Below are 72,089 nucleotides of genomic sequence, written 5' to 3'. Positions count from 1 at the left end.
AGACATTGTTTAGCCACGTGCACGGTTTTTTGCCTTGCTGTCTTCTACAGGGTGTAGTTATCGTAAATTTTGTTTGTACATGTAAATTCTTTTGTAAACAAGAGTTTGTCCTAAATATGTACATGTAAACCCTTGAGTATAGCCTAAATGCATGTATACTAAGTGGTAGTCATTTACAATGTATTATTTCACGGCAACTCCCGCTCTCTTGCGAAAAATCCTCACTATATCACACTTTCAACAGCAGAAACTCACAATAATATACTAATTGCTAATGAGCAATATTAGAAATAGGATATGGAGATTTAAAAGAACATACATGTACCGAATAAACTTCGACAATACAATTTATACATGATCTGATAACTTATATGTTAATTTTAAATAAGCGGGCATATAACGCTTATATTCTGATTTTTGGCAAAGATACCTGGAGACACTATTCTGTGTTGTAAAAAGTAGATTAGAGGTCACGAGATTATCAACCCTGATATTATCAAAAGGTTTTAAATTGTGAAATACAGCGCAAAAGCTAAATATCACAGTCTTCCTCTCACGGTATGTAGAGTGTACATTGTATTTTGATATTACCGCATTTTTGGAAAACTAACTATGTCTTAGGTCAGATGTCTGGTCCCAAGACAATAACTGAGAACAGAATTAAATTAGAATATCAAATACATGCACAATAAGTTAAAATGTAACAAAATTTTCATCATTTGACTGATTTATATCTTATACAAACTTGAAACTTTTTAAATAATTTGTTAGATAATCCAGATATTAAAAATCTAAATTTTGACTAAAAGATGGTCTTGACCAAGCACTTCAATTTCATTTTCTTATGATTCAAAAATATAGAATGTGACAGAAAATTGACAGACACATATTTTTACACCGGGCAGAATGATCCTTAAGTGTTCTGTGTTCTGCTAATGACACATAAATGCACAATTTTTGACTCAAGGTCATAACTGAAAAGGTCAATGTATAAATATTACATTTACTATGTATGGACTCTAGCCGAAGGACCCTCTATATACACTTATGAATTTGAAATTTGGACAATTGGCCATTGACGTATAGAGGTGTAGATATTGAGATTTTCTACTTTATTTTCAACATACGGTACTAACCATTTACTCCCAGGAAAAATGTTCAGAGACAAAGATGTATCGATGACCAGAAAGGAAGTTGTTTATCTAGGCCTAAAGGGGGAAAAATACTAGTCTTGTACATGTAAATTAATGTTCAATGAATTTATCTTGGCCTGATGAGAATGCGTGAGATAGTTCCAAGGGCAGATCACTCTATTACTGCACAATAAAACTCTCATGTGCGCTGCAGTGTATGGGGGGGGGGGGGGGGTGTTCCATTAAAAATGTTATACCATTTAATAGTTTATAGGATTTTTTGCACCCATCCGCAAATGTAAACCGGTAAAATGGTGGAAAATCCAAGAGAAAAATAGTTAAATCTATTTCTTATATGTTTGTATTTACCCCCATGTCATTTCACAAAACACACAATTATGGGCGCTATTCGCAACTTTATGAAACCCCGGGGGAAATTAATATCCAATTTTGGAAACAAATTTAAGCACCAATATCAATACAAAGTAGCTGATTATCTTGTATATATAGATTCCCTTAATTACAGCAAAGTAATTACAGCAGATACAAATTTCTGTTTTCCTGAATACATACACATGTAGATTCCAGACGCTTTCCAAAGTGCAATGTCCTATTCAATCAAACGATTTCTTCCTTTGAGGGGAGGGAGGGAGGGATGGTCATTGAATGTATTCACTGTACATCTATACACAGGAAGGATGCTCTACACTAAATACTACATGGGATGAATAATTTTGTTTTCTTAAAAAGATGCTTGAAGGGGGGGGGGGGGGGTACTTCACTGACATAAAACATCAAAGTGGTTGAAGGACTCCGTTTTCTTTATCAAACACACATAATCACGTTACTGGGAGGGATATCCGAATATCAATATGACAATCTGTATGCAAGCATCGATGTTTTTACGTTTTTATAGTAAGAGATATTACCATATTTTTTAATTTGTGTTTTACTTTTGAAATTTCCAATCCTTTCAATCCTTTAAGGAAACGGAAACAAAACAAAAAAGAGACAGAAGGTATATGCATATATTTTATTAATTTTGTAAAAATTGTTAGTCTGCAGAATTTTGAAAAGAGAGGACAACGGAGCTTTCGGACACCTCTAAATGGATGTTTCATTTACAATTTAGAATTTTTTGGACGAGAAACTCCCATCCCTGATCACTGACGGGATGGGTGTTCCAAGGTAATACCCATTCCTGATTACTGACGGAATGGGTATTTAAAGGACCGAAAGTTCCGAAAGACGTGAAAGTTTTTGAAAAAATCAATTTTGTCCGCCATGCTAGCGCTTCAGATCTGTCTCCGAGGCCAACATTTTGGAAATTCAAATTCCACCCCCCTCCCCCTTCCCCAAAATGCATGAGCCGAAAGAAGAAAGAAAATCAGAACGTTAAAAGCCAAAAGAAAGATTTGCAGCAAAAGAGCTCGGGTGTTCCCTCTTTGGTTCCAATTGTTTTCAAATTAAAATTTCAAATTAATTGTCCAGATTGTTTATATTAATATTATCGGGAGCTTAAATAAGATTTATTGTGCAGTAAGGTTGACGTATTTCTCGAGCCTCTCCATCTCCTTGTGGGCGACATCGATCTCTTTCTGGATACGGGCTTCCTCTCTGTTCTGTTGAGCCCGTTCCTGTTTTTCGGCCTGTGCCTTCTCTTGAGACTCTGTACAACAGAAACAATTAGTGAAATGAGTATCAATTATTTTCAAACAGTTTTATGTATTATTTATTTTTATATTAAACAAAAAATTAATAAAGTTGGAAATCTTTTCTGACCCTATCCCCCACCCCACCCCCATTTTTATTTTCTCTTTCAAAAGGGTTCTTTATCTCTAAAACAGGGTTAACCTTGGAAAAGTGATATGGATTTCTTTAAAAAAAAATTTGCCCAAATTTACTTCTTTCCGCTAAACTGACTTAAATACATGATGCATATCTTTAGGTAGTCCGAGATTCTGAGGAAAATGAACAACTCTTATTTATATTAACAAGATTTACTTACCTCTCCATTTCTCAAAATCCTCCTTTTTATTTTCAAGCAATCTGGGTGGAGGCATCTTTGGAGTTTCCTCAGAGACAAATGTAAGATCAAAGGCCACACCACCTTTCTTTTCTGTCACTTCCTCTGTAACCATTGTTTTCCGTACTTTCTCGTACGCCTCCATCTCTTCTTTTGCGACACCCACTTTGTTATTTCTTGCAAAACAGCTCTGAAAGAGACCCATGGTATTTTCAGAGTATTAATGGCTGTATCTAACAACAAAGCTGTTACTGATATACTACTGTGACGTCATAATAAAGAAAATATTCTTAATTAATTACATCACGACCTTTGTGACGTCAAGAAACGTGATAGTTTTCTGCCACTCAACGAAACGCTACGTCATTGTTACTTGCAGTTCTTAAAATCATGGATGTTTTGCTTTCATAAATCAACTTTGTATGCATAGTTATAATTTCCCACAAAAAACTTTATTTTAAAATACATTTTCCTCATCTTTGATATTCAGAATTTTAACTTACATTGTAATCCAAGCCAATGCTGCACCCCAATTTTTGTTCCCATCTTCTTCTTTTTCTTCAGAATCAAAATTCAATTCTCATTTTTCTCACATGCAGAGGGAAAACTTTCAACTTGATTTATGCGTTCAGGATGGACTCGTCAAAGAGGTGTAAAAAAGATAGTACTATAATATATCCTAATCTCTCCACATTACATTAAATACTTATCTGCAAATGTTAATTTACCATTAAAAAGAACAAAAGATGTAGGAAAAACATTACCAGGCAGTTATCTTTAAGATGCATGTACTTGACACACATAAAAAATCCCGTACACTTAATTCAAAGAAAACTAAAATTTCGAGGGGTTGATTAATACCCTCTTTTGCAGATGTTTCTTTTTATACTCCCTCCATAATGAATAGTATAATTGTTATGTCTAATGGAGGGGGATTAAAACATGCTCATTTTGGATGACTAAATAAAGAGGAAAACTATAATCCACAACCACTTGAACGTTGGAGAGAGTTGTGGATCTGTGAGATATATATATATATATATATATATATATATATATATATATATATATATATATATATATATATATATATATATATATATATATATATATATATATTGGTCAGTGTCCATTTCCAATGAACAGCAGAATCGGGGTCAACTCAGGTCACTAGCAATAAGAAAAAGGATTATTCAATTACGCAGTGAAAAATATAAATATTTTGCACTTCATTCTGTGTGAATTATTGTGTTCCTTAGCTTATTTATTTATTTATTTATTTTTAGATTAAACGACATTAGATAAGAATTAATGCATTGTATAAGATGTGTTATTTACTATCTGTAGCTACATGATACTCATTATTAGGTCTCTAGTGCCTCTCATGTTGGATAATTTCTGTTTTTCGTGCAATCCAAATATTACATCATACAAGTATTTCACGGTAATACAGAGTGCTTGTAAAATTGAAGAAAAAAAAATGACGATTAAGAGGCTGCCATTCATATAATCATTTAGAGAAATCTCATTAACGCCATGCTGAGAAAACCCATCACTTAACAGAGGGAGTCCAATTTTCAAGAACTAAGTCTGTAAATGAATATTTGATGGTGAAATTAAGTTAATTACTAGTATATTTCGGACTATTTACAATTTGGTTTCATTCTGGGTGATCAGTTGTATGATTTAAACACACGGCAGGTTGGCAAACATGCATTTTTAATCGAAAAAATGTTCATGTAAAATTTTACAGGTTTGTGAACAAAACTGTTTATTTCAAATATTTATGTAAAAATATAAGTATATTTAAATCTTGGCTCAGTCTTAAATCCAGAAAGTTTAGAGTAGAACTCATTGTGTGGTCCAGTCGTCTTTTATGTTTTATATATACGTATCGTACATCATGCATGTTTTTGCGAAGAATAATTGGACGGGTTAGTTGATAATTTAAATCAATAATAAAGAGGCAAACAATGTGCTTTGAATAAACAAAATTTCTACCCTCTCTATATAATCATTTGTATGTAGGAAGTGGGGTAGAAAATTTATAATTTTTCCGGTAATATTTCGAATTGATCCTATGTATTATATCACAAATAGGACATTGAAAGATACTTTATGAGAAAAAAGTCAAAATGACCCTGAGGACTATATCGGGGTGGGGGTTGGGGGAGGGGTCCTGTCCTCAAGCTCAAAAACCGTGGACAGTCTGAGTAAAAATCAGAGAGACCGATGTGATTATTATTATTTTTTTTTTGCTACCTAAGCTTTATCAAATCGCATTATCATCATTATCTTATTCATTAATTTCCTCTGCCAACGTTTTGCCAAGGATAATCTTGAAGACTTTACCTTCTTTACCTTGATCATTTTAATTAATTTTTTTTTCGCTTCATCACTGGTAAAGAAAGATAACTCAAGTAGATACTCTGGTTTCCACATTTAACTTATTACATTTTATTTATATATACATGTAGTGACATAACTAATATTCCACACATTCCACACATGCTTTGTTAACAGAGGTTCTATGAGAAAACCAGACGGGGGGGGGGGGGGGGGTCATACATGAAGTACAATGCACTTCAATAAAATTTTCACAAAAGGCCTCTAAGATATAACAAATCCTCACGAGGAAATAGTTTTCTAAATATTTTTTTCTATTTCGGCCCACCAAGAAGGCATCCCTTATACATAAACACCTTTCACCATGATGCTGTCATTGTGTCGGTTTTTTGTGAGAAAAAAAAAAACATAATGTTCATCTCCTCGATTCTCGTGTTTAAAATCAAATTGAGACAACAAGATTTATAGATATTGTATATCATGAATTTGATTTTGAACAGGAAAAAAAAATAATTTCCTATTGAAGAGAAATAACTCTTGATATAGACGTGACTGAAAAATAGGTACATGAAATCAGATAAATTTAGAATTGGTTTTCGACATTTAAATTTTAAAATGTCATATTTTAAGGTAAAGATAGGGAATTTAACAATCATATTCATGCAGTAGGATAATTACATGTTACATGTTGGTGCTAAAAAATTTTTACACACTGAAACTTAGAAATACTTGCATTTTTTTATTTTATTTTTTTTTAAAGAAGAGTTATCTCCGTTTGAGTCATATCTAATACGACTGCCAAAATAATTAAGTAAAAAAGAATTTATGTTTGACTTTGATGTCCATTAGCATTAGCATCATTGTAGGCTTTTGAATTTTTTTTTTAATCAGACATCCCATATGGTACATGTACGTCTTATACACCAAGTGGCAACTGCATTATAGTGCTTCTTCCTGCTGCAGTGCAATGCATTCAAAAAAATTCTGAATAACCGCATTGGCTGTCCCATGTTAAGCAATCCTTAGAGGACTCCCTGTGCCTTAGAACATTTTCGATGGTGTGTTGAATATACATGTACATGTAAATCACCTTGGAGTTAATTTGCCATCGGAAATAATTTTTCTATGCTGCTGTTTTTAACTTACTTGGTGGTGGTATCTATGTAATCTATCATTTTCATGAGATGATGATTGAGTGTATGACAATTAAGAAAACTGACTCGATTGTTCTGTAATGATAAATAATTTTTTGTGAAGTTATACTTATCACTATTAAATATAGTCAGTAATGGGTACTACCTGCAAGCAGAGAAAAGGGTTTTAGAAAACTCTTCGACATGATGAAACGACAGACAGATAGAAAGGGGCAACACTATATGGTTGAAACCAAATCTTTTAATTTAGCTCGTTCAGTGAAACAAGTAGCCTACCGGCCACATCGCTAACCTGAGAAATTGTTCATTGCTCATTTTCTAGTTTTGTCAAAAGTATAAATATACTGAAAGGAAAAAAAAGAAACGCATATTTAGTAGGCCTACTACAATTGTGTCTTATCATGGTTAATAAAATTTTGAATTTATTTGGGCTTTAAGAAATGGATATGCAATAGAAAAGTTTGGCGTGCTCCACGTTAGCACGAGTACTTTGCCTTTTAGCTTCGGGTTGAAAACCTTACTTGTAGATGGCATTTTGGATGAATTGAACCATATTTGCATTAATCTCCAGTGATTTTTCTGAAAATTCCCGGTGAGAATTTGAACAGATTTTGACCCTAAAAATGCCACGTTTTACTAAAATTTTAAGAGGTCTGGTTATTGGTTTATTAATGCAAACACACGATCAGTATGAAATTCAAATAAATATTATTGATTGTCACCTACTTCTGTGGGGAGATGAGTCATAATGTCGAAATCAATAAATATATTTTTCAATCTGTACAAAAATTTATAAGAGATTCTGGCATATTCAATTAATTACTACAGCCTAACACTAAAACTCTAGTTAGTTATATATTTATCGTGTAATGAATGTATGTTTAAAACAAACATGTTTGTATATCAATATATTTTTTTTCTTTATATAGACTTTGACAGTTGTAGCCATTTATGGTGAAAACCTCGTAAGTTGTTAGAACTTGTGTTCGAACCATTTGTATATTATCTATACAATAAAATATGTTCAAACAATCAGTATGAAATTGCTGAGTAATTTAATGTGCCCCAATCCTCTGCATCGCGGCTAGAAAGAAGACTATCGTTAGCAGGAAGCGTTCAAGACCGTTCAAAAGCGGAAGTCTTCAGGGGGCAGAACTTCCGGGCAAAGAGATCCGTTTAATCCACCGACGAAGCATGTTTCAATTTGCAAGTGAAACTGCTAGTATTTTCCTGGACGCTGCAATGCCAGAATTGCAGATGAGAGAAAACTACGTAATAGTCTCATAAAGGCAGGCCTCAAAGCACACATGAAAAGAACGCATGTTGCTGGGGCATGCCGAGATTTCCATGTAACCAACATCACAGTGGTCACCATATAGACTCGAATTGTTTCCATGGCAGCCGAGCAGTTATGGGACGAAATGGATTGACGTATATGACTTCCATATCCGATTTCAAACATTACAAATGAGCTGATGCAAGTACAGTGTACTTATGGAGGAGTGAAATCTCGATCTCTATTCGAAGAATCAAGAATCTGATCAAATTTTGCTCAAAATGATACCAGCAGCTGTAAATGCGGAATAAGGACACACGAGATATAAACTTTTGAAATTTCAAAGTTTGAAATTCAGACACGTAATCCCTATAGTCATTAACTATATATTTGAGTATATAGTTATAAAGTCTGAACAGACTTTATCCGTATATTGGAAGAGTTATCTTTCAAGAAGAATTCTAATTTAAATTTATTAATATGATAGAAATATTCCAATATATTTATGACTGAAAATCTTATACTGACATCATCTTTTTTTTCAAAAGGGTCATAATTCGACGGAATTACAATTTCGATTCAATCCGCAGATTTTTTTGATTACCTTTGTGACCAACACTTAAAAGAACAATTTTTTATTATTGAATTTCAAAATACTTTATTACATAATTTTTTAAAATACAATTTTAAATAACTTTTTTCCCTACTTAGCAAATGTCTGTTCTACAATGTACAACATATATACAATTGAACATGATTATTTTAATAAATCGATGCATATAAGATCCCAATGTCAAGTAACTTTTGAATGAATTCAACACAAATCTGGTATTTAATTATGATATCATTTATACAATACTAATTTGTTTTGCTGTAAACACTTTTGAAATGGGGGGGGGGGGGTCAAAACGTAGTCCATTGTCCTAATGTAGGGTACATGTATCTGACTGAAGTACAGAAATCCTTGTGACCTGCTTTTTTGTTTTCTTGTTATTATATGTATTGTTTTTACCACAAATAATATTGCAATGTCTCCTCGAAATATGAATTGTAATGTCTTAATTGTTCCAATGATTTAAAAACAAAGAGAACTTCTTGACGTTGGATACGTGGTGTATCATTCAATACCGTGACTCATAGTCATTCTCGAGTTCAAAGATATTACAACTGTTGAACTAATATTTTAAACTTAATATAAAAATTATAAAAATCAATGTACATTAATCTCCCGAAAGTTCACTAATTGGTTTTATTGCTTGTTTGTTGTTTGTTTCTGTTATTTTTTAAATTCCCTTTCTTTAAAAATGTAAACCAAAGGTCAAGGTCTTCGAAAACATATTGGCAAATATATATTTACCATTGTACTTACAAAATAAATAATTCTTAATTACAGTGAATGATTTATTTTGTACATAACTTTGGACTACTTTTACGGGAAATGTGGGTTCTCACTCTATCTGTTACAAGAAACCAACCGTGAGTTAACTAAAAAAAATACGTTTACGTCCCCGTTTACTAAAATGTTTTTGCATATAATTTTCTAGAGGTTTTATTTTAATGATTTTTTAAAAATTTGTATCATATGTACACATTTAAATTTAGTCTGACAAACTCATTTTGCCACCACTAAATATCAGGACTTTATTCATGACGTCATAATCAATACATTATTATGACATCACAAATAGTAACACAGCGGAACCCTGTTATTAGATACGGTCATTTCTGCTCTAAAAAGACCATGGGTCTCCTTCAGAGCTGTTTTGCCAGAAATAACAAAGTTGGTGTCGCAAAAGAAGAGATGGAGGCGTACGAGAAAGTACGGAAAACAATGGTTACAGAGGAAGTGACAAAAAGGAAAGGTGGTGTGGCCTTTGATCTTACATTTGTCTCTGAAGAAACTCCAAAGATACCTCCACCAAGATTGCTTGAAAATAAAAAGGAGGATTTTGAAAAATGGAGAGGTAAGTTTATACTATTAAGTATTTATTTACGCTTTCGAATTAACATGTAGTATTTGCTTAAACTCTAAAGCAGGTATTATAAATGGTTAGGTTGGGTGTTTTTATTAAGCAATTCATCACACAAGGAAATGAGAAATAATTTAATTTACCCACCCACTCGGCTCTTCTCTGGGACCTGTCTTCCTGGCTATCAGGAAGGTTTAGCCCTGGACTTTAATATTCATTGTTCTTGTTTATTTCAGTTGTTAGTATTGATGAATCTTGCAAAAATGATAAGCATTTCCTATGCAAGTACTATAAAAAACGATTTTCAAGATTGATGAGTAAGCCTCTTTTCATTGTTTAACAGAGTCTCAGGAGAAGGCACAGGCCGAGAAACAGGAGCGGGCTCAACAGAATCGAGAGGAAGCCCGTTTCCAGAAAGAGATCGATGTCGCCCACAAGGAAATGGAGAGGCTCGAGAAATACGTCAACCTTACTGCCGATTAAATCTATTTCATACCCCTGATAATATTAATATAAACAATCTGGACAATTTATTTTGAAATTTTAATTTGAAAACGATTGGAACCAAAGAGGGAACACCCGAGCTCTTTTGCTGCAAATCTTTGTTTGGCTAATAATTGATTTTCTTTCTTCTTTCGGCTCATACTTTTTTTTGGGGGGGTGGGGGTGGAAATTGAATTTCCAAAATGTTGGCCTCGGAGACAGATCTGAAACGCTGGCATGGCGGACAAAATTCATTTTTCAAAAATGTTCACATCTTTCGGAACTTTCGGTCCTTTAAATACCCATTCCGTCAGTAATCAGGAATGGGTATTACTTTGGAACACCCATCCCGTCAGTGATCAGGGATGGGGGTTCCTTGTCCAAAAAAATATCTAAATTGTAAATGAAACATCCATTTAGAGGTGTCCAAAAGCTCCGTTGTTCTCTCCTTTCAAAAATCTGTATTTTATTACAAATTGTCTTTTAATAAAATAAATATTTGCAATTTCTTGGTTGTGTGTTTTCGTATTTTTTTCTTTGAAATTTTGAACTTCTACTTTTCCCTTCTAGTATTCATGGTAGTCCAGTCATGCCATTTTTTTTCCCGTCAAAATTAGTTACATGTACCTTTTAATCACGAAATGTATTAAATCCCTTCATGGATTTATTGCCATAGCAACCAATAAGTAATGTTACATTTCTTCGTTATAAGATGTTACTAGATTTGTTTCTCTACTATTTGAATGTTTTTTTTTCACCTTTTAATTGCTCTAAGACATATTATTATAATAGTAATATACGCGTGATCCAAAAGAATGATTAAAACTATTAATTTTCAATGTTTTAATTTCCCATGGTAGCGTATGTTATACATGTAATTGTTTTCCGAAATATTTTATCATTTCAATCAGACATCAAGTTCATTATAGAGGGGAGAAAGAGAGAGGGGAGAAAGATGGGGTACATGTAGTGATAGTGAAAAGGGGGAGATGTTGAAAGAGTGCTTGAGTGAGTGAGATAGAGGGCGAGGGAGGGGCTAAATAAGATAGAGGGGGACTAAGAGGACGTGTGGGAGAGAGACTGAGAGAGATAGTGGAGCGAGGGGAGTGGGAGAGAGAGAGGCGGGACGGGAGTCTCTCTCTCGTAACTTTCACCTCAGAGTGCTGAGCGCTTGGCGGAAGAACAGTTGCTACCTATTTTTTATTGACTGAGGTCAATCGCGGCCGTGATTTGAACACACGACCTACCGATCACGGAGCAAGCGCTCTACCTTCTGAGCTACCGTGACGTGGAAGTGATAGAAAATAATACATGTATATCAACCAACGTTTTTGACAAATTTAATCGTATCATCAGAACTCGTCTTATATTATTAATAAGCAAATCATTTTTTGGAATATCCTGTCCGTATCCTGTAGATGTGCAAAAACGGTTTCGAATATTTTTATTTTCATCTGGGAGGCCAGTTGGTGATCGAAATCAAGGAATATTTTTCCAACTTATTTCTGTTTTCGAGAACTTCTCTTACATTATCGCTGTAGTGAAATCTTTAAAAAAAAAAAAAAAAAAAAAAACATATATCATTGGTAGTGTCCTGAGAATAATTTTCGTAAGTATATCCATGATGCCAATTTTGGTTGATAATTTTTTTTAAACATACTTTCCAAAACTCCGTTATGAAATAAACTGATGCATCATTAATTTCTTTAATGAAATGTGGAGATAACGAACAGTTTTCCAGCTTAAAGGCCATTTAGACAATATAAATCTGGAAAGGAGCAAACACGGACCTCCAAAAACATCAGAGGTTGGATCAGGTGCCATGGAGGAGTGAGCATACCCTGCCAACCGGTCACACCCGCTGTGTGCTCCTTGTCATGATCGGGAAGAAAAACCAGAAAATCATTTCAGTCTAGTAATAAGTTTATTATATGAAATACTAAGTAAGAGGCCCACTTATCACATGAACAACTAAGCATTTTATGCCCATTTTGGTATATGTATATATCTGTAAATTGTAAAATAACAACAACTGTGTCCAAAGTTATCAAGGTACGAAGAAAACAAGCAGGTGCGAGTATAACTGTCTCATTACAGGATCTAAGTACTTTTTCAAAGTTATAATGAATAATGATGTGTCATTGAAAAGTGTTCTTCTTTCTTGATTACGAAAGCCACATAAAACTGCATTACGTAGTAAAGACAATAGCTAAGAAAAGAGATTAACTCTTCGTAAACTTCAGTAATGCTTTTATATGAAAAATTCATATACATGCTCATGAGTAAAGCAAAGAAAGAAAAAGGGAATCAACAATGCAGTCCTCAATATATATATATATATAGAGAGAGAGAGAGATAATCCTAATACATTTGACAGTTAATAATCTAGTGGTAGTATATCATCCTGTGGGATCATAAGCCTTGACTTAAAGTTGGAAATAAGGTCGATAAGTCTGCCGACAAGTAAATTCATTGTTATCTTTTGTAAATCCTTATATATCAGGTTTAAGTCGCGAGGCTTTAGAGACTTGATGTTCAAATTTAAACTATTTAACTTCATATTATTGCTTGGTCATCTGGATTTTGAATGTGTAAAAAGATTACATCATTGAATATCCAAAAAGAAAAAAAAATAAAATTTAAACGGGAGACTAAGTAATGACGGTATAATGGGGACATGCAAGGATAACAATGGACATTTTTACATAATATTGTAAAATAAGAACATGTACAATCAAAAGTTGCATTTGATTGAAAAAAAAAGATTTCTTCAGAAACAGGTTCAGTATACTCAATTCTATATTATATAGAAATAAATACTATTTGAAATTTCTCTAACATGTACAAAAAATCTATGTGAAGTATAATGTTTTCATGCAAAAGCAAATGGATATGTAAGATTTTTAAAATTTCCAATGAAATGTAACTCCTTGATATTAATGCTCATTCTTCAGGCACGTATAACAGACCTGGAAAAAAGGAATCATTTTCATTCAACAGGCATATCTCTGGTTAGCAGTATACTTTTTCATTATATAACCATTCTCAATAAAGAGTAAGTTACATTACGTCAGTGATACTTACCTGCTATGGACGCTGTCATAAAGCAGGCTACGGTTCCTGCAATCATGGCCCTGACCACAACTTGGGCTAATGCTGACCTCTGGTTCGGCGCCATCGCACCCAGGGCCCCAAGCATTATGCCAATGGATGCTATGTTCGCAAATCCACACAAGGCATACGTTGTGATAACGACGGACCGTTCCTAAATACCAAAATATCTGAAAACTAGTTTTTGCTTTTTTCAGATGTCTAAAAACAGACAAATACATCATGAAAATACCCAAAGAACATTTACGAAATTTAATGAGATGAATTATATCGGAGTATTTAGCTCACCTAAGCTGAAAGCTCAAGCGAGTTTTTCTGATCGCATTTTGTCTGTCTTTTGACTGTCCGTTCATCTGTCCGTCTATAAACTTTTCACATTTTAGACTTCTTCTCCAGAACTACTGGGCCAATTTCTACCAAACTTGCCACAAAGTATCCTTAGGTGATGGGGATTCAACTTTATTTGAATGAAGGGTCACGCTCTCTTTCAAGTGGGGATAATTAAGAATAAGTGAAAATTTTGCGGCATCTTTTAAAATATTCTTCTCAAGAACCACTGGGACAAAAAAGTTGAAACTTAGGCGAAATCTTCAATAGATAGTGTACATTTCAATTTATTCAAATTATGACCCCAAGGGGTTGGGTGGGGCTACAATGGGGGATCAAAGTTTTACATAGGAATATGGAAATATGGGAAAAAAATCTTTAAAAATCTTCTCAAGAACAGAAAAGGCATGATAAGGCCATCTTTAAAAAAATGTTTTGTTGCCTTCTCCAGACCGACTGGCTCAAAATGGCCCAACTCGAAACTTTTTTTAACCTCCAGGAAACAATTAGTTTTTTATGCATCCCGAAAAATAAATTTTGAAAATTCAGCATAAATGTTGAAATTTTCTGGAGAAAAAATTTTCCCACCTACCTACCGATCCACTGTTTTCACCCTGAGTCCGAAGAGGGCAAACAAACATCATTTTAAAGTTGGCCTTACTCATATTGATATGGAAGCATTCTCAGGTAGTGTAGATTTAAGTTGTTCACATCATGACCTCCGGGGCTGTCTGGCCACAATGGGAGATCAATCTTTTACAAAAGAATATTTGGGGAAAAGTTTCAAATTTCTTTTCTAGAGCGGCAAAGCCATGATAAGTCATATTGACTTGGAATCATCCTCAGGAAGTGAAGATTCAAGATTACTCAAGTAATTACCTCTAGGGGTAGAAGGGGTCGACAGTGGAGATCAAACAGAGGACTACATGTATATAGTTTTAAAAATCTGAAGAAGAACAACATTTTGATATGTAAGCATCCCCAGGTAGTGAAGACCCAATTTTTCCCAAATCATGACCCCCAGGAGTAGGGTGAGGGCCATAATGGGCAATAAAAGTTTTACGTAGAAATATATGGGGGAAAATATTAAAAAAGCTTCTTTTCAAGAAAAGTTAAGCCTTGATTAATAATATTTATATGGATCGAAGCAACCTCAAGTAATGTAGATTCAAATTTGATGAAATCATGACTCCTTGAATTAGGGTCGGGCCGCAGTGGGAGATCAAAGTTTTACTCAGAAATATATTGGAAAAAATCTCAAGAACACCAAAGATATGATTAATCATATTGATATGGAAGCTTCCTCAGGTAATGTAGATTTAAGTTTGTTTAAATCATGAGACACCCATGAGTAGAGTGGGGCCACAAACGGGATTAAAGTTTTACATAGGAATATACAGTATATTGGAAAAATCTTTAAAACATCTTTTTCTCAAGAACTTCAAAGCCATGATCAGACACATAGATAAGGAAGCATCCTCAGGTAGTGTAGATTCAAGATTGTTCAAATCATGTACCCCTGGGATAGGGGTAGAACCACAGTGGGAATCGTCTTTTACAGAGGAATATATATGGTTAAAAAATCTTCTTCTCAAGAACAGCAAAGCCATGAATAGTCATATTGATATAGAAGCAACCTCAGGTACTTTTTTTTTCCAAATCTTGACCCCAAGGGGTAGGGTGGAGCCACAATGATGGATCAAAGTTTTCTTAGGAATATATCTTTTTAAAAATATAGATATATAGAAAAGAAAACGCACTGTGAGAAGTCCTTTCTCCAGTATATGATCAAAATCCTCGTAGACAATGTCATCTCCGCTATAGTGCCATCTACCGGTGAACGTGGAATCATTTTTAGGCAGGTTTTCGTACCAAGTGAGATTCTCCCTGTTGTGAATGTAGACCGACAACTTTCCATACGCATAAAATTCGTTTACGAATGTTTTGTATCCTATCAACTCGGCAACTTTGAAAATATTGTTGTTCTGTGTGTCGACACCCATCAGGAAAGCCAGCGGATAAAAGATGTAAGAACAAATTAACTGGAAAAAATTATAAAAATGACTGGCAAACTTAATAGTCATTCTTTAGATCTGTTGTTTATACTACTGAAGAATACATAAAATATTGCAAAATATTGCGAAAATAATAATAAACGTTAAAAAGTTTATGATAAAATGGTCATGGAATGAAAACGCCTAGCTTTTCAATAAATTTCATTTAAATCTGATATTATAGAGCAGATTCAACCCTTTTTGTAAGAGAGAGTCTCTGAATATTCAATATTCTCGGTAGACTAGACAAGACAACTACTGTTTAGATTAAAATACGAATGCCAGTCTCTTCCTTGCTACAAAAAAAACAAAGCCCTGAAAAAGAATTTCATTGAGTGAGCACATGGGGTAAATGTTTCTCGTCTTATTTCATGTCACCTCTGATTTTATTGAATAGAAAACAAAAATTATGATATAGATTACTGTACTAAAAAAATCAGAAAAATATGAAATAGATTCATGATCGTGTTTTCACTTGCTAGGTGTCAGCAAGAGAAAGTCATGGATCTTTTCAAATAAACCCTTAAGACCGCCATGACATAGGCGCCATGACAAAGGTAGTTGCATGGTAAAGATGAATTAATCAATATACCTGAAAAGTAAGTTCTTTGTGAGGTTTCTCCATACCCGCTCTGTTACCGAACCAGATGAGAGTCTGATTCAAGAACTCCACCAAAGCAATAAAGGCCACAAGGTTAACAGCAATGTTAGCCACCAGTTTAATAGACTGCGAGGCACCTTTAGCTGCTGCTTCTATCACATTACGTTCCTGGCTTAGAAAAAAATTATAGAATACAACTTTTTGAATTAGTTATTATATTTCCTTTAGAGACTCAGATATATTTTGAATTAGCGTCACTATCAATATGTTTACGAACCCAGATGGAATATTGTACACTTCACTTCCGGTTTTCGTTTTTCTTGTCTCCGGATAAAACAGCTTTGCCATTGCAAGAGCAGCAGGAGCTGACATTACAGAGGCAGAGAGCAAGTGGTTAGCTGGTACCTGGTAATATAGTCAAAAATAAAATTGGGGGTGTTGATATAATTTTATTAACGTGTTCATACTGTGTTCACTTTTACTGTGATCTTAACATTTTTTTTTATTTGCGTTAATGAAATACACTTTCAGCTTATTTTCCTTAAGACATACATTATAAGCTATATATCCCCCCATTGTGCTTCCAGCAACTGTAGCAAATCCCCCTGTACAAACTGCATGTAGTTCTGACTTTGTCAACTTGGCTAGAAAAGGGCGAATCATCAATGGGGCCTCACTCTGTAAAATAATATGAAAATGCTATATTTATACAATATACCTGAAATCAAAATAACATAACTGTACGTTAGGCGCCTTTACACACATGGAGTTGGTTGAAAGACCTTTGCGCAGTTTAAATTTGTCTGTTCCAGCCCTCAGCAATCTCTCAAAGCCCCAAAGAGCCTGTTTCTGTGTAAATGTAATAATTGTAGAGCATAATATGTCTAATGGTGGTCTATTTGAGACCTAGCACCGGTCATAAAGCTCTCTAAATAATCTCTAAAGCAGAAGATGGTCTAATATTTATCTTCGATGTAGTCTCAATAAGCTCAGCTGGTCTATGAGATTCATTTTATGATCTCTCATACATCTTTATCTTAAAAATGTCATGCGTTCTTTGAAAGACCTCTAAGAGATCATTGACAGATCAAAGAGATCAAATGGTTTACCCTTGGAAGTTCTTTGAGTGACTGCTTACCTTGACAATTGTTGATGGACTGCTTTTGGTAGAAACAACACTTTGAGGAGACCATAAATACTGTACAGAACTTTGGAAAGCCCTTAGAGACCATGGTGATGACAGGGCAAAACAACTTCAAGGAGGGATAAATTCTTGTAAGGTCTACCCAATTTTGTATGCTCAGCAGTCTCATATGGTTGCCACTTCCATGCAAAGGAAGTTTTAATCCTTTTCTGTATGCACATTGTAAATCTCTCCTTACACAGAGACGGAAACCGTTGTTAAGGTTTAGCTTGCCGAGCATGCATTACAGAATTAATTTGTTCCCTGTACAATCGGTCGCTTACCCCTAAAATACCCGCTGATTCCATGGAAACAGGAAGCTTAAGGATATTTCAGTGGTCGGTGTAATAGTGATATTTCTTGGTTGCAATCGATCTCTCAGTAATACCCGTTACATTAACATTTCTCAATGTAAACAATTTAACCATCAGTCTCTGAGCAATCTTTCAGTGTGCGCTCTTTATATGCGTTGAAAAATCCTTAGGTAAACGCAACGGAAGTGCATGGAGAATATATTACCTATTATGATAACACCCGAGAGAGATTATTATGTCAACTCCCTCGGACATTATCGTAATAAGTGATACATTCTTGGTGTACTTCCGTTGCGTTTACCTTAGGAATTTTTCAACGCACTGACTGCAATGCTGTTTAAGGAGAAATTGTGGGATTCTTACGAGATGCAGAGTCAATCCGATAGCATGAACAAAGACAAAAATACATGTAGAGACAGTGTGAACCGACATTTTAGGTTAAAATAAAATAAATACATGATTTTAAACCCAGAAAGACCAGTGGGGTACAACATAAACAAACCGGAGTGGCATACCTTTCTGTCTTATAATGTTTAGTGGGGTATTTTTGTGTGGAACGATTATTTTGGGGTTTTCACGATTTTTCCTATGGTACACATGATGAATAAGTGTAATAAATATAACTTGAGGAAAAAAATATGTCAACAAACCTCGGGGTTGATTATGGAAGGGGGGACCTGTCCACAAGTACCTGTGGCCGAGACCGCTCAGTGATCTTAACGGATCACCATGAAATGTGGTAGTACTTAGGTTTTTCATTTGAAATATCCCTTTGACCTTTACACACAGTTTTCAGGAATTTCAGGGATTGCAAAGAAATTGGACAACTTGTATATGGCACAAAGACCTCTAAACGATCTCCATGTGTGAAAAATTTCGTTGTTATAATGGAAGGTGTTTCTAGCAAAAGAAACTTCGATTATTACACCTACAGAACGTTGATGCAAAGATTAATAATCAAATGATCGAGAAAGCTTTTTTCGAAATGTGTTCATTGTCGTCGTTTTTGTTGTCATGGTTTTTTTAGAACCCTGTTGTATTAATCTGGTGCACAGGGGCTTGCTCCCGGCGTGTAATAATTGTTTATTTTAAAAAAAATCATATACGGTAATACTAAAACAACACAAGGGAGGACGCCATATTGGACCCCTTCTTCGCTTCAACCTCTGTTTTCGTTATATTTTCCCGTATTTTACCTACTCACCGCCTAGAATCTGTCAAGTAATGATTCTTCTAGGACATAATGCTTAAATTTTCCCCTTGGAGCCTCTACAATACACATTTTAGACTGTTGATTGACTTTACCTGTCCAACAAATATGTTTCCAGCAGCGTTTAGAGATTCTGCTGGAGAAGTCCCCATAACATTGCTGATAAATCTAGAGAGGTTCCGAATAATGAACTGCATAATACCCAAGTAGTAACAAACAGAAACAAAACTACTGAAGAACACAGTGACGGGAAGAACCTGAAATCAATTCGGAAGTCACATTATGTTACACAGCGTCTTTTATCCTTATATAAATACATATTAACAGGAAAATCTAGCCAAAATATGAAAAAAAAATATTTTTCAATACACATGTTTTGTAAGAACCAATTCATACAAAGTGAAGTACTTTTGATGTTATTTCTCACTTTAAAAGCAAAGAAGTGATCTTGGAATTTGTCCCCGAAAACAAACGCTGCGCCTTTGTCTGTGTAGGCCAGGAATTCTGTGACCCTGTCACCCAACCATTTAAAGGCTTCGTAGCCCACACTCCACTGTAGAATGGCAAGGGCAAAATAAAACTGTATTATGGTCCCCCAAAATACTGGTCGCCAGTTCACCTATGACAAACCAAAATTAATCACATTTACATATATATAATTAAGTATAATATCTGCTACAATTTGATTACGATATTGCTTACTCGGCCCAAGATTTTCCTTGAGCAACTAAATAAATTCAAATCATTTTTTAGCCATGCAAGGGTGAATTGAATCAAACACATGTTAAATCGTGCATTACAACATGACTCTATTTTCTATTCAATTCAAAATTGTAAGGTCGTAGAACTAGATAGGTCTAAGAATGATACATTGAAAAAAATGAAAATATTACGTTCATTATTTATGTAAGCTGTACCTTTGAGGGATTATGGGAAAACAAGTAAAACAAAATAATGTAAGCAGCAAGTCCTGCCAGAGAGATGAGATTTCTAGGTGTCTTTAGAGCGATGAAAATGATGATATAAGCTATTGCAGCTACAGCCAGCAGCACAGCAATTACCATCCTTGTCCTATAAAAAGTTTAAATGAATTGAGAAATAGTGTTTGAAAACAGAATACTGCAAGAAATTACAGTATTTTCAAATCTAGCATTATAGTTTATGCATTTGCCTTCAAAGAACAAGATGTGTTTGTGAAACACTGATGCCCGTATGGCAACTTATAGCAAATGTTAAACTTTCTCAAATGCATATCAAATATGTTGGTACCCAAAGTAAGGCCTTCTCACAAGAAATACACTTGTGAAATAAAAAAGCCCTAGCACCACCTGTTCAAAAGTTATGGCCAAGGTTAAAGTTTTTAAAAGTAGGTCAAACTCCAAGGTCAAGGTCAAAGGGTGAAAGTGTTGGTATCTAATGGAAGGTCTTGTTACAAGGATTACATATGTGAAGTATGAAAGCCCAAGCCCTAACCGTTCAAATGTTATGGCCAAGGTTAAAGTTTTTTTTTAAAGTAGGTCAAACTCCAAGGGCAAGTTCAAAGGGTCAAATTCGTTGGTATCTAAAGGAAGGTCTTGTCATGAGGATTAAATAAATTATAATACCCGAGAAGTTCGCAGTAGCTCCGACGAGATTTAGCGAGACTACAGCGAGATACATGTAAGGTAAATTATTCACGGAAATATGGCTAGGAAGTGACTAGCACGTGGAGACTTGGTAAGCAGAAAAATTATGATGCGTTTCAGTTTTCACCACTGTATTATATCAGGAGAAATGTACTCCAGTTTCTCTTGAATTCATTTAAACTTCAATAAGTAATTCTTTTTGACGTTATTTTCTGCAGTTATGTATTAAAATTTCTTTTTGGACAAGCATACTTGCACGTGAACTGGAAGTATATTTTTGGCAACAGATTAGCAAATGACATGACTTAAGCTGACAAATCAGCTGAATGAATTGAATTGCATTATGGGTTACATGTACAATACAGTACAGTAATTTTTACGCTTAGAAAAAATCAAATCTACAGGCGATCAGAAAGGCACAATGAACATTTTTTCCATGCATTTCGATCAAAGATAAAAAAGCAATATGTCAATTTTTATTCTATTATTTAACAAGACAAGTACAAACGTAGTTTTTAATCTTTGTATTTTTTTTTTCATAAAATAATATTATTTTCTAAATGGTTTTTGCAGTCAATTTAACATTGGACCATAGATTGACCTTAACCAGATGTTCGAAGTAAAAAAAATATTATACATTTTTTTCTACCAGCGTATTTGGCGATTGTGATTTTTAATACTCCTTTCCTTTTTAAAATCATGAAAATTTTTCAGAAGATCAGGAAACAAAAATCTTTCATAGGACATTTTTTTAAAAAAAAAGAAACAGACTATAGCAATTTCCTGTTTACTACCAATTTTGTTTATAAAACGGGATCTACCCTATAACCTTAGATTGGTTCAACTACTCCACATGTCTTGAATTTAAATCACAATAACATTAGTTGGGGTGTATGTTAACTTAAAGCGTTCGGGTTATGTTTTGCAAAGTAGGTCAAAGTTCAAGGTCAAGTGGACTGTAATGCAGATATTTTTCATAATGTTTTATGACAAACAATGCACATGGTAAATAGCATAACCTTACCTCTTAAATGTAAAATATATGCTGTATATCGGCACTATGAAATATTTTGAAAAGTATTTCAATGTCAAGGGTTTAGGTCGGTAACCATGGTATTTTACAAAAGCTATAGTGCCAAGCAATATATGTGCAAATATCAAATCCATACCTCTTAAGTTCTAGAGATATAAGGTGTGACAGACAGATAGTCTAACAGACGGAGAGCTAGACAGACGCCGGATAAAGTGATAGCTAAGTGTCGCTCTGCTTTGCGACAAACAACTGCGTCTCTTAAACCAAATCATGGATTACATTGATCTTTTTGGCTAAAATTTTTTTTTTATGATTATCCACTGCATTTCATTATTTCCTATAAAGTTCACGGCGGGTGGGACAGGATATGCATTATCCTCCAAAGCATCTGATCGCACCACAGTGATAGACTTTGAAGGTAAAGAAACTAACGTTTTAAATTGCCTTCCTATGTTTTCAATGTTTTTTTTTTTGGGGGGGGGGGTGTTAAAAATGGGAGTTTCTCCTATCTGAAATTCAGTGGATCGGCTATAGAAAATTGTTCGATGCAAACTGAAAATTTTTCATTTATTTCGGTTTCTTTACTGCACATCTCATTTTGAGCAAGCTCTAATTAAATAATATGATATATTTTAATGTTAAAGAATGTTAATCTTTTTTCTAAATGTCACATAGTGTATCGATTTATTGAAGAAAAGAGAAAATAGAAGCCCATGGGGCATATCGTCCACCTGAGTCACTATGGCTCTACTTTTCTTCCGCAGTTTTTTTTTTTACCTATATATTCCAGTGTACAACTTTGTTCGCCTAATTTGACTAATAATAATAAAATGACTAATAATAAAGGACAAGGTATGGTAACGACCGAATCTGGCCCATTAATTGATGTAAAAATCAGAATACAGTTAAAATTGTGATAGTTTGTAGTTAAGAACTTAAAATGATGCTTGTTTTAAAACCAGCACTAATTTTGATTCAAAGCTTACACGGAGGCCACAAGAGGGTGCAGAAGTATGATATTTTCCCGAATTTCCTCAATTTTGGCCGAATTTCGTCAAATTTGAGATACATTTCACTTTGGGAAACATAGAGCACAAGCTTGCCTATCTGAGATTTTTATACATAAGAAGCATCTGATACTAGTGTATGAAATATATCAATTTGGTAGATAGGCAAGCTTGTGCTCTATGTTTTCTGAACCAAAATGTGCTGTAAAATCGATGAAAATTTGCATAAAAGAGAGAAAATTCGGAAATTTACATATTTTCTGACCTTCCTGTGACCTCTGTGTATCCCATAACTTAGAAACAATACTCATTTTGTGGCAGGGATGACAACAGGTTTTTAATTGATAAACTGTTGTATCATTCTAAAAGACACCCCAAACCAGGGGCCAAAAAGGGGTCTTAGCCTATCTTGTCCTTTGCAGTTGTTGAAAAGAAGATTTAAATTTAAAAATTTTTTCCTATATATTTCTGAGTGAGAATTTTGATCACCTATTGTGGCCCCACACTACCCCCGGGACATGATTTAAAAAAGAAACCTGCATCTTTACAATCTTAGAATGCTAGCGTATTAATATTACTAATCACGTATTTGCTGCTCTTGTGAGAGAGAGAGCAAAAAGATTTTTAAAGATTTTTTCTATATATTCCAATGTTAAATTCTGATCGCCTATTGTGGCCCCACCCTACCCCCGGGGTCATGATATGAACAAACTTGAATCTACACTACCTGAGAATTCTTTCATATCAATATGACTAATCATGCCTTTGCTGTTCTTGAGAAGGAGATTTCCAAAGATTTTTCTTTCTATGTATTCCTATGTAAAACTTTGATGGCCCATTGTGGCCCAACCCTGGACACAGGGGTCATGATTTAACCAAATTTGAATCGAAATAAGTCCTGACGATGTTTGCTTATCAGTATAACAATCATACCTTTGTTGTTCTTCAAAAGAGAATTTTTTCCTATATACATGTATTCCCATGTAAACTTTGATCACTTATTGTGGCCCCACTCTACTTCCAATGGCCATGATTTGAATAAACTTGAATCTACACTATTAAATGAAGCTTTCAAATAAGATTCAACTTTTCTGACCTAATGGTTCTTGAAAACAAGTTATAAAAAGGTTATTTTCCCTATACATTCCTAGGAAAAACTATGATCGCTTTTTGTGACTTCTCTCTATATCCGGAGGCCATGACTTTAATAAATAAAAATATGAAAATAGATCTACACTACCTAAGGACACTTCTACATAGGTTTTCTAGTTTTCTGGCAAAGTGGTTCTTGAAAAGAAGGTTTTTAAAAGAAACCATTAATTTTTTTTTTTTACTAATTCTTTCTGAATTTTCCTCTTGGAGAAGGGAGTGGCCCATTATTCGAACAAACTTAAATTCCCTTTGCACAAAGATGTTTTTTAGCAAGTTTGGTTGAAATTAGCCCAGTGGTTCTTGAGAAGACGTCGTGAACGTGACAAGTTTACAGAGGGACAGACATACAGAGAGACAGAGACAGCTGGACGGACGCCAGACAAAATTTGATCAGAAAAGCTCACTTGAGCTTTTGCTTCGGATGAGCTAAAAGGGAAAAGAAACAAACATACAGTTGGTATTTCCCTGATTTGAATATCGCTGCCTCGTTGCTTTTGTAAAAACAGTGATGTAGTACAATTCTCTTTTCTGCTTGAACTTTCATAAAGGCGTGACATTCTCGGCGATACATAATTAGCGTCTCTCAAATGGTGATCACCATTCTTATTGGTTAAGAAATGAATAACTTTAGATTGTTGTTAACAAACGATGAGATGACATAAACCACACCTCTTTATTGCAAGAAACGATGTAATTGGTTCCTTGCGTCACTCGTTGACCTCTGACCCATTTTTACCCCATGTGTATTTCACCCGTGAATGAAAGCTGTGTAAATTTCAGTATTGATGAGCTAATCTGGCAACCAATGAGAATCTAGGTCACTATTTGAGAGACGCTAATTATGTATAGCCGAGAATATCACGCCTTACTGAAAGTTCAAGCAGAAAAGAGAATTGTACGAAGTAAATTATAAATGCATGATTTATTATTGAAAATAATTACGTCATTTGACATTATCTTACCAGTATTGTAATTTCTCCCGTCGGTGACTGTCTATTTTCTTCCAGTTGTAGGAAAGGCTGATTTTCTCACCAAAGAAATCCTCGGCAAGTCTCCAAACTAAGTATAGCAAAACCAGAGCAGAACATACGACTAATCTCCATGATCCTTCGTCACCAAAACGAAACTTCAGACTATACGTGAAATACGCAACATACAAACAAAACAGGATGACGTAAGCCGTGGTCCAGACGTGCTGTTTGTGACGTTTGTAGTTTTTCAGTAGCGATACCTGTATACGCCTCACGTGTATAGAACAGAGGTTGCCTTCTTCATCATCTACCTCATTCCCATCTTCATCACCTCGTTCGTATGTCTCTTCGTTTTCATTTTTTACTGCAGAGTTTTGATCTACTTTAATGGATTTCTGCAACAAATACATTTTTTTCTATTAACATTACAATAAAAGAAAAGCAGCAACACATATTATGCACACAATCGTAAATTATTTTAATGTTGTGCTCTATATACAAGCTTCTTTTCCTCAGATTTGGCCCGGAATAAGATTATTTGTATCTCAGTTTTTCATAACCACTTTCACATTTACAAAAGTTATTTCCCTTTGCTGGGTCAATCTGGGGTCAACCCATTGATATCTCGAGTAAGTCTAACTTCTGAACTACTATATTCGTTTATAAGGTTGTTGACTTGTCTGTGCATTCTGTGACATTACTAGTACTTAGGCCACAAGTTTAATATCTGAATATTACATTTCCCCATCACTTCCTTTAAAATAAATACTTGTTTTTCTATTATATATCGGTATCAGTTGAACACCAAATTGATACATGTAGATATATCAGTTACACCTTCATTTACTCTTTTATTAGCTTTGTTATAACCATTGTACAATGGTACTTTTTGTCCATACGGTATACTATGAACGTTTTGCAATACTATATGCGCTACAACTACAATTTTTTTTTACTTTGCTTGAATTGTTTGATTTTATTGCCTACACTTGTTTGAAATTCTGCATTGAATATTCTGTTTTTGAATTCAAAATGAGATACCCCTTTTGAAATTCCTTTAAAAAAAAATCAGCTATGAATGGTATGATGAATTGATTAGGTACAGTTGTTTTCAGATTTACTAAAACCTTAGACTTAGTATAAAGACAGCAAATTATGATGATGACAATCACTTTATTTCTGATTTTAATTTGTATATATATACTTTGCTTTTGTTGACTTTTAATTATTTTTTCATCTTAAATACTTGTGTTTTCTTATGTGACAGCTAACTATACACTTAGATAATCGTATAATACTTTTTTCACTTTTAACATTTTAATAATCATTTTATATTAGGCCATGCAAAGTTTCTTCTATGTCAAGCATCTGCGGACGGATTGGTTTTAAGGTTTACAATGAAAATTGTTTTTAAAAAAAATCCACACAGCACAATTTACTCTACTGGATAGGCATTTCAATTTTTTACCCTCTTTTCAAGTTTTATAACAAAAAACATGGAGGTATCGATTATAAATATACTAATGTTTTGAGTCTTTTTTTTTAATTTTCTGAATAAAATTTTTGAATGATGATGAGAAATTTTATAAATATTCTAATTATGCTGTGTTTTTAACTCAGCTCAAGTGAGCAATTCTGACATTTTGTCTGTAGTCCGTCTGTCCGCCCGTCTTTCTGTAAACTTTTCACATTTTCGACTTTTTCTCCAGAACCTCTGGGCCAATTTCAACTTACCACAAAGCATCCTTGGGTGAAGGGGATTTAAGTTTGTTTCAAATGAAGGACCACACCGTCTTTCAAAGGAAGATAATTAAGAATTTGTGAAAATTTGGTGTCATCTTTTAAAAATCTTCTTCTCAAAAATCATTTAAGAACCATTCGGCCAAAAAAGTTGAAGCTTATGTGAAACCTTCATTACATAGTGTAGATTCAAGTTTGTTCAAATCAAAACCCCGAGGGTGGGATGGGGCCACAATGGGGGATCAAAGTTTTACATAGGAATATATAGGAAAAATCTTTATAAATCTTCTTATCAAGAACAACAAAGCCACAATTAGTCATATTGATAAGGAATCACCCTCAGGTAGTGTAGATTCAAGTTCGTTCAAATCCTAACCTACGGGTGTATTGTGGGGCCACAATGGGGGATCAAAGTTTTACATAGGAATATATAGGGAACATCTTTAAAAAGCTTCTTCTCAAGAACAACAAAGCCACGATTAATCATATTGATATGGAATCATCCTCAGGAAGTGTAGATTCAAGTTTGTTTAAATCATGACCCCCGGGGTTAGGCTGGGCAACAATGGAGGATCAAAGTTTTACATAGGAATATATAGAAAAAAATTAAAAATTCCCCAAGTATTGTAGATTCAAGTTTGTTCAAGGCATCCTCCAGTAGTAGTGTGGGGCCATAATGGGGATCAAAGTTTTACAAAAAGAACGTACATAGGAAATATCTTTAAAAATCTTCTTCTCAAGAACAACAAAGCCATAATTAGTCATATTGATATGGAAGTATCCTCAGGTAGTGTAGATTGAAGTTTGTTCAAATCATGCCCCGCCCCCAGGGTAGGGTGGCAGACATCTTTAAAATTCCGATTTCAAGAACAGCAAAACCATGATTGGTTATATGAATATAGAAGCATCCTCAGAAAGTTAAGATTCAATTTAATTCAAAACATGGCACCTGGAGGGGGGGGGGGGTAGGGTTTGCCTAGAACAGGCGATCAAAGCTTTACATATGAATATATAGGAGAAGAAATCTACTGACGAAGAACAGCAGGGCCATATTATCTTAGGTGAGCGTTGTAGCCCATGGGCCTCTTGTTTTCTGTTGGTTTGTGTTTTTCCCAGATGGAAAGATAGGTTTTTGATTTTAAGGTGAACGTTAAACATAAAAAATACTTACTCTATTTATTTGAATGACATTTTTTTTTAAAAATTAGACCAATTGATATTTACTTGATGCTCGTCGACTTCATTTATTTGGTATCAATTTACAAATATTGCAGAATAGTCGAGGACTTCTTTTAAAAAAGAATATGGACCAAACATTAATTTTATAAGGAGAAAAAGTACCTCGTCGGAATTTGTTTGACTGTGATCCTCATTTCCCGTTGGAAGTTGTACCTCTTCATACATTGGCGGTGTTATGTGATTTTCATGACTGTAGGAGGGGTTTACAACTCCAGTCTGTGGGTCCATGCCTCTTGCATTACCCTCAGGATCTGTGGTCCTGATATACTGGAGCTGGATCTCACTATCCATAATAGAGTTTGAGTCACGTTGTATAATCTTATGCGTACCTGACGAGTCTTCCTGTACCTTATCACCACATTTTAACATTGCTAAGAAGTTTGCAGAATACATTGTATTGATTCATTTACTCATTCAGTGGTTGAGTGCATACTAGTTTGTATGTTTTTTTAATAAAAAAAAAATTCACTTGTATCTATTTATTTTGTTGAAGAACTTTGCATTATTTTGTACAAAAGCTGAAGAGAAAGTTAAAGATATTTTAAAATTTATTTTTAAGATGCAACTATTATTTTAAAGCATGTTTAAAATTTAATATCCCTTTTCTGTATTAAAGGGGCTTGGGCACAGATTTGAAGTTAATATTTTCTCAGATTTTTTGAATAATATCAAAACTTTTATGTTGCTACAGCATTTCACACAGAAATATATTAAAATCGTGTTCAGAAACTTCTTGTATCTTTAAATTATTGAAACTATGAATTTTGCACTTTCACAAAGTAAACTTTATCCTTAATACTTAAGAAAAGTAGAGATTTTGTTGTGTACTACTGAAAATATTGATATAAGAAGTAATCCAGAAAATTCAGAGTAAAAATATGAAAAAGCAAAGCCAACTCACCAGTATTGTCGGTCCGAGCTCTTTGGTGTGTGCAGAGTAAACAAATTGAAAACAACTGGTGTACCGTTAACATGTAACAATAACAGAGCTCGTGCATTAATCACAAAAACAGATGCTTGACGTAATGTAAAGAATAATGTTGTTGTCATTGAATTCTAAGAATATTCATTTAAGGTCAATTCATTTAACTGGTTTTATTTTTTGAATAAGCATAGAAATTTAAAATGTAAATAAAGCAACTGTGCCCATGCCCTTTGTACCCTATACAGTTTAAGTCAAAATTTCTCCTATTTCAACCACACATATATGTTTCATTATTCTCCCACATATTTTTGTTTGTTTGTTTTTGTTTATTGTTTTTTTTTCTTTGCTCTTACCTTAATGGTTGCCCAGACCTGTACAATATTTGACTGATTGTTGTGATCCATGAAGTGATAATTTACAAACTTTGAAGAAATTCACTTTTGCAAAGGCAGGAAGAAAAGTTCTAAAATAATCAGTGTGTGCTCTTTAGTTACTGTATTTTCCTCTGACTCAATTCCTGCGCAAGTTTCTTAATTTGTTAAGCTGTTAAAAGACGCTAGCTCAGCAGGGCTCGTACCTTTTGACAATTAATAAAACAAGAGACCCAGGGGCCACATCGCTCACCTGAGCACTGTGGCAAGGAAAAAAGGAAAAATCAGTTTAGTATTGAAAAGCTTAAATGCATAAGTGGTCCCAACCTACCCCTAAAAGGGAGTGGGGGGTATGATTTGAAAAAAATTAAATCTACACTTACTAAGGATGCTTACATGTTTTTTTGACTGTGACTTTTAATTCTACAAGTTTGAACTTTCATTGTGGCCCCACCCTACCCCTGGAGGTCATGATTTGAACAAACTTGAATCTACATGTGTACACTATCTGAGGATGCTTCCATATAAATATGACAAACAGTGGCTTTGATGTTCTTGAGAAGATTTTTTAAGATTTTTCCTATATATTCCTATGTAAAAATTTGATCACTCATTGTCGCCCCACCCTACCCCTGGATGTCATGATTTGAACAAACTTGAATCTACATCACCTGAGGATGCTTCCACATAAATATGACCAATCATAGCTTTGCTGTTCTTGAGAAGAAGATTTTTCCTATATACTCCTATCATAAACTTTAATCGTCCATTGTGGCCCCACCCTGCCCCCGGGGGTCATGATTTGAACAAAATTGAATCTACACCACCTGCAGATGCTTCCATATAAATTTTACCAATCATGGTTTTGCTGTTCTTAAGAAGAAGATATTTGAAGATTTTTTTCTATATACTCCTATGTTAAACTTTAATCGTCCATTGTGGCCCCAACCTACCCCTGGGGGTCATGATTTGAACAAACTTGAATCTACACCACCTGAGGATGCTTCCATATAAATATGACCAATCATAGCTTTGCTGTTCTTGAGAAGAAGATTTTTGAAGATTTTTCCTATATATTCCTATGTAAAACTTTGATCGTCCATTGTAGCCCCACCCTGCCCCCGGGGGTCATGATTTGAACAAATTTAAATCTACACTACCTGACAATAATTCCACATGAGTTTCATCTTTCCTGGCCCATTGGTTCTTGAGAAGAAGATTTTTCAATAACGCCATTAATTTTTTGCTACATGTATTTCGTAATTATCTCCCCTTGGAGGAGGGCGTGGCCCTTCATTTGAACAAACTTGAATCCCCTTCACCCAAGGATACTTTGTGCCAAGTTTGATTGAAATTGGCTCAGTAGTTCTGCAGAAGAAGATGAAAATGTGAAAAGTTTACGACAACAACGACGACGCCAACGACGCCGACGACGACAGACAACGGACAAATTTTGATCAGAAAAGCTCACTTGAGCCTTTGGCTCAGGTGAGCTAAAATGTAACTCGAGTCCATTAAAGGTAACTAACTCCCTCAACCTATGGAACTAATATTTATGTCATATATTTAACTTCTTTGCTGCACTCTCCTCTCTTTTCTAAAAATATATCAAATAGAACATTTGAAAACTCCTTTAGTTAATTCTCATTCTCACAATTCATTTTTTAAATATGTTTTCTATTCATTCTTGGTGTACTTAGGTGGAGTATGAATTTTGTTTTTAAATTGCTAAATAAAGCATGAAGAACAATCAGTTAATGTCTTTTTGGCCTTGTCATCCATAGGATATTCTTTAAGACTATTGGTATCTCGCATAAAATCGGGTTCATCGATAGGTAAATAAATAACCGCACAAAAAGAAAATTGGGCCACAAATTTGTGTTAATTTAAAAAAGATATTTTCACTTTTTTGCATGTTTTATGATTGAAAAATGAAAGACTTTGTAATTGATATTTTATCTGAAATGTAAAGATACAGAAAATTTCAGCTTTTGCAATATTTGAACCTGAAAATCATCTGAAATCTACTCAAATTGGTGCAGTTCTAAAATCTCTTCTAAAATGAAACCAACTGAAAGCTGAATTAAAAAAGACAAATTTTCTGATAACTGCACATGGTCAGGACATAAAGCCGTCACCAGAGACTTTCATGCTGATCTGTCTTGTATCCATCTCTGGAAGTCCCCATGTCTAGTTTTTTCTTATATTTGTTTCTCCACCGGTACCGATCTTCTCCAGGTCTCTTTTGTTCTTCCTCTCTTTCTCTTACCGGTCGATGTCCATCTCAATGCAAGCTTTGGGATGGAGGTTGGGTGCATTCTACATATGTGTCCTATCCCCAGCCATTTTCTTTTCTTTATAACTAGGGATAGGGAGTGGTGTTAGTCCTATTGTACAGCTCTTCATTTGAGATGGTATTAGGCCAGAAAATGCGTAATATTTTGCGAAAACAATTTGTCTGGAAGGTATCTAGCTTTTGTAACTTTCCATGATTCAGCACCACACAGGAGGACCCCAAGCACATTATTCTTGAAAATCCTAATTTGGTATTTATTCTGATCTTTGCTGACCTCCAGATGTTTCGCAGTGCAACATACGCTCCTGTGGCTTTAGAAGTTCGAGCTAGTACATCTATCTCAGAGTTCCCATCTGTAGTGATCTTACTTCCTAGGTAGACAAAGTCTGTGACATCTTCCAATTTTTTTACCATTTAGAGCGATTGGTACGTCTGATTTTGTGTTGACCTTCGTGATCTTAGTTTTGGTGTTATTAATTTTCAGGCCAATCTTTCCTGCTGGTTTTGCAAGCTGGTTGTTGTTGTTTTTTTTTTTTTTTTCCCAAGTCACGATGTCGATGAGCTAGCAGTGCTATGTCATCTGCAAAATCTAGGCCTTCAAACATGACATAGCCCAAATGACTCTCGGTGGTTCTTAGTATGATCCAGTCAAAGCAGAATGTGAAAGAAGAGAAGAGGGAGAGCAGACATCCTTGTTTTTACTCCAGTCTTCAATTTAGAATTCAGAATTCAGAATCCTTTATTTCTTGTTGCCATATTTTCCATAATGCTTTATTATATTCTTGTGTTTATAATAGATACAGGTTGATTAATTAATTAATTAATTGTATTTAAATTGCTAGAAATTGCAAGAAGGAAAAACATCACTCTTATAAGACATCATAGTTCCGTAGTTATTATTAGATTGTGGTAGAAACAAGGTTGTTAGGTACAATATTTAAAAACGTACCAACGCCCACTCTATCCTTTTTTAATGGTATCTAGGTACATAAAAGTTTGAGATAACAAAAAATATCAATAAAGAGACATTTCACAACCTTACACTTCAGCCTATCCTTAGATATATTTATTCATAATCTAAAGAACAATTTTCATAATAACACAAGGGTTTAAATAAATAAATCTGATATGAAAGGCTATCCATTTGATAAAAAATCACTCATCGTATCTGGATGTATGCTTACAATCAAGAAAAAAAGGTAATTAAGTGATTTAGTTATGGGTTCATATTCATCAATTGGTAATGGTTCTAGGTATATTGAACACTATAAGGAACTCCATATACTTAATTAATCATCATCAGGCTATTTATGAGATTATGCCGAGTTCAATTAACAGAAGAAAACGAAAGATAACGCATATTTCGGGTATTTAAGTCATTGATTATGCACAACGTACAAAGAGAAAATTGCAGAAAACTCGGATGAATTGTAATTTTTTTCCATCGTGCATCGTTCGTAAACTTTTGAACTTTTTAGTTTCTTCAGCGTTGCAAAACTTGTGAATGTCATGTACAGAGTCCTCCTTGAGCTTGAGAGGTATAATCAAACCATCAGAATTCATCCAATTTTCAAACTTCCTCGTTTTTCTACAAACGTCAATCAGAAAAGAACTGTAATCATGATTATAATTAGTACTTAGATGTAATGTTCTACATCAGAAAAAAACGGGACTCCAGATCTATGGTTCTGGACCCAGGGTTGTGCAACATGTATGTTGACCATAAATGGAAACTACATTATATCTTTAAATATTTTCATCTTGAGTCGTAGACATGTAGCAGGCAAACTACTTGCATTATTTCAATGTGTACTCCCTGGAATTGGTTTTGTTATACTGAATGCTGTACTTTCAGGGCCCATGAGTCTATGCTTTCTGACCAGCATGGGCTAGGATGGTCATATATTAAAATTTTCTTCTTTACATGTTGTTTGTATATCTAGCAAGTAAACTGTGCTCGTGAATAAAGTGAGAAGCTGGTCTCTACCGGTACCAAACATATCACATTTATGTGTCCCGGTCTAAGTTCAAGTCCAAGGAATGCGGCTACATTGACCGTATATTAAGATTAGAACACATTTTTTGGTCACTTGTGGTTATCTTGCATGATTATAATGAGGAGCTAGCCATCTACATGTACCATGGTTTTGAAATCCCCTTCATTCAAAATTCAGTCCTTATGGTGAAGCGCATTTGGCCCTTTATTAAAAAAATACATTATACATTGCATTTTAAATATTCCTGGACATTTGGCAGGGAAAATTCGGGGTAAGCCAATTGCCCCTTACATAATTTGTATAATCTGGGTTTGAAGGTTAGGTTAAGTTCATCATATACTTAAAATGTGCATTATCTTTAACATCCTTTTTACACCAATCATCTAGGAACTTCACAAATAAAGCAGTTATATGGAGTTCTCACCAAAATTTCATCTCACGAGTCCAGAGTTCCATCCAGTTCCAGAATGGGCTTAGATGGTCTCATGACACTCAGGTGACCATCACAGCCCACGAGCCCCTTTTTCCAAAAATATCATTTCTTTGGGAGCCCTACACGGAAATCGATATCACGTTAATCGATTAGATGCGCAGTTAGTACTTGTAGAGCTCTGTGTAAAACAAGTGATTGAAGAATTCCTATCTTATAGAAAGGTAACAATATTTATTTTTTATCATTATAGGTAAATGTATTTCTCAGGAGGGGTTATTTGACATGCATCAAAAAGAAAAAGAAATTGCAATTATTAAACTATTTTCTTGTAAGATTCGAGTTTTCAAAAGAACCTTTAGGGCTGTTTGGGAACATTGTTAAAATTTAAAGCTATTTGGATACTTCACTCTAAGGTATATGTGGAATTGCTGCAAACAAATAAAAAACTAAATCTGAACGCTTTGGTGAGCTTAAAGTCGACTGATAAAAAGTAAGTTAAAAGTTGTGTGCCAATAAACCTTGGATACCAAAGAATTTAGATGCACAGATATGTACATTGGGGATTTTACTGTATCAGTTCCCTTTATTATGCGGTAAGTAAAACGATTTACAATAGGACAATATATTAATCGAATTTGTTGAGTATTGGAGTAAAATGAATACATGAAAAAATAACTTCTTTGAAAAATTAGCCTACAGTGTGAATTGTTAAAGATGTATTATAATATTCATTTTAATAATATTATCGACATAAGATCATGGTTCTACAACCATGAAAGTAAAGATATTTTTTAAGAATTGTGTTGTAATACTGAATGTCGTTATAGGTGTTTGTCATTTTCACAGAGTAGACTTTCTATCCAATTGATCCGTGAAGATGAGTAAAGAAGAAAATATCTTGGAAATATCGCTTTCAAACGGAGGGGAGATAAACAAGGGATATACAGCAACAGATGTCAGTATTTTTTAATTTCATATTATTTTTTGAAGTGTACTTTTCAAATTTGATATCGTTATACTGTAAGGAGTTACCATGTTTGGTACATGAATATTTTTTTCAGTTATTTCAATAAATAAAATGTTTACAATTTCATTTTATAAAAAAACGAATTTCTTATTTACTCTTTGATTATTTAGCAAGATGAAAGCACAAAACCTGGTTCATCTAATCACACCTATACAGAAATCAAAATGGGACACGAGGAAGCTGAACATTTTAATGGATGTGCTAAGATAGCTGACAAAATCCAAAAGGCAGTCGATGCTATTTTCAGCAAATATCAGAGTAAAATAAAATTTGCATTCAAAATACTTCTACTATTGCTGTACTTTGCATATTTCGGCTATGCTATGTACTATAAGTTTGGGGACGAGGGTTCGATTCGTCTTCTTGTGTGTACGATCTTGGGAGTGATTCTTTTACTGATTTATGTATCACAACGACTGCTTGGGTCCAAATTCCAGATGAAATCAAATGAGAAATCGTTCGCTAAAAAGACAAGAGTGAGAAAAATTAAGCGATATACAGGAAGGTAAGAAAATTTCTTATTTTCCAGTTTTCTTAGTTACTCAGGATACTGCATTCTTGTTAATATAATGCGCCGTGTGTCATATAACAACGAAGATTTTAAGCTTAAGTTAATTGTTTCTCAGTTGAATTATATCTTTGAATTATTTTACCTAGATTCCTCATGGTAGCTGTGTTTGTTATATTAACTGCATATATTATTTATGACGTTCTCCTGGACTATCCACAAAATGCAGTGTCTATCGCTGGACTTGCCTTATACATCATCATCTTTTATATATTTTCGAAAAACCCAGCTAAGGTATTTTAATTTTGCATACACGTTTATAAAATCGTTTGAAAAAAAGACGAGAAAACACTTGACCGATTTCACTTTTTTAATCCTTTCCAAGGTGAAGTGGAGACCAGTGTTCTGGGGTTTTGCCTTACAGTACATTTTTGCCCTCCTTATTCTGAGAACGAGCTGGGGATACGAAGCATTCCTTTGGCTTGGTGACAGAGTCACAGAATTTCTCAACTACTCTAATGCTGGTGCAATTTTTGTTTTTGGAGAACTTTACACCAATCACTTTTTTGCATTTAAGGTAGATCTTTTTTTTTAATTAAGATTTCTTGATAAATGTTCAAAAGGTTAAAAAAAATCAATCAAGCACGATAATGATTTGTAATAAATTAACCTTCTGATATTTTAGCATTGGTGCACTATGTAAATGATTTTTTTTTTTCTGTTTCTTTTTAATTTACTGTAGATATAAACACGTATTTCCATTAAATATTAGTCATTGTAATCTTTTTAATCTTAAAAAATAGTTGCAAAGATATTCTCTTAATACAGGTCCTTCCAGTAGTGGTTTTCTTCTACACCGTAACTTCTGTACTCTACTACTTAGGAATTATGCAGGTTATCGTCAAGAGGATGGGAATGTTTCTGGCATTCTGTCTTGGTACAACAGCCGCTGAGTCCCTGAACGCTGCAGGAAACATATTTGTTGGAATGGTAAATGGAAAGAAAGACTACATTATTTAAATATTTATAGAATCTAAAATTTGAGTCTGGACAAACATAACAGAAAGTTGTATTTTTTTAATTAAAACATAGAATCCAAAGGAAATAAATGATTGCATTAAAAAACTGATATACTTTATCCAAGTTTTAGAAGGTTCACAGGATATCTTATTTTCATTCATTTTACAAGATATATCTTCTAAAAGTTATAAAGATCCATAGACAGTACAGTGAAAGAATTCAATGTTTCAAAATGCTGATTTTCTTTTCTGTATAATTACATCGTGTATTATTGGTAGACAGAGGCACCATTGATGATCAAACCTTTCCTAGAAGATATGACAAACTCGGAGCTACATGCTGTTATGACTGGGGGTTTCGCTACAATCGCTGGGTCTGTGCTGGGAGCATACATCAGCTTTGGTGTATGATTTGTAATTTTTTTTTACATTCTTCGATGCAAACATTTTATCAATATATGCACAAAAGATGCCAGAGCAGTTGTCATTCCCTGGCAATGCTTTAAGATATTTGCAGAACATTATTATTAAACACTGAGTATTAGAAGTATTTGTTAAACACTGAGTATTAGAAGTATTTGTTATTCTAGTTAAAGAATTGGGTTAACCTTATAATAATAGTTTTCAAACAGAGCTGTTAACTCTTCCCATTTATAATTTTTGTGTTCTTCACTAAATAGGTCCCAGCTAGTCATCTGATTTCGGCATCTGTAATGTCTGCTCCTGCAGCACTTGCCATCTCAAAACTTGCTTACCCTGAAACAGAACAAACTAAAACTAGCAAGAAAGACTTTGACAAGATGGGCAAATCGTGAGTTATCCTACTATCCACTCTTTGACCTTCAAGCCATCAGTTAATTTCATATAATGTCAAACTAAATTCTTCTTGATTACATTTTTTGTTCCGTGGGTTGTATTGTTTGCGTCATCAGTACCATTTCTACCGATATTTAAGTTATTACATATATTTCTTCTTGTGTATTATTGTTTAGAACAGACAGAAATGTTATAGAAGCCATTTCGTCAGGAGCGAGTAACTCAGTAAAGATTGTAGCTGCTATTGCTGTGAATGTCATGGCCTTTCTCTGTGTACTGGAGTTTATCAATATGACCTTAGACTGGTTCGGGAGCCGTGTTGGAGTGGACGGTCTTTCTTTTCAGGTTTTCCTGTTTTTCTCCTCTGTAAGGCCATTCCATGTTTTTTTCTGTGTTCAGCGTCCATCTTTCTGTCAAAAACCTACCTACGTATTCGCAAAAATCCCACAAGCCAAAATGTAAAACAAAGACTTTATAGTCATAAAAACGACATCCTTCAAAAGACTTGCTTTAATTAATTTATCATTCTTGTAAAAAAAAAATACATTCGTTAGGAAAGTTAAGGTATTAAATGGAAAATATATACCAAATTTGACAGATTAAAGACAAGTATACAAAAAAATTGAGAGTTCAAAGATTTCCACCAATATAATCAATTTCAGGACTCCTGTTTTTGTTTTGTTTTGTTTTTTCTGATGATCTGGGGAGTTAACTACAAAGGCGCGTGAGGACGCTAAATATAGAAAAACTTGGAATGGCTTAATATTAAAATGGAGATTTTATTTAAGTAAATTCTATGTCAAAATTATTGCATATACGTTATACTTTCAGTTGATCTGTTCATATGTATTCTACCCGATCGCCTTTTTTATGGGGACGGATATACCGGACTGTCGTCCTGTAGCGGAACTGATCGGGATCAAAACTTTTACCAATGAGTTTGTGGCTTACAAAGAGCTCTCTCATCTAATTGAAAACAAGAAGAATTTTACAGATTATAAAGCTATCTGGAATTCTTCTTCAGACTGGCACTATCGAGGAGAGGATATCATTCTGCCTTACTTTAATCAGACTCTCAAGAAAGGAATTATATCGGTATATATTGTTAATAGTTCTTGGGTTGGTGGCTAATTACATTACACATTAGAACTTAAAATAAACCATCATTAAGAATGATATCACATTCAGTAAGATTAAAAAAATGTTATATTTTTGGCATTTTGAATCACTTTTCAATTTAGTCAAATAATCATTCATACTTTCCTTACTTGAGAAAATCGGCAACGAGACAGGACCGTTACTTTAAAATTGCAAGGAAAATCTAAATGTCTGAAGAGAGGAAGATAATTAAATTTTCTAATTTTTCAGGACAAGTCTGAGGTGATAGCTACATACGCCCTGTGTGGTTTCTCCAACATAGGATCAATGGGGATATTTCTGGGCGGTATGTCTGCCTTAGTTCCGTCAAGGAGAGGAGATTTGTCTAAGATAGTTGTCAGAGCAATGGTAGCGGGGAATGTCGCCTGCTTCTTAACAGGATGTATAGCAGGTATGACGTAATAAAGAGCTTAAATAATCTTTGTTCTTTAAATTTCAGAGCATGAACAAGAATTTAACTTTGATAATTCTACTTTACTTAGGTTTACTTTATAAAGACTACAATACAACATAACATCGATGGTTTATTCCTCCAAGATGCTGAGAATAACACACTACAAAGACAGATACCCGCGGGATCGTCATTCCCCTCTGAAAAGGGTGTTGTACAGTGAAAACCCAAATTTACTGCAGGAAACATATCATGTAGTTAATATTGTATTTATTGCTGCTCCGATATCCGTAAATCTGTTAATCTCAATCGAAACTCCCCCCCCCCCAGTGTCTGGATGGTGCAAAGAAATCAGTACTTAAAGCTTTGTCAGCTTATAGTTGCCTGTATATAAGCAGAATATAATCATACGTATTGCCAAGGTGATATGCATAAATTGAGGGAAAATAACGAAAATGTGTTCACTAGAATCATATAACATGAACATTTAACTGAGGTTTATAACGTTATCATTATTGTAAATATATAGTTTGCATGATGTCAATAGAAGAATCGTGAAATGTTTTGCTTTTAAAAGAAGTGCTTTTATGTCAAATATGTTCTGTAAAACTTTGTTTTATTTATTATCAGCTTCAATTAAAATGATTTTTATCATTTTTAAATATTCGAAATTCTAAAATATATAGAAACCAAGGCCATAAATATATCTGTTGTTTGATTGTACCAATGATATTGATACGTTTTATGATCTTTCAAGAAAGTCACACTTTAAAGTCAATGTCGTGGGGCAATAAGATTTCAAAATCATTTCCGGGTAATAACTTGGAATTCAAACATGAGTAGGTTGCTGTTGACGGGGTAGAGGTATAGTGTAGCCTTGATTTGATGCCATGATGTTCAGATCATATACTGAAAGTCAGCAGACATAATTCAGGGAATGAGAATCCCCCCCCCCTTAAAAAAACAGCCAATGATGTGCTTTTGAAAAATATATACTTACAATAGAAGATCGTATTACTTTAACAAAGAAATATTGAAAGCATTTTATAAACATTTCATCGAGAAAACATCCTTTGGATTACTTCAATCTGAGCACGATTAGTAGAAGGAAGAGAATTATCTTTGTCTACCATATTAGTCTCCTTAAGACTGTTCTTACACAGCCCCTATATAAGCTGAGTTCAACGTATATCGCTTCATCTAAAAGGATGTCTCTTTCATTGTCATTGTGACATACTTGGACGCGACAAATATGACTTCTGCATGCCTCTGTCACATCAAAAAAAAAAAGAAATACCAAATACATTCGATATCGATTGCACAGGTCAATGTTACGAAGTGAAATATACAAAAATGCACGTTCGATGGCATAAAAAGGACAATATATGTGATATATACATTTACTATACGCAGCAGCGATCAGCTAAAAGTAATCGGGTGTAACGAATGCGAAGGGTTATATACCTCAGTGTTTTTATAGGATATAGGAAAACTGATATGACGTATGCTTATTTATTAGTCAGCTTTTCAGCTTTTATATTCATTTTAACAAATAATGTGCAACAGTGGCAGTGATAAATATTAAACCCCTACAAACTTGCATGAATCTATGAATCTTTGTGTTCTATTTGTACGTCGAACTTGTAAGGCTCGCAAAAAGTGCATTGAGGGTGTACACACAGTAAGGCAAGAACTTCAAAGAACGAAAACTTATAAGGCAAGCATAATCGTGTGTACCGGCCTTTAACTATTATAATGCCTTGGACTGTATTAGTCACTTGATCGTGTTCGATCAGTTTGCTTTGTTGTACTAGGAGTATAACATCGTTGAATACATTTGTAGATGAATGGTTCTCACTGATGCTCTATTAGGGGATTTTTAGGTAGAATGAATAAATCCATTATTTTAAAAAAAGATCAGTAAAAATATCCCAACCTCAGGCAAAGATGTTTTCTTTGAATTATTCAACACCATCGAGTTATTTACCTTTTACTCAATTTTTAGAATATATTATGTAACTATTATTTTTGGGAATAATTTAATAGATTTTAAATGAAGATATTTCATAAATGCCAACCACTCTGATACTTGCTATATACATGTATCTAGATTGAATACAAATTGGATAACACACGAAAATAAAACTGATTCCTAGCTATATTTTAGCAAATATCACAAACATGTACAAGAATCATAAAACTACAGTTTATTTTTAAGAGCCTTGCAATGTTTACCAAGCATTGATTTTTTAAAGGACCTGGTTATCAAAAGAACATCAACAAACAACTTAATTGGCAAGCCTTAATTTAATCTAAAATTTCTTGATATTATAATGATATTTAATTATCTTATCTTAACAGTCAACTGTACTTTCTGGTTGGAAATTAGGTCTATTGAAACCCTTAAATCCTTAACCGTATCTGAACCTGAGATAACCGATATATCCAGCACACCTTTGATTTCTCAATGGTTCATTGTTGTGTATTGCGCCTTAGAAAGAGGGAGCAAGAAGGGAGGAGTGAGAAAGAGAAAATAGAGATGCAATGTGATCTGTGTTACCGGGTGTATCGAAAAACATGTATAAAACCATACTCATCCGTGTTTCATTCCAATAGTTTGACGGTATAATCCTTTTATTTGGAATAATTTATCATATTCATTTTATATGCAATTTATATTTAAATACTACATGTATAGTTTAATCAGCTAGGAAATAGAAAAAGTTTCCCAGGACCTAGATAGATTAAGATATACAGTAATCAGTGTTCAGTTATGATGGCACCTTTTAGTGTAAAAGTACAAAAGCTTTATTTCAGAATGTAACTGGACAAATTTTTAATACCATTTAGGTGGATTTTAGGCAATAAATTTTGATGTCAATAAATACAAGTGTTATGATTGCCCAAATGCAAGATTTTACAAACCAACGGTGACTGAATACAAATATTACAACATTCATTTGTTTGCACGTTGAAATATCTTTGGAACTAGGTACTTTATAATGATATTGCGAGAGATTGATGACTCTTCGAAATACTGATGTCGAATGGGCGACTTATCTTGTTCAAGTAACACTACACCAATATTTTATCTTAAAACGGAGAAGGAGGCTTTTAAATATTTGTGTTTTTCTTTATGGTGAATAAAATGCAATACTGGACTTTCCATTTGGAAAATGACAGTTTTCAAGGGAGCAGATGTGTGTGACTTACTTTGACCACTTCCTGGTGTTGTTTACTGGTAACATGATAAAATCTGATTAATTTTTCTCTAAAGCTGAATTTTGTCGAACCATCTTCTTACATTAACATCCTTTTTTAAAGGAGTATTCTGCATTCCTGTTTTTACTGTACTGTAAAGAGCAGCAATTAAAATAATCCTAACAAAATGAACTCTGGGAGATTGCAAGTCAATGTTTTAGAATATGTTTGATTAACAGGTACAGATATTTGAAATTGGATATTGAAAAAACATCATACAAGACTTGAAAAGCGCGGCATGGAGGAAAATAAGGCACATAGCACAGCAGATGTGCGTACTTTAAGTATACCCGTATTTTTACCATGCATGGATAATTTACTAATTTGAGAAAATTTCAAGCTTTAGATAACTGTCATCTATTACTGCACATGTGAAGCATATCCTGATTGCTTATCAGTTTTATTTTTTCTGTTGTTTCTTTTCCTGTCAAAAATTATTTCATTTTTATATTATCAGCATGGCTGTCAAAGAAGCAAAGCAACTACTCCACCTCATACTGAAATCAAAGTGGAATATGAGAGAGATGAACAATACAATAGATTTGCAATGCTGGCTGTAAAAATTCAGACTTCAGTCTATGTAGTTTTAAACAAATATAAAAGCAGAGTTATCCGTGTCCTCAGTTACCTTCTCCTGCTGTTGTACTTCGTCTATCTCGGCTACGCCATGTACTACAGGTTTGGGGACGAGGGTTCGATACGACTCCTCGTTTGTTCGATTTTGGGAACAATCATTCTTGTTTATATTCAGCTTCAGCGATTGCCTCAATCCAAGATTGATGTTTGTACATATCTAAAACAGGTCTCCAGAACTAACAAGGCCAGGATATTAAAACAGTATATGGGGAGGTATATGATGATATTATAAAGTATAATAATAATGATTTTGATAATAATGCTTTATTTATAAACGGTAAATCATTCAGTAGAGATAACGATAACAATATATTATAAGGGTTAGAATCTGAATTTATATGTAATTTATGGTAGAAATGTAACAAATAATACTCATGGTAATAATAATGATAATACATGTAACATGATGTCTCTTAATCCTTGACATAAAAAAAAACATAATATAAAAAAATGAAGAATGTTTACATTATAATCTAGTAATATATTTTTTTTCAAATACAATTAAAATACATGTTTAATCCTAAAGAAGAGACACATTTCATATGTATTTCCTGTGATTATCAAGATATTATATTTCGATTGATATACCCAAATACCTCTTTAGCAAAAAATATTTAATTCAGAGTGAAAATTTACGGTTTTGAAATTTTAGGTATCATCAAACAACTAAAAATTATAAAAATACATTTGAAACTTTGATGAATTCTTTCCTCTTTTTGATTATTCCTTATTTGAATTATTGTTCTTCATAATCATATTCAGATTCGCGCATCCATTCATAATAAAACTAAAATCATGATCTCCACGTGTATTTTATTTTTGTCCAGATTGTTGGTAGTGTCTGTGTTTGTTACTTTAACTGTATACATCATCATTGACGTTCTACTGGATTTTCCACAAAACTCAGTATCTGTTGCTGGATTGATTTTGTACATCATCATTTTCTACGTATTTTCGAAAAATCCAGCAAAGGTATTACTAAGTGAATTCAAAATTGTCTACATTTCACAATGTTTGTAGAAATTAGAGGGACAGAAGCATATCAAATATGTTTTGAAATGTAATGTTTAAAGGTAAAGTGGAGGCCAGTTTTCTGGGGATTTGCCTTGCAGAATATATTTGCTCTCGTCATTCTCAGAACCAAATGGGGCTACCAAGCATTCCAGTGGCTGGGTGATCGAATCATAGAATTTCTCAATTTTTCCAATACTGGTGCCAGTTTTGTTTTCGGTGAACTTTACGCCAATCATCTTTTTGCATTTAAGGTAGTTATGCTTAAAATTTTAAATGGTGCAGAGAACAAGTGAGGGTAAAATAATCGTTGTGATTTTTTTCATTGTAACAGGTTATGCCAGTTGCTGTCTGGTTCTGTTCCGTAATTTCCGTTTTATATTACCTTGGTGTCATGCAGGTCGTCATTAAGAGGATGGGTATGTTTCTGGCATTCTGCCTGGGAACCACACCTGCAGAGTCGTTGAATGCAGCAGCAAATATATTCCTAGGCATGGTAAAAAACAGATAAAGATATAAAAAATTTTGTATAAAATAATCTTTCACTAAGTAGAATTTTTTCACCTTTAAGCTCATTAATAGGGAAAAGGAATAATTGGAGTTCTTGGTGTAAATGTTGAAGATAACGAACAGTGACCAATCACACAAATCCATAAAAAAAAACAAATCGTGAACTGGGCAAAACCACAGACCCCGGGAAACACCAGGGGTGAGATCAGGTGGCTAGGAGGAGTAAGCATCCCCTGTCGACTGGTCACAACCGCCGTGATCCCTACGTAATGATCAGGTAGAAATAGTAATCCGTTATCAAATTTAGGATAAAACAATGACGTAACATTTGGTATGAAATATGTTAGACAAAATAGGACCCAGCGATAGGTTGCATTTGCAAACAAGGTCATTGTCACGATCATAGAATTTGCGAAATGCTGACTGTAAATGATGACGTTGAAATTCATGTAACATCAATTTATATGTCAGTAGCTTGCCTCGGCATAAAAGTTTATCACTTTCAAAGCATGTTCTTGCTTTTCGAATTGCTTGGGAGACATAAACACCATATGCAGATGATACTGGAGTATTACATATGTATCACATAAATAAGGGAAAGTGACGATGGAAAAGCTGAAGTCATCCGTTTGTCATAGAGTCTAATTGTTAACTGGCCATTATCGTCTATAGTCAGTGAAATACCCTAATATGAAACAGATGAAGAAGATTCTGTGATTCTTTTATGGAGATATCGAACCGACAATTAAAAAAAGTAACTATTGTTAATTGATTAAACTTCTTGGTGTAGCTCAATGTCGAGTTGAAGGTACTAGTAATAGTTTTCGTCTTTTTATGTAGAATCATTTGAATATATTCTTTTTCATCGATATATAAAAACAGGTAGGCAAAATAAAAGAGCACAATTAGTGTCCATCGAAATTCCAACAGATTGTTGGAAGACCTGGTCTATAAGGTCTAATATATAGATGTTGCCAATGAAGAACACCAACTTCAGAGTTCTTGTGTATATAATCAGAATGATTTTTTTAAAAAAAGTAATTTTGTAGTTGAACGATTACAAGATCTGAAAATTTACGAGTTTCACGTTGATTGGGGAAGCAGCTGTCTATGATGTCAAAAAGCCTGCTTTTAATTCATCGTGAAGAATAATTGTTTAAAAAACCCATGTGATGTTTTTGAAATTAGAAATATTTTGTGATTTTAGATTTTCCAAAAGTTCGTCGGAGTTTTTAGAATAAAAATCTGATTTACACTATTTTTTTTAATATACTGTAGTCTGAAGAATACTGAGATGTTCATTTTATGTATAGACCGATGGCCCACTCATGCTGCAGCCATTACTAGAGGATATGACTAACTCAGAGCTACATGCTGTGATGACAGGAGGGTTCGCTACAATCGCTGGTTCTGTTCTTGGAGCGTACATTAATTTTGGAGTACGTACATGTAGCTTGACCATACTCCAGAATTATAGAAATATATTACCATTCTTCCCTCACAGTTCCTCAATATACTTTATACTGACCGGCAAAGAATATTTTTAGGTATTTCGCAAACAAATACAATCTATCTTCTATAAAGTACATGCATGCATACAATGTTTTACTTGAGAGTAAACTATGGGAGTGTGCAAGAAAAAAAAAATTCTGAAAATTTGATTTTCTGTGCAGACTCAGTAGTACATTTTCCATTTGCATCTGTATTTGGTAAAGCTTTTGCGTATCTTTGTTTTCTATAGGTACCTGCAAATCATCTTATAACAGCTTCTGTGATGTCTGCTCCAGCTGCCCTTGCTGTTTCTAAACTTGCGTACCCGGAAACGGAAACGACTATAACTAGTGCTTATGACTATGGCAAAATGGGGAAATCGTAGGTTTTTTTTATTTGAGACAGTATATGAAATATGAAATGATTATTTGTCCACTGCTGGAAAATTCCATCTATTTGAACAGTTTTAAATATCCAATACTAATTTATTAAAATATTTTAGTAAATTTTTGTTTAGAACCGACAGAAATATCATTGAAGCCATTTTGTCAGGGGCATGGAGCTCAATCAAGATCATAACTGCAATTGCCGTAAATGTAATGGCATTTTTGAGTGTTCTTGAGTTTGTAAATATGACATTGGACTGGTTTGGAGAACGTGTTGGAATCGAAAATCTTTCTTTTCAGGTTTGTTCTAAATTTTTGCATATTAATTTCAAAAAGAACAGAAACTCATTGCAGAAAATTTGAAATAAACATAGCACAGATTCGTAAAAACAAAAACATAAAAATGAGTAAAACTTAATTCTTTCAGTTGATTTGTTCCTATGTGTTCTACCCGATTGCCTTCTTTATGGGGACGGACATTTCGGACTGTCGCCGAGTAGCAGAACTAATCGGGATCAAAACATTCACCAACGAGTTTGTGGCCTACTCGGAGCTCTCCCACCTTATTGCTAACAAAAAGATCTTCACAGGATACAAAGCATTCTGGAATACGTCCTCAGCCTGGTTTTATCGAGGAGATGATATTTTTCTACCGCATGTTAATCAGACACTAATTAAAGGAATAATATCGGTAAATGCTTCATCACAATATACAATATGTAAAGTCCTAGAGTTTGTTGAGACACAATGCTGAGACAAAAAAAAAAAACAGAACAAAATAAAGCAAAATATACATACCATTTTTAGAAAGCCATAAGAGTTTTATTGGTCTGAAAAATCTATATATAGGAAAAAGTGCATTACATGAAGTAAGATAATGCTTCGAATTTATATACATTCCTTGTAGAGTATTTGTATGATATGCCCCTCTTATTTACATAGCAGGGGTTTATGTTTCCAATTTTAGTGCTTGACCACTTTACCCTCTTTTCAGTTTTTGTTGAAACAAAAACAATAGAAAATATTCACACTTTCATAGGGAGATACGTCAAATTTTCAAAAAGATACGCTTTTAATTTCAGAATAAATCTGAGGTAATAACTACATATGCCTTATGTGGTTTCTCTAACTTTGGATCCATGGGAATACTTCTGGGTGCTATGACAGCTTTGGTTCCCTCAAGACGTGGCGATCTGTCCAAAATCGTTCTCAGAGCAATGATAGCAGGCAATGTCGCTTGTTTCTTAACAGGATGCATTGCAGGTATAACATTGATAGTAAGCTAATCAACTCATTAATCAATTAGCTCAACTATATTTTTCTTGATGTACGTTCTTCTATCTCTCAATTTCAATATTAAAACTATGCTAAAATAGAAATAGTAAAAACAAGAGTTCTACTATCTCTCAATTTCAATATTAAAACTATGCTAAAATAGAAATAGTAAAAACAAGAGTTGTTTATTTTGGAATATTTTAGTATATCCACAAACCAAAAGAAACAACCAGGCAATTTTCTTATGAAATGCAATTTCATGTCACATTAAACGATTATCAAAAAACATTAAGGTATTTCCCTTGGAAAATGTTAGGCTTTTTTCGACAAAATAATCAGGATGGATACAAGTATTAAAGTATTGTTAATACCCCCATTTAGAAAAGATTTTATATCCTGGACTTGCTTCTGCTTCACAGAAACAGTCTGGTACGAAATATTCGAAACCATCTTCGACATTTTTTTTTCAAAAGTATTCTATTGTATTTGAAAAAAAAACTATCTTTCAGTCAGAAGTTCTTGAGAAAAAGATTTTATTTAGTCAAAATAACTTTCTATGAAGGGAAAATACTTTTTTCTTTTAAAAAATGCTGTTAGTCCAGCTTTCGACTTTGTCAAGATTTTCATTACGGGTAAAGTCTTAACAGCTATGTGACTTGGGTGAATGCAATGATCCATCGACCTTGGTTATATATATGTTAAAAGAAAAAGGCATGAATAAACTGATAACTTTCCTTTATTCAGGTTTACTTTATAAAGATTATGGTACAACATAGAACAACCTTGTAGGGAGATTCTTACAGATCATTCATGGACTTTTCTCGTGGACAGAGAGTGTAAATTCAAACTTTATTACTCAAGAAATGGCATGTATTTCATTTATGATTTAGAAATAAAATATCTGAGTTTCTTTTTCACTAAATTATGTTTTTATTTCAAATAATCTTTTTTATTTCTAAAGCGAGAAGTACAATACCAATACTTTGTTCAGTGGATTAAAATTCATTGAACTTTAAGAATTCCTATTCTTCTCATGACTAAATGGAATGGCCCACAAATGCACACATGACGTAAACAGGTTCTAGAGTTTGCTATAATTGCATAATCAAGTCAATATATGAACCAATTAGTATTCTTTTATATGAAGGTTACTGCAGAAGTTTGAAGTTTAGCCTGTATAAACAGACGCTACAGGTAACTTCAAAAAGGACAACAAACGCTTCATAAATATCTGACCTGTCGTTATTGGTTTATAGAGGGGAATTACATCTGGTAGCAAAACAAACATGACAGATAGATGAGGATCTCCCCGTAAGAGCGAGTGGATAAGGCTTTGATGGCCTTTATCATCAAGTATACCTTTAACTGCAATTTACAAATACTTACTGTTGACGATCGCGACATTAACTCATTTACTTGTACCTTAACAAAAATACTATAGGTAACTAAAGTTTTCTATAGTTAAGTATAGTTTACTACAGTATCAAAGTTTTTACTATAGTAAATCAAGGTTTTTACTAAAGTAAATCAAGGTTTTTACTATAGTATAGTGAATCAAAGTATTTTTACTATGGATTTCAAATTGTTATATTTTATGTTCTCCAATTCATACATTTTTCATATAAAATGGAACTATTACTGGCATAATTATTCACATTTTATTTCCAAATTTTACATCACTGTTACCGAATTTAAGCTTTGAAATTAAAAAAAAAAGTTCCCGTGTAATGTTTCATAGTAAATCAAAGCATCAAAGTTTTTACTATAGTTAAATAAAGTTTTGTTAGGATTGTACCAATGAATTTTATTAGGGATGTCAACGAGTACCCGGTTAACCGTGTACTCGATCGAACGTCCGAGTATCGAATACTAAAAATGTATTCGGTTACTCGGAAGTGTATTTTTTCTTATTTCAAAGTACATATTTTTATCAAAAATTATCAAAAAGAATAACTTAAAACTGCATACGGTTATTAGCGTGTCGTCATGTACACCTGTAAATCACCCTTTATCGCTTGTGGCTGTGTATATACAGTAATTAGTGACCTATTATGGTCTTTAATTTTTGGATGGCTTCAATGATTGCTTTCAGTGAACATCGATTAAGTATGGTCTATTATCTTCAAATCATTTTTAAATTATTTAGTTAATGTTTGGCAGCGAAATCTGACATGCATAGAAATGCCGCTACCCACTTCAAAAGCGAAGAAATGTTTAGAAATAATTGAAGATTTAAAAAAATGTTGAAAGTCGGTTTGTGTAGTAAGTTTATACGGGGGAAACAACCATCTTATACTAGCGATTCCAACAACGTCCGTCCCTTCCCTTTGGCTAGTCTATTCATCACAAACCCGCTTCAAAGATTGTTCTCCTTTTGCGTTGATGAAATAGATCCTAAACAAGAACTGTAAACTATTTGTAATTTTTGATGTATCAATTGTGTCTTTTGTGTTTATTTGATAAATAAATTTAGTACCAAAAAAATCAATCCCATTGGACTCGATGTTTATTTGTATACATTTATAAACGTGATAAAACAGCTTTGGGGTTTGACAAAGCTTAACATGGCTCAAGAAAATTAACACACTTGTATTTACATTTTTACATGTACCGAGCACCTGGGTACTCGATCGGAAAAACGTCCGAGTAACCGATTATCAAAAAATGACCGATTTGACATTCCTAAATTTTATACATTGCAAGTATGAAATGTCTAGTTCAACATTGGATAAACGTACGTAGTCGATACAATAATGAATTATCAAAGGTTTAGCATATTATATGTTTAGAATATAAATTATACGTCCATCTGCTTATGACGTTTTTAAAGGAAAAAAATTGGATTTGATGTTGTACGATAGTTTACTATTTCCTTTAGGTGATAAAATCTGACAAACAGTATTACATTTTTCTCATTTCAATCTTTCACCACATATTTTAGGGACATCCGCTCTGAAAATTGAGATTTTTTTTCTTTTATCTAAAATATCATACGAGAAGATAATGCATATGAAAGAGTATGGTACATATGCAATGAATGATAATTGACAGATAAACCTACATTTGGGTACATGTATTTATACATTTCATTCATATTGTGTGATATATACTTATGAGGAAGTAACTTGATCAGCGTCAAAACTGCAAAAATCTTTAGAGACGTTTTAACTGCCACACAATTTTGAATTAAAAAAAACTTCTGATATACATGTGTAGATCCATATGTGGTTTATGGGTGGATATTTAATTAACACAAAGGTACGTTATTTTTTTTCTCTGGTCAAAACTATTGCTGTGAAGCATGGAGCAAAAGGTACCCCTCTTGACATGAGTGTCTATTGACAATCACATCGGGACACAAACTGAAATAAGGCCACTTTGGTAAATCATTAGTTTGTCGACAGGTAACAAGGGAATGTGTCCACAGATCTTCGGCCGGGTTAATGTGTGTGAAAAGAATACATTTTTCCTAGTGTGGTTTTACTTCTTTAATTAGTGGATATAATTCAATATACAAAAGGTACTGTATAAAACATACATATATTAAACAATACCTTTTTTTTTTAATTTACAGAATATTGTGTATGAAAATGTTGGAAAGTTAGTAAGTCATTCACTGTTTAAAACATGGTGTAAAAAGCTGTACACAGCAAGGTACTAAAAAGTCCTCATTTAGTAATTGCAACTGAAACGAAATAACATCATTACTCGTAGTTTTGTATATTCAATATTCCAGTAAATACATTAATTCGTACGATATCTTGTGCAAAGATTATTCAATAAATTGTTATGTGAAAAAAAAAATATTAAAGTTGGTATTATAATGTGTATGAAAAAAAGAAAATATGCACTTTTGATAATTGTTGTGTCCAAAACAAATTTTGAAAATATAAAATATTTGAAATACCGTTTAAAGAATATAGAAATGTCTTCTCGATGTTTAATGGCTTTGTCAATAAGATTTTTAAACTGTGTACACTATAGGTACTGTCAGTGAGAAAATTTATGTTTCAAAGGTAGATAAGAACCCGGATATACCGATCCGTGTTTATCTCCTATGGATAGTGTACTTTGTACACTGTAGGAATTTCAACGGCATTATGATGCGCTATGGATCTGACATAAATAAGCTGGGAATGACTTTATTTCACATCTATTTCTCAACCCTAAAAACTGCATAAATATCTTAAATTATGCCGCATATCTTATTATTTTTACATCAGATTGGTAGAGAAGCGTTTGAAAAGAAAATCATGAAATAGTTAGTACACTAAATTTTCCAAGACATCGATTACGTGTCCATCAACAAAGTAAAAATTAATATCACACGAGTACTTAAACTGTTTAGGAGTGTTTGACCGTTTAACCTAGGTTAGCTCAACAATATTAGTATTTTGTTGATAATCGTCAAGTTTTATTCCTTTCTTTAAACGCTGCAGGTGTTCCTTATGTGCTGGGGCCTCCATATGCATGTGATTTATACATGATAATACTTGTTTACCCAAATCTCTGTTTTCTTTTTTAATTTACATAACAATTTTTTTGAGTTTGTCGTCATGTTAACTTGTCATTACCCTTAATTTTTGTACACATTGACACACACATATGCAAACAATCTATCTTTACGCAAATATTAAAAGTTTCTCAAAGGGAAATCTGATTTCCTTGCGACTCGTCACATATTCTGCTTTGACAATTTTCTCTCAGTAAGATAAATACATGTATACCCAAAATTAAGCTGTTTTTGGAGACAAAAATCGTTCATTACACTTATGGTTTTTTCTAAGTTAAAAGTGATGAGTCATAAAATTACTAAAGAAACACAAACATTATATGGATTACTATCACGTTTTTCAAGCAAACTGAAATAGAATCATTTAATTGTCCTTTGCAGGTTTGAATCATTACGTGTTAATTTAGCTGAATTAACTCCAGTGCCAGTGATAAAATGTTTATTATTTACAATGTTTTACTCATCAGAATTATTGGTAGGCACATTTCAAAATGACCAGAACACGTTATCTAATTTCACTTCCTATATACTGCTGTATGCTACCTGCATATGCTACTTATTTCTTTGTGGTGGGTCGTAAATTTCCAAATTTATTCATTTACTATGTAGTAAATAGGAACACTTGTATATCGTGTCAGTATTTCTACAAGCTATCTGTGTTATATCCATTGAATTTTATTTACAAAAGTAAAATAAATCATTGTACAATGTCATATGTGAGACGTTTACAGGGTAAAAAAGAGTAAGGTCTAAATTTGATGCATTCTATAGTAAAGAAGAATGTGAAATTAGGACATTCTTAAACAGGTAAAATATAAAATATAGTATATATACATGTAACAGGACTAAATTTCTGTGAATTTATTCTTTCATTTTTAAAATATTTCTGTCATTATTCAACAAAAAAATGTCAACGCTTGAATCAAAAATTCATAATTGAACCTTATTCAAGAAAATCCAAAAATATTTACTTACGAAATTTTTGCAAATGAATATTTTAGCGACTATTTCTTTTTTTACAGCCTATGTTGTTTGTTAAAAGATATTATGTAAATAAGTTTAGAAAAGCGTTAATTAAGTTAAATTGACGTTTGAACAGTTGGTAAAAGACATTGTTTTCAAAGGAGGGGATAAAACAGTAGCAGGTAAATTTTACACATGCCCACACCACCATCCCAAAAAAGAACAGGTATAAAATATTTTGGCTAGTATTTTCATGCCTCCATAGTCGAAGATTTGGGGGCATATAATTTTTTACTGTGTCCGTCTGTCTGTCTGTTTGTCTGTTCGCAAAAACTTTAACCTTGCCCATAACTTTTGATTGGTTGGAGCTATGACTTTCATATTTCACATGTGATTTCCTTGAAACAAGTCCTTTCTTTGGGTACTAACATATTCGACCTCTCAACAATGACCTTTGAGTTTGACCCACTTTTGCAAAATTTTATATAACTTTAACCTTGACCATAACCTTTGAAGAATTGGTTCTTTTTAACTTTACATGGATATTCTCTCTGACAGGAGCTTCCTTTCGGTACCAACAATTTTGACCCTTTGACTTTGAACTTTGAGTTTTACCTACTTTTGAAGAACCTTTAACCTTGGTCATAACATAAGAACGCCTAGAACAAAGATATTTTTTTCACATGTGTATTTTTGTGACAAAACCTTCCCATGAGTATATTTATTTTGACCCTTTGACCATGTCCTTGAAGTTTGAGCTTCTTTTGAGATTCTTTAACCTTTGCCATAAGTTCTGACAATTGTTGCTATGGCTTTCATATTTCATATGTGTATTCCTTGTGACAAGACCTTCCCCTGGGCACTATTTACTTTAACCCTTTAACCTTGGCCTTGGAGTTTGACCTACATTTGAAAAAATATAACCTTTGCTGTAAGTTTTGAACATTTGTTGCTAGAGCTTTAATATTTCACAGGTGTATTCCTTGTGACAAGACTTTCCCTTGGGCACTATTTATTTTGACCCTTTGGAGTTTGACTTACATTTGAGAAACTTTGGCCCTCGCAATGAGCTGTCATACGGGAACATCAGTGTTTCACAAACACATCTTGTAGGAAAACATTTAGGTAATGTTTATGCAAGTGGCATTAATAGGAAGTGAAAGTGGTAGACACATACCATGTACAGGTCAAACATTTTGAAAGACTGATAATTAAAATACTTCTTTAAATATTGAGAAAAATAACGTGTTTTTTTTTTTTAATTTTCTGACTTAAGTAAAATTCAATTCAAAATCTAGTAAATGAATTTAGTCTTTTTGTGCTAGATCAATTATGACGTCATCGTTAATTGAAACTTATTTTTTTGCCCTATGTAATGGCTATAATTGAATTATGTAAAAAAAATAATAATAATAAATAAATAAAGCAGTTTTATGGAAATTTGAAATCAAGTCAAAAGTAATCCCGATACCTATGTTTAATTTAATTTATTTTAAAGAAGAGGTCAGAAACATGCATGTGAATTATTGTTTTCTTAGAGACTGTAGGCAATCTTGATACATATGAATAAAACTCCCAAGTATAAATTTGGTTTTCTTCATTATTCATTGAAAATTACAATTTAAATTTTATTTTTGGAGGGAGGGTGGGGGTTATATTTACCTTAAAGTTAAGAGACGGTGTACTTTATTTTACCAAACTATAGTTATGAAGCATCAGTAAAGAAATTCATTTCTCAGTTTTGACAAATGTATTGGAACCTTTCATTTAGTAGATCGTGAACTTAAATTGATCCTTACAGAAAATATTATATACCCGCATTGTGCATCGGGATGTTACTCAGTAATTAGGGAATGCGTAATTTAAGTAAAAAGATGTCTGCCACTATATATATATTGTACATTCATCTGAGAATACAATTTTTTCAACAACTATCCAAAACTTCGGTATTATTTTTAGATAAGATTTAAGTAAACATAATATATTTTAAAAACTTGATTTACAAAAGATCTTTGACCATACTACATAGGCTGTAAAAAGGTTACTTGAAAACAAAAGCCTTGTTCTGTCTAAATTATATTTATCCCAAAATGCTCAACTTTATTCCCAGTCAATAACACAGTTATAAATTTTCTTGGCTTTTCAAATTGTAGTTTAAACATGAGTGTACAACTGACATCCCTGGAGAAAAGGCCTAACGGAGGTGAAATTAACTATGGCTATACCCCACCGGACGTAAGTGAATACTACAGATCGTACAAACTATCCATAAATGATTTTAAAAAGATATAATTGGGGTATCATTTTTCCTACAAAAACCTTACAGTGACGGTATCAGTAGTTTCGCGACCCCACCCCACCCACTTCAATGACCTTTTTTTTCACAAGTGTCAACAACATATTGCATCAGTGAGGCTTTGTCCAAACCCGTTGTTTTACACGATGGTTTGAAAAATACATCCATTACATAACAGGAGATCAACAATGTAAAGGGTGGTTTGGAGATCATGATTTTCCGGGTTCTTTTATATTTGTACATGCATATAAGGCGCTGGCTAACATATTATGCATTGTAGCGATAATCTATACATAGAAATTCAGCTGCATTACATTCTTTTTTGTAGCGGTAGTGAGTATGTAGGGGTAATGACTATTTTAATGACTCGAAAGTCCGTTCAGATGCTCACGAAAAAAGGTAATTTTTCAAACAACCAAAACTGCACAAAATTACTGTATTGTTTTTTGTTATTGCTTAAATGTTATATTTTAAAAGCATTTTTTCTAACTTTTACTTTATTTATTGAACTACGTGAATAAACTCTAATTTTTTTAAACTGAATTAATACAATATTTTCACAATTTGATTGGCTTTATTACTAGGAAAGTAAACACCTCCAGTTGTGAAGATTTATCGTTGTGACCTGTATCAAAAGTCTAAAGTACAAAGAAAATGCATCCATCCTTGCGTAGATGGAAGCTATAGTGTTATAAACTTTTTAAAAGCAAATGATCTGCCAATAAAAAAAAATACAATTGAAATCAGAGTAATGTTTAATAAAACCAAATTGACGGATAAAATTTTGTATATGTAACATAAGTACTGTAAAGATCCTTCAAAGCAAGCAAGAAAGAAAAAATATTACCAGATTCATTCAAAAATGCCGGAAATAACCATTTGGGGCCAATTTAAATACAAAATTCTCGGGGTAGGTCACCCATCCCAACCAATGGGAGAGAGACATCCCTCCCAAACCACCACCCCCCTTTAATTTGGATCTTATACACCCAACCCCAACATTAATTTCTGGATCCGCCACTGCTTATGAACAAACAAAACCGGATGTATTGTATGTCACTAAACAAAACACTTGTTCTATTCAGTATGACAGTTTAAAACATTCTGAACCTACCAAAGTCTCCCAAATCCATGTTCAAGTGGATCCAGATGACGAGGAGCAGGAAAATTACACCGGATGTGCTAAGGTGGCGAATAAAATCCAAACTGCAGTCAGTATTGTTCTCAGCAAACATGGAAAGAAAATCAGTTTGGCTTTCAAACTTCTAATCCTGTTGCTTTACTTTGTTTATTTCGGCTACGCCATATACTACAGATTTGGAGACGAGGGTTCGATTCGACTTCTGGTTTGTACGATATTAGGAGTGCTTTTACTACTGATTCACATTTTTCAACGCATGTGTGAGTCTAAAATCAGTGTATGTTCTCAAAGGGACAAAACTACATCAAAGGGATTTCGAAAGGCAAGACGATATACAGGGCGGTAGGTTTTCATACAGTTTTATTTTATCTGATTATCACATATTAACAATCTTCAAAATAATGCAAAGAATCTTGTTAAGTAATTTGGTGTTTTCATCATCAGGTTTCTAATGTTAGCGGTATTCGTTGCATTGACTGTCTTCATTATTGTTGACGTCCTGTTGGATTATCCCCAGAACGCTGTATCCATTGCCGGTCTTGCGATCTATATTATCATTTTCTATATATTCTCAAAAAATCCTGCCAAGGTACGATATACTCAACATCCTTTAATCGTAATAAAGATCAACTCAACATGCCGTTTTTTTAATCTTTGTTGAAGTGATCAGTTTATATATAATTTTTGGTGTGATCAATTATATTTTGAAAATATTGTAAAGAAAATAATCAGACTCGATCAATGTAAAACTTTAAATTTATTTTGTCATAAATTTTAATCTTCAATGATTGCTTTAAAATAAATTCTAGGTCAACTGGCGGCCGGTATTTTGGGGGTTTGCCATACAATACATTTTTGCCTTGATAATTCTAAGAACAAAGTGGGGATACGAGGCGTTCCAATGGTTGGGTGACCGGGTTACAGAGTTCCTCAACTACTCTAACGCTGGCGCAATATTTGTGTTTGGTGAACTTTACACAAACCACTTCTTTGCATTTAAGGTAAATATATGCATTTCGCATCAACTCACGTTTTTATTTTTCTGAATTCATTATGTATGTATATATATATATATATATATATATATATATATATATATATATATATATATATATATATATATATATATATATATATATATATATATATATATGGCTTCTTAGAGGTCTACATATCTTAAAGTAAGTTATTCTGTCTCTTTGCTTACTGAAGGTACTTCCAGTAGTGGTGTTTTTCTACACGGTTACCTCTGTTCTGTATTACCTTGGGGTCATGCAGGTCATTGTAAAGAGAATGGGAATGTTCCTAGCTTTCTGTTTAGGGACAACTCCCGCCGAATCCCTCAATGCGGCGGGTAACATTTTTGTGGGTATGGTGAGTTATTCAACATTTGAATTTTACAACTTTGAAAGAAGAATTGGAAGACTTTGCCATTTTATTAACTTAAGCTTTTCCACATTTATCATCAATGTATAAAAAGTTTTCTGAATTGTATATGATTAACACAAAAACACATGGATTTAAAAATTACCGAAAGCAAAACTTCAGAACTTGAATTCTAGGTTAAATGAATTGATGAATAACCTACAATAAATTTTCAGACCGAGGCTCCGTTGATGATCCAACCTTTCCTAGAAGATATGACTAAGTCTGAACTTCATGCTGTTATGACTGGAGGTTTTGCTACAATTGCTGGATCAGTCCTGGGGGCATACATAAGCTTTGGTGTAAGACTCTTATCTAATACGAATTAATCACTATTTTGCCTCATCAATTCTTTGTTTATTGTTTCGGGTTTATTTTCATTGGGGTGTACATGTAAGGTTGGGGTAACACTTAAGCTGAACTCTTAATAAAGCAAACTGTCTAAGCATTGTATTTATTTTGATTTTTCTCACAGGTACCTGCAAATCATCTAATCAGTGCCTCCGTTATGTCTGCTCCAGCTGCTTTAGCTATCTCAAAACTAGCATACCCAGAGACAGAAAAGCCAAAAGTCAAGGGCAACGACTTCGACAAGATGGGAAAATCGTAAGTGTTTCAAACGTTTTATTGCCAAGCGTCATTTTACCTATACCATTAAATTGGATGAAATATGAAGATAACGAACAGTATTCAATCTCGAAAGTCCAATGAAACGATACAAATTGGAGAGAGCAAACACGGACCTCAAAATTAAGAGGTGGGATCAGGTGCCATGGAGAAATGAGCATCCCTTGCCGACCAGTCACACACGCCGTGAGCTCCTTGAGATGATCGGGAAAAAAAATCCGTAGACAGTTCAGTGTATAAGTAATGGCCTAACAATTAGTATGAAAAACATCAGTCAACATTTGACTTAATGAAAGGTTGTATGTGATGACAAGGTCATTGTATCGACCATAAAACTTGTGAAATGACGACTGTAAACGAGACTGTTGATATCCTTGTTATATTATGCGGAAGACATATAACATACGAGTCTAATTGAATATTGTATATACATGTATCCAAGATAAGCACATTAAGATGTGAATGTCATCTGAAGCAGAACTACAGAGTAAAAAAATATCTAAAGATGTTGTTAATTAAAGAATATCATCATGATTTGTATCGTTATTCTATTCAGAAATAACATAGATGACCATAGAAAAACTCAAGGTCAAAGAAACTCTTGGAGTGAAAACAATGAACGAACGTTTCTTCCAATGACGATATTATTTATAATTTAAGATTATATGATAGCCACCCAGGAAAGAAAATTTACTTTTGTTTCTAATATTATTTTAAATATCTAGAAAAATACTGAACGATGCTTATTGATGCTTAACATAACATTTTCACTATTAACTTTCTGGCGAAGTTGAACTAGGACTTCGCAATGGCAGTGCGGGTTTCAGGTAAACAAATTGTTAAATGAATGCAAATAAATGAAGCATGGTCAGAATTAATCCTTTTAGAAATCGCAACGCTGATAAAACATGAAATAGTTGAATTAAAAAGAGAATTTTAAAACTACTATTCTCTTTCAGAAAAGACAGAAATGTGATAGAGGCCATTTCCTCAGGGGCCAGTAATTCGGTCAAGGTCGTGGCAGCCATTGCTGTAAACGTCATGGCTTTCTTGTGTGTTTTAGAGTTTGTCAACATGACTCTGACGTGGTTTGGCGACCGTGTTGGTATAGAAAGTCTGTCCTTTCAGGTGTGGAAAAAGTAAAATACTTTTTTATATAAGGTAGGAATATGTAATTCGTGCATTTTTGCTCACCAGAGAAAGTGATCCAAGTGATATTTTTTGACTGAAAGTTGCCTGGAATGTGTTTGAGAGTCCATATGTAATACTTTCACATTTTCATTTTCTTTGGAACTAGAGCCAATTTCAATCAAACCTGCCACAAAGTGTTCTTTCGTGATTTGTGTTCAAATTTAATGAAATTAAGGATCATTCCTTTTTCAAGGAGATACAATTAATGAATTCATAAATAGTATTGGGTTATTAAAATGTGTTTTCTTCATAACCAATTAGCCAGAAAAAAACTAAATATACTTTAAGCTTTCTTCTTGGGTGTTTGTTTTGTTTGTTTGTTGTTTAACGTCCCTCTCGAGAATTTCTAACTCATATGGAGACGCCACCACTTGCCGATGGAGAGCTGCAAATTTAGACCTATACTCTGCACTCAGGGCCCTTGAGCAATGAGGGATCTTTTTTCGTGCCAGCACCTACTGCGACATGGGACCTCGGTTTATGCGGTCTCATCCGAAGAACCGGTCTCCGCGTGCCGCAGTGGGATTCGAACCCCCGAGGTAAGGATCAACTCTTTACACCGAGTGTCTAGTGCAAACTCTCTAACCACTGGCCCACTCGAACGACTTGTCTTGAGTGCAGAAAACCTACAAGAGCAGCAAGGCTGCATTTTGTAAACTCAGCCTCAATATTCATTATACTGTAATTTGATTTTTTTTCAATTCATGATCATTTAGTTTTAGTTGATGATACGATAAGGACTTTCATTTATCTACAAATTTATGTGTGACTTGGTTGAAAATTTGTAGATCAAGGGACTATTGTTTGAATATACACTACATGGGCATAATCTAGGGAATAGGGAAACATAATTTCATACATGTCTTATGACTCCTTCATGAAAATCATATTTGTTTTCATTGCATTACTTTCACAAATTTCTTGTGAAAAAAAAATTATACATAACGTTAAATACATGTATTTCTTATTTCCACTTGCCATGATGTAATGCCATTTTTATGTTCAGCTGATCTGTTCATATGTGTTCTACCCGATCGCCTTCTTCATGGGGACGGATATACCGGACTGTCGTCGTGTAGCGGAACTGATCGGGATCAAAACTTTTACCAATGAGTTTGTGGCTTACACAGAACTCTCCCACCTGATCACCAACAAAAGGAACTTCACGGAGTACACAGCCACGTGGAATTCCTCCTCAGACTGGTTCTATCAAGGGGAGGATATCATTCTGCCATACGTTAATCAGACCCTCAAGAAAGGAATTATCTCGGTAACAAATTCATTTTAATGATATCTACAGTATACGAATTCAATATTTCAATGTTTGAAATTAAGATTTCTTTCCGCATATATCTATTCATAATATATGTTAAGCATTTTTATGTAAAATAAAAATAGAAATACGAATCAACTTTTTTTTTTTACAAAGTGATTGATTGTATGTATATCATTAAATGTATGCATCAATAACATTCTTCTAATTGAACTGTGTATGTATTTTAATAGTGTTTTAATGATTTATAATAAGATGCTGTTCGTAAGTTCACAAAATCATTGTAAGGCCTACGATTAGAGTTTTTGTGGACTATATTTTATGCAGGCTAAATCAGAAGTTATAGCGACGTATGCGCTGTGTGGGTTCTCAAACTTTGGTTCTATGGGGATATTTCTGGGAGGGATGTCGGCATTGGTTCCCTCCCGACGAGGAGATCTTTCAAAGATCGTTCTGAGGGCCATGATTGCGGGAAATGTCGCCTGCTTCTTAACAGGCTGCATAGCAGGTTAGCTTGCTTCTGTCAATAGTGTAAATAGTGTGATAAATGTAAGTAAACATAAGAATATGAGACAGATTCAGAAAGAAAGCTTTGAAGCAGTTTATGAAACAGAATTATTGAAAGTATATATGCACTTATTCTTTCTTTTTGATATATGTATTAATTTTTTTTGTAGGTCTTCTTTACAAAGATTACGGATCGAATTTGTAGAATCCATCACCTTCCGCGTTTTGCAATACTTCGTTATATTTGATTTTTTATTATCGAAAAGTTGTTTCACTTCATCCAAACTTTATTACAAACTAATTACGAAACTATGAACAAAATGCATGTATTGTTAAGCTACAGTTAAATCAATTATTTTTCAGTATGGAATTGGATGAAACACTTATGTCTTTTGTCTCAAACAGTGTTTCTATCTGATTTTATAGAGAGGTTGTGAATTAAATCACAGCAATAAAATGGTTGTATTGCAAGAGTGTTATTACTACTTTATAAGTATGATTTTGTTTTTTGATTGTTGTTTTACGACGCTTTCGAGAATTTTTCCTTGATCTAAGACGTCACCATACATGTATACCGGTGTAGGACTTCTAATTTAAACCTTTACTCGGCACTCAGGACCATGGAACAGTGAGGGTCCTTAATCGTGCCAACCCCTACCGTAACAAAGGACTTCGGATTATAAGGTATCATCCGAAAGACCTGTGACTTTCATCTCTGGTACCGGGTGCTTGGAGAACGAACAGTCACTACCTATGTTAACCTCTACGTTTTGACACGGCGCCGGAAATTCAAGGAGAGCAGTCTACAGTTGCAAGAGATTTAAATGCTGGACAAAGCACCAAACATATGTATTTCACCTATTGAACAGATACTAAAAACAATGTTCAACCCATGATCGGCTGGGATCAGGCTAAACACGAGTACCATCAGCAGCACATTTAATTTCTTCATTCGATGGTCGTTTTCACCAAAGTTTCACAACATCAGCCTTGCCTTGGATACCAAACCAGACCGTTAGCAGTTGACCGAGGATGCTGAGATCAGAGCTGGGAGACATGTTCTTGGCTTTATTCCGATTCCTCAATACCACAGCATTAACTTCGTTGGTCTAAGACCCACATTGGCAAATGGTGTGGTATATTGACGAGTTCAGCTTTTTTCGGTATTTTTTTTTCAGAGGCCAGTTGGAAGAGCAAGCGTTTAAAGGTGTGGTATTACAATGTAAACGTTTTGTGGCGATAGTGTTAGGAAGTGGGCAGATGTGTAGATGTATACTACATGAAACCGCTGTGGTTCATGTACAAGGGACTTGGAGGGCACAACTGTACATTGATGAAGTCCGACAGCCACGTTTTTCCAATAATGCAGCCTTCTGGTGCCGTTCTTCAACATCACAATGCAAGGACGTCTGAAAAGTGCATTCTTGCAAAAACACGACATCCAGGCTCTGTGTTGGCTGTCAAAATTGCCATATTTTAAAAGAAATGAGCTAGCTCGGAAGTATAGTGAGGTAGGTGTGTCAACCAAAGACAACCGAGAGTCTGCAACAGCTGGTACAAGCTCTACAGTTAGAGTGGAATATGCAGGATTTCTTTTTATTTTATAGAGATTTATTGCGTCAAGTCGCTGTTTAATTGTAGATCTGTTGTTTACATGTACTTATTAGCAATAAACATTCCAACGTAACCTTTATATCTCAACGTATCACTAATTTTTTTTCAGAGTATAAGTTCAGTATAATTATTTGGAAACATTTTACAACCTTTTAAAGTCCTATTTTCTATGGTCTTATAAAGGGCAATTTAGGGACTTTATGCAAGCCTGAAATGTGTATTTCAATCCAATTAGGTTCAGAACAGTTAATTTTAATATACATGCCATAGATTTTGAAATGCTTTAGTCCGACAGGAAATATAATATTAGTTAATCCTGCATTGAGATTGTACCGACAGCGAATATATCAATCATCCAACCATGGAAACTGGACCGTCACATCTTTTCCCGTCTGATTTATTGACCGCCCTCTGTCTACATCCATCCTGAACAACTATACAGTTGTCTGGTATGTCGGTGATTTTTGTAGCGGAACTACAATTATAGCAAAAAAAGTTTGTAGCGTTGTGGTCGTATAACTTCTCGTAAATTTTGATAACGAAATTCTTGCCATACAAATGTAGTTTCTGTTCTTAGCAAAAGTGAGTGTCATTCTGAAAATTGTATCTAAAACCTTAGCTCTCACTGCAAAATTGGAAACTAATTAAAATGAAGTTAGCCTAGTCATATATAGATGCAAAACAACATGTAGACTTTAGAATTGCCCTTCATAAAGGCATCCTTTAAGCTCAGTGATATGTGATATGAATTTAAAACTCGAACACAGTATGATCACTTGCATACACTTGCCTAATATCATTATTAGGTCTAACATGCATCACTTACTTGCAACAAAATAATATGCCATCCGTATGGCAGTTGCATGTGATACACCCCTGCTTGTAGGATGACCCCCGAGGCAACTCCAAGTTCACTGGTTTTGTCATCAAACAATATCCTGGAAAAAAATTAAGCACATGATAAACATATCAAACAATCTAAACTTTAGGACACATGCTACAAACAAACAAAACAATGGATGCATGGATTAGAATATATTTTTTTTTACATTTGTTTTGGTTCTAGATATAACAATTCTCTAAAATATTACAATATGACAAAATTGTATACTTTCTATGATATTCAGATTAAATTTCTTTCTTTTTCCAACACATTTTTAAATCAACACAATTTTATTTTCACTTTGCAAAACATTACATAGAAACTTTGAGGAAAAAAAATGACAGACAGACCCTGTAATTGATAAATCTATTTCAATTGGTAAAAATGTTCTTTATGTCTTTATTTTCCAAAATAAAAATCAGACAATCATATACTGATAAAAAATATTTCATACTGGAAATCAAAACATCAAATGTTAAATTCCTGACATTATTGGGTATGCACAGATACTTGACTCTCATTAATACTGCTTTTGATTTATATAACATTTTAAATTTTAAATTATATATATATATCAGTTATTGTTTTACACTTTGAAATTTCTTTTTTGACTTAATTGTCTTCCAGATTTTTAAACTCGATGTTTTTGGCAACACTACATTTTTTCTGTTGCACTCCTGACATGGTATAACATTTTTTCAACATCAGCCATGACCACAACTAGGTCAAACAAAAGTTGCTTCAGTCTACATTTAAAGCTCAATACTTTGAATATTATCAGGGAAAGTCTTTATTTCTACCATAAACCATTATTATTAATTTCACAGAATATTCAAAAAATATGGAATTTTCAAAATGTCACAAAAGGGTGTTGCACTCCTGACATTTTTAGCATCATTTTTGGGTATAACTTTTTTTTGAGATATCAATGAGATATTTTGCAGGTATTTAGACACTGTCTAAAACATATGCTGAGACATAGAAGTTTATTACCATTGCCTGTATTTTAAGTGCAGGTTGATAAATATGTTTTTGGTCATTTTTTAATTCACTTTTTTCCTAGATTTCATTTGATTCATCTAAATGTTCATTTACAGGATCATTCTTTAGGAAACCCTTTGTCACACGGTCATGGCAAATTGGCTTGTGTTAATTTTCCCCTTTTCACCACTGTGTACATGTAATTGTTATCATGCAAACAATTTGTCACCTAGCTATAGATATCCATAAGTAAAGAAGGTTTCCGGTAAACTTTATTTTATTTATTTATAAAATATCACCAACACTAGCCCCCATCCTAGGGTCTCAATTACGTCCCAGGATGCATTTTACAATTTTGGTAGATCATAGAGTGTGTATTTTTTTTCATTAAAATAAATTACCTGCTGAATGTCCATTGCATAGAGAATTACATATTCAAAGACGTGATCTGTATTTTTAATATATATGATCGATTAGGCCGCACTTTAGACCTGAACTATGACCATAACTTTCACAATTTTAGTAAATGGTTGAGCACTTATTACAATCATGCAGTTGTGCCAACTGGATGTCCCTCCGAAAAGATTTCAAGGATGTAATGTGCTTCAGCATGTAAATAAATTAGTTTCACTATTGGGCTTGGACACTAGACCCATAATGAAATATGAAGATTAGTATTCAATCTCGAAAGTCGAATGAAACGATACAAATTTGGAGCAGAGCAAACACGGACCTCAAAATTTAGAGGTGGGATCAGGTGCCATGGAGGAGTGAGCATCCCCTGCCGACCGGTCACATCCACCGAGTGCTCCTTGTCATGATCGGGGAAAAAACCCGGAAAATCCTTTGACAGTTCAGTGTATAAGTAATGGCCTAACAATTGGTATGAAAAACATCAGTCTGCATTTGACTTAATGATAGGTTGAATGTGCTGACAAAGTCATTGTATCGACCGTAAAACTTGCAAAATGATGACTTCAAATGAGACTGTTGATATCCTTGTTTCATCAACTTGTTTGTCAATAATTTGCCTCATTTAAGAAATTGTTCATACGTAGAGCATGCTGATAGACATAAACCCCATATGCAGGTGAAAAGGGTATACCGGTATTGCTACATAAGTAAGGGAAGTTGATGATTGCAAAGTTAAAGTAATCACGTTAATCATAACGCTTTGTTATTAGGTTACCATTAACGTCTTTTTCTAGTAAAATATCTAAATATGAAAGAGATGTTTCAGATTCTGTGGTATCTTTTATTTCAAGCTCACTGGGATATATCGAGTCGACATATGAATGAAAGTAACTATTACTGATTGATAATACGTCGTCGATATAACGAAATGTCTGAGTTGAAGGCCACAGCAAGTGTTTTCTTCTTCTCTTGTAGAAGTTTTTGAATAAATTCTGCTTCGTATGAATACAAAAATAGGTCTCCTAATAAGGGGGCGCAATTGGTATCCATTGGAATTCCAACAGATTGTTGGAAGACCTGATCTCCAAACACTACATAGATATTGTCAACTTCAGAGTACTTGTGTGTACAATCAGAATGCTTTTTAACAAAATAATTTTGCAAATGACTAATGACAAGGTAAGTATACGTACGAGTTCCATTTTTATTGAAAAAAGCAGTTGTCTATGATGTCAAAAAGCCAAGACTTCAATTTATCGTGGGTAATGGTTGTGTAAAGTTTTGATGTTATTGATTTTAATAAAATGTTTGTGATTTCAATTGTCTAAAAGTTCTTTGGAGTTTTTAAGTATCCACATCTGATTTACCCCACTTCTCGAATATACTGTTGTTCAGTACTCCTGAAGTTTCTCCTTCATTACAGTAAATATTAATATATTTTAGTGAGGAGTAAAGAAAGAAGCTTGGTAGAACATTTACTAGAACCCGCTATGTATCTTTGTTTGCCGGAGTTTTTATGAAATTTGGGAATCCAGTAAAGGTATGGTAATTCAAATTCGTTTTGATTGTTGGGAATAATAAAAATATCTAAAACGAACATATGATTTTGTAGAATTTTCTCCTTAGAAAGGGAGCTATGGGTGTAAGATGGATTTCCATCTGCAGAATTAAATTCTATTTCCTCTAAAATACATTCAAATAATGAGCCTTACAGACAAAGACTATATGTTGTTACCAGCTTTGTCAGCTGGGACCAGTACATACTGATCGTGTATTTTATCTAATTCCTTTTTCACTTCTGAATTATTAAAGACATAAGGATAAATAGTTTTCATACAGCCCCTCAATCGCTTAGTGCGAGATTTCAACATTCATCTGATGCTCTTAATCCATTCTGACAAAGTGTCAAGGTCTTCTTTTTCGTGTTTGGCCATTCGCCTGGCGTAATCTTCCATAGAATTCATAATATTTATAAAATTATGACGCCAGTTGAAAGAACGAGGTTCCCTAAATTTTGGCCCTTTTAAAATAAGGGATTTAAGTTCGTCATAATTTTCATAAGCTATACGTATTTTACAGTTTTGATAAAAAAATTAATTATTGTAATCATTCAATTTTTTCCGCCGGATGTCCATAAGTAATAAATGGAGAAGATATGCAAAAGTGTTATATGTACATTCTGTACAGTGCACTTTCAACTTCTGGTATGATCAACCAAGCCCCTCCCAAAGCTTGAACCATGCATATGGGTCCGGAAACCAAGAATTTCAAAATTTTGGTAGAGGGCTAGGAATTTTCCATAATCATTGAAATAGTTTGCTTCTAAAAATCACGTCAGATCATATCACGTTGTAACCCAATATGGATGATTGTCAGCAATAACAATATCGACACATACTCGACTCTTCCATTCGGACCGCAATTTCACCATTGATTCAGCCGTTCCAGAACAGGTGTTGAGAAATGATGACGGAGGTAAATTTATTGCAATAAAAAGAGGTGTTAGACCAAACTGAAAATAATCGAATTCGTATTAAATAATATAAAGCCTGGCTACATGATTCCCAGTGTGATCTCTATCAATAATTATGTTACATTTACATCCTCTGATTGTTGTCTCGTTTGTTTTTTATGAAGACAGTGGCCGTTTCTCCAAATTTTTTCCTATATATTCCTATTTAAATATTTCAAATGTTGCAATATATGATCGTTTTCATTTGTATTGTATAATTTCAATTTGTAATGTATAATTTCAATTTGTATTGTATAATTTTCCATTTGTATTGTATAATTGCTATTTGTATTGTATATTTTTCCATTTGCATTAATTGTGTAATTTTCCATTTGTATTATATAATTTACCATTTGTATTGTATAATTTCATTTGTATTTTATAATTTTCAATTTGTATTGTATAGTATTATTTGTATTCTATTATATTCCATTTGTATTCTTTAATTTTCCATTTGAATTCCCTAATTTTCCATTTGGATTGTATATTTTTTATTGAATATGTTGTATAATTTTTACTTGTATTCTATAATTTTCCATTAATATTGTATAATTTTTCATTTGTATTCTATTTTTTTTTATTTGTACTCTAAAATGTTCAAATGAAAAATATGCAATACAAATAGAAAGTTATAGAATACAAATAAAAATAATGCAATACAAAGAAAATATTATAAGATACAAATGGAAAATTATTGAATACAAATAAAAATTATACAATGCAAATGGAAAACTATAATTACAAATGGAAAATTATACAATATGGAAAAAATCGAATATTGCAACGATTGACATGCCATATAGATCAATTATACAATATTTCTTTTCTTGTTAGTAAGTGTGGGAATTTAAGTTTAATTGCAGCTATAATTGTAGAAAAAAAATATATATATATGTATAACCCGCGTAAACAACCCGCCTAAACGGCTTATGGATTTTTTTTTTCTACAACAGCTGCAATGTTAATTGCCATCCTAACAAATAAGAGAGCATTTTATTGTTTTTACTTATTAACAACGCAATAAAATTCATAATCATATCCTATTTGATTTTGAATAAATTCAGATACTGAAATGTAATTTTGAGTGCGTGTAAAGTGATGATGATTTCATTGTCGGTTTTAAAACAGATAGACAATCTTTGGAAAAACACTTTCACTCTGTTTTGAAGGCAAACAACTGTTCTACCCACCCCCTCCGAAAAAAGTCACGCTAGCACTTTTGTTTAACTTAAAAGAGGAAGTTAATTTATGCTAATCAAGTTTCAGAGGATCAAAATATGATTAATTTTTTAAAATATTAAGACTACTTTTTTCCGTACAACTAATATATTATTTTGAGGCCGAATGGTGAAAATGCAAACCAGTCTGGGTTGTATTTTCAGACAGTTTCGTTTGGCTGAAGTGTCTGATTATATCGGGACCTCAGCTCTTATTCTATGCCAATAACCGTACATTCCGTTGGAGGATTTAATTTGAGCTTTCAGTGCACGTGTAGGGATTAAAGTATGCAAAGCCACAATTATCATAGGTGACATAGGAAGATTGATGTAAATTGAATATATACTACTTCACTAATAAAATTTATTTTGAAGACCTTCATATAGGCGGACTCATTAATAAAATTTATTTTGAAGACTTTCATTTTGACGACTTATTCGTTATTCGTCAAGGTAAAGTATTTTCTTGTATCAAATCAGTAATAAAAAAAAAATTTTTAAACAATTTTTGTTTTCTATTGAATTATGTACAGAGAATTTACCTTTACTGTTTGTTAAAGTGTCCGACCAACATTCTGCATCTGTGTATGCAAGAATCCCTAATACTACAATGACAAAAATATCTGTACTTTTCATCTCTCACTTTATTTACTGTGTGTCAACTAAAAGTCTACTTTTATACACTTTCTTTTTCTAGCATCTTATCCTAGTCATCGATCATAAACAGGAATATTTGAGTGATAATGAGCTAACAGGCTATCATGTTTTGAAAAATATGAAGCACGAACCTCTGAGAGGGACGTTTTATGATGGATTTTCTCACAAATTATTTATCACCTTTAGGCGCATTTTTTTTTCAATCGTCATTCTATGTATCTGTCAACATCAGTAAAAGGGGGATCCCTCCTGGTTTTATTGAGAGAGTATGCATTATTTGGTAAAATATTGACTTGTATACTATGTCTTATTGAAATCAGACCAAAAAAGAAAGAGAGGCATTTTGAAAGAATTTCAAAGAAATATTCCATTTTAGTAACTATGGATGGCAACACCGTTTGTCAAAATCAAAAACCGTAACCTAGAATTATGTCTTAGTAAAGTCTATTTGTACTAAAAAAAAAAATTCGAAATCTGATAAAAACTGCAGGAAGAGTAGCATTTTGAAAGATTTTCACAGAAATGTCTATTTCTAGTAACCATGGCAATACCGTTTGTCAAAAATCATAATCCGATATCTAGAATTATGGTTCCTGGTATAGTCTACTTAAGTATCAAGTCTTATTGAAAGCTCCCTTTCTAAGGAGCAATTCTTCAAAATCGTACTTCAGTTTTGAATATTTTTTTCATATTCCCAACAGCCAAAATGAATTTGAACTACCATATTTACACTGGATTCCGAAACTTCATAAAAATCCTTACAAACAAAGCGGGTTCTAGTCAATGTTCTACCAAGCCTCTTTCTTTATTCCTCACTAAAATATTAACAGCAGTGAAGAAGAAACTTCAGGAGTACTGTGCAACAATATATTCGAGAAGTGGCGTAAATCAGATGCGGATACTTAAATTCCAAGAAACTTTTGGAAAATTTGAAATCACAAAATTTTACCAAAATCAATAACATCAAAACTTACGACTTTTCAACTCTATATACAACCATTCCCCACGATAAATTAAGGGCCAGGCTTTTTGACATCAAGCATTGACAGCTTTTTTTTTCAATAAAAATGGAACTCCTAAATTTACTTACCTTGTCATTGGTCATTGCAAAATTATTTTGTTAAAAAACATTCTGATTGTACACACAAGTACTCTGAAGTTGATATTAAAAAGATGCTTGAGTTTCTGAATGACAATATCTATGTGGTTTTTGGAATTCCCATGGGTACCAATTACGTTATTAGCAGACCTATTTTTGTATTCATATGAAGCAGAATTTATTCAAAAACTTCTACATGAAAAAAAGAGAAAACTTGCTGTGGCCTTCAACTCGACATTTAGATATATCGACGACGTATTATCAATTAACAATAGTTATTTCCATTCATATGCGACACGATATATCCCAGGGAGCTTGAAATAAAAGATACCACAGAGTCTGGCACATCTGTTTCATATTTGGATATTTTACTAGAAAAAGCTTTATGGTAATCGTGATGACTTTAACTTTCCATTCGTCAACTTCCCTTACTTGTGCAGCAATATATACCCTCATCACCTGCATATGGGAATTATATCTCTCAGCTGATTCAATACGCAAAGTATGCTCTACGTATGAACAATTTTTAAAACGAGGTAAATTATTGATAAACAAGTTGATGAAACAAGAATATCAATACTCTCGTTTAAAGTCATCATTTCGTTAAGTTCTGTGGTCGATACAATGACCTTGTCAGCAAATACAATCTACCATTAAGCCAAATGCTGACTGACGTTTTTCATACTAATTGTTGGACCATTATTTAACCAATGAATCATCGACGGATTTTTCCGTTAATCCCCGATTATGACAAGGAGCACACGGCGGGTGTGACCGGTCGGCAGGGGATGCTCATTCCTCCATGGGACCTGATTCGACCTCTGTTGTTTTAGAGGTCCGTGTTTGTTCTGCTTCTGATTTGTATTGTTTGAATGGACTTTTGTGATTGAATACTGTTCGTTATCTCCATATATTTCACGGTAGTTTAAAAACTGTAGGAGGAGTGCTGTTTTGAAAAATTGTTTACAGATAGACGGACAGACTACGAACACCTCACTAACGCATAAACTCTTCTTTTCTTTCACCAGTACAGCTAAAAAAAAGCAAGGGGCCCATGGACCACAACTCTCACCTGATTCCCTATGGTTCTGTTGTTCATCAGCAGATTTTATTTCCTATACATTCCTATGGAAAACTCTGATCGCCCATTGTGGGACCACCCTCAGGAGTCATGACTTGAATAATCTTAAATGTACTCTACCTGAGGATGCTACCATATAGATATGACTATTCCTGACTTTGCTGTCCTTGAGATTTTTTTAAATAAATTCTGTATATTCTTATGTAAAACTTTGATCATATTTTGTGGC

General features: G+C 33.6%; 6 protein-coding genes across 7 annotated transcripts; 4 read left to right on the top strand and 2 right to left on the bottom strand.

Annotated features, from left to right (window-relative positions):
- Nucleotides 1-2,199: 2,199 nt before the first annotated feature.
- LOC133188912 (uncharacterized) lies at nt 2,200-3,364 on the bottom strand. Its single transcript, XM_061324388.1, has 2 exons — nt 3,142-3,364; nt 2,200-2,802 (listed from the first exon to the last, which is right to left on the bottom strand). Exons 1-2 carry the CDS (start codon nt 3,362-3,364, stop codon nt 2,663-2,665), a joined length of 363 nt encoding a protein of 120 aa, XP_061180372.1. The 3' UTR covers nt 2,200-2,662.
- A 6,312-nt stretch (nt 3,365-9,676) lies between these two features.
- On the top strand, nt 9,677-10,539 carry LOC133188911 (uncharacterized). Its single transcript, XM_061324387.1, has 2 exons — nt 9,677-9,899; nt 10,249-10,539. Exons 1-2 carry the CDS (start codon nt 9,677-9,679, stop codon nt 10,386-10,388), a joined length of 363 nt encoding a protein of 120 aa, XP_061180371.1. The 3' UTR covers nt 10,389-10,539.
- A 2,792-nt stretch (nt 10,540-13,331) lies between these two features.
- On the bottom strand, nt 13,332-20,087 carry LOC133188141 (solute carrier family 28 member 3-like). The gene is made up of 9 exons (XM_061323523.1): nt 20,082-20,087; nt 19,616-19,807; nt 19,284-19,445; nt 17,034-17,159; nt 16,759-16,886; nt 16,473-16,653; nt 15,587-15,868; nt 13,473-13,653; nt 13,332-13,357 (listed from the first exon to the last, which is right to left on the bottom strand). The coding sequence occupies exons 1-9, from the start codon at nt 20,085-20,087 to the stop codon at nt 13,332-13,334; spliced, it is 1,284 nt and encodes a 427-aa protein (XP_061179507.1).
- A 14,068-nt stretch (nt 20,088-34,155) lies between these two features.
- LOC133188427 (solute carrier family 28 member 3-like) lies at nt 34,156-39,521 on the top strand. The gene is made up of 12 exons (XM_061323855.1): nt 34,156-34,198; nt 34,824-34,932; nt 35,115-35,509; nt 35,662-35,806; nt 35,898-36,089; nt 36,341-36,502; nt 36,811-36,936; nt 37,212-37,342; nt 37,524-37,692; nt 38,179-38,442; nt 38,716-38,896; nt 38,988-39,521. The coding sequence occupies exons 2-12, from the start codon at nt 34,855-34,857 to the stop codon at nt 39,017-39,019; spliced, it is 1,875 nt and encodes a 624-aa protein (XP_061179839.1). The 5' UTR covers nt 34,156-34,198; nt 34,824-34,854; the 3' UTR covers nt 39,020-39,521.
- Nucleotides 39,522-41,964: 2,443 nt separating this feature from the next.
- On the top strand, nt 41,965-48,332 carry LOC133188428 (solute carrier family 28 member 3-like). The gene is made up of 12 exons (XM_061323856.1): nt 41,965-42,137; nt 42,337-42,428; nt 42,615-43,006; nt 43,621-43,765; nt 43,867-44,058; nt 44,139-44,300; nt 45,628-45,753; nt 46,056-46,186; nt 46,323-46,491; nt 46,619-46,882; nt 47,274-47,454; nt 48,211-48,332. Exons 2-12 carry the CDS (start codon nt 42,396-42,398, stop codon nt 48,240-48,242), a joined length of 1,827 nt encoding a protein of 608 aa, XP_061179840.1. The 5' UTR covers nt 41,965-42,137; nt 42,337-42,395; the 3' UTR covers nt 48,243-48,332.
- Nucleotides 48,333-50,918: 2,586 nt separating this feature from the next.
- On the top strand, nt 50,919-61,830 carry LOC133188426 (solute carrier family 28 member 3-like). Of its 2 annotated transcripts, none has more exons than XM_061323853.1 (12): nt 50,919-50,986; nt 55,096-55,177; nt 56,324-56,721; nt 56,824-56,968; nt 57,189-57,380; nt 57,592-57,753; nt 57,981-58,106; nt 58,280-58,410; nt 59,391-59,559; nt 60,629-60,892; nt 61,223-61,403; nt 61,573-61,830. In XM_061323853.1, exons 2-12 carry the CDS (start codon nt 55,103-55,105, stop codon nt 61,605-61,607), a joined length of 1,878 nt encoding a protein of 625 aa, XP_061179837.1. In that variant the 5' UTR covers nt 50,919-50,986; nt 55,096-55,102; the 3' UTR covers nt 61,608-61,830. The 2 variants fall into 2 exon arrangements, with proteins under 2 accessions (XP_061179837.1, XP_061179838.1); XM_061323854.1 differs by lacking the exon at nt 50,919-50,986 and adding an exon at nt 52,762-52,786.
- The last annotated feature ends 10,259 nt before the right edge of the window (nt 61,831-72,089 follow it).

This window comes from Saccostrea echinata, unplaced genomic scaffold (assembly GCF_033153115.1).
Source record: "Saccostrea echinata isolate AGI-Se365-2 ecotype Australia unplaced genomic scaffold, CSIRO_AGI_Sech_v1 ptg000016l, whole genome shotgun sequence".
In the NCBI taxonomy this organism is placed as follows: Eukaryota; Metazoa; Mollusca; class Bivalvia; order Ostreida; family Ostreidae; genus Saccostrea; species Saccostrea echinata.
Note: the sequence above shows the minus strand (reverse complement) of the source record. Positions and strands in the feature narration are given on the sequence as shown.

Excerpts from the sequence above, each read along its gene's own strand:
- LOC133188912 (XM_061324388.1), bottom strand. The coding sequence starts at position 3,364 with ATGGGTCTCTTTCAGAGCTGTTTTGCAAGAAATAACAAAGTGGGTGTC. Across the intron at positions 2,803-3,141 it reads GGATTTTGAGAAATGGAGAG|AGTCTCAAGAGAAGGCACAG; the intron begins GTAAGTAAATCT and ends TCTGTTGTACAG.
- LOC133188911 (XM_061324387.1), top strand. The coding sequence starts at position 9,677 with ATGGGTCTCCTTCAGAGCTGTTTTGCCAGAAATAACAAAGTTGGTGTC. Across the intron at positions 9,900-10,248 it reads GGATTTTGAAAAATGGAGAG|AGTCTCAGGAGAAGGCACAG; the intron begins GTAAGTTTATAC and ends ATTGTTTAACAG.
- LOC133188141 (XM_061323523.1), bottom strand. Across the intron at positions 16,887-17,033 it reads GGGGATATATAGCTTATAAT|GTACCAGCTAACCACTTGCT; the intron begins GTATGTCTTAAG and ends CTATATTACCAG. Across the intron at positions 16,654-16,758 it reads GTGTACAATATTCCATCTGG|CCAGGAACGTAATGTGATAG; the intron begins GTTCGTAAACAT and ends TTTTTTTCTAAG.
- LOC133188427 (XM_061323855.1), top strand. The coding sequence starts at position 34,855 with ATGAGTAAAGAAGAAAATATCTTGGAAATATCGCTTTCAAACGGAGGG. Across the intron at positions 35,807-35,897 it reads TTTCGAAAAACCCAGCTAAG|GTGAAGTGGAGACCAGTGTT; the intron begins GTATTTTAATTT and ends ATCCTTTCCAAG. Across the intron at positions 37,343-37,523 it reads TTTGACAAGATGGGCAAATC|AACAGACAGAAATGTTATAG; the intron begins GTGAGTTATCCT and ends ATTATTGTTTAG.
- LOC133188428 (XM_061323856.1), top strand. The coding sequence starts at position 42,396 with ATGGAGGAAAATAAGGCACATAGCACAGCAGAT. Across the intron at positions 44,059-44,138 it reads ATCATCTTTTTGCATTTAAG|GTTATGCCAGTTGCTGTCTG; the intron begins GTAGTTATGCTT and ends TCATTGTAACAG. Across the intron at positions 46,187-46,322 it reads TATGGCAAAATGGGGAAATC|AACCGACAGAAATATCATTG; the intron begins GTAGGTTTTTTT and ends ATTTTTGTTTAG.
- LOC133188426 (XM_061323853.1), top strand. The coding sequence starts at position 55,103 with ATGAGTGTACAACTGACATCCCTGGAGAAAAGGCCTAACGGAGGTGAA. Across the intron at positions 57,381-57,591 it reads ACCACTTCTTTGCATTTAAG|GTACTTCCAGTAGTGGTGTT; the intron begins GTAAATATATGC and ends TGCTTACTGAAG. Across the intron at positions 58,411-59,390 it reads TTCGACAAGATGGGAAAATC|AAAAGACAGAAATGTGATAG; the intron begins GTAAGTGTTTCA and ends ATTCTCTTTCAG.